Source organism: Pan paniscus, chromosome 16 (assembly GCF_029289425.2).
Source record: "Pan paniscus chromosome 16, NHGRI_mPanPan1-v2.0_pri, whole genome shotgun sequence".
NCBI lineage: Eukaryota > Metazoa > Chordata > Mammalia > Primates > Hominidae > Pan > Pan paniscus.
This window is the reverse complement of record NC_073265.2, coordinates 51466400-51538488: the sequence shown is the minus strand read 5'-3', so window position 1 is coordinate 51538488 and position 72089 is coordinate 51466400. Positions and strand designations below refer to the sequence as shown.

The 72089-nt window shown below is 44.6% G+C and overlaps 2 pseudogenes; one reads left to right on the top strand and one right to left on the bottom strand.

Annotated features, from left to right (window-relative positions):
- Positions 1-34368: 34368 nt before the first annotated feature.
- On the bottom strand, positions 34369-36097 carry LOC129393971 (uncharacterized; annotated as a pseudogene).
- Positions 36098-36154: 57 nt separating this feature from the next.
- Positions 36155-43151, top strand: LOC100990228 (golgin subfamily A member 2-like; annotated as a pseudogene).
- Positions 43152-72089: the final 28938 nt, after the last annotated feature.

Sequence of the window (72089 nt, the reverse complement as noted above, 5' to 3'; positions counted from 1 at the left end):
GGCTTACTCTCTGGGAAATGCTACTTTGTTGGAAATCCGGAGTTCTGAGTGACTCCCATGTGTTTTCTGCTGCAGAGCCGGAAAGGCTGATGTGATCCCTAGTGGGCAGATGTTAGAGCTCTCTTTTGACAGGTTGTTACAAAGTTGATCACAAATATACTATTACAGTGAGTGGAAGTGCCAGGTTGGGTGTGAAACAGAGTTGTTTATAATTGTGTAAAGTTTCATTTTGTTACCTTTAAAGCTTCCCTAGACTGTTTTCGATTAGGCAGTAAAATTGCTATAAAAGTCCTTCTCTTGTCATAAAACCTCATGATCAGTTTTGGAAGTTGGATGTTAGGTAACCCAGCCACATATTTACATATCCAAAATAAACACAAGACTGAAAAATAGTAAATTTTTAACCTTTGTGTCTCTTGCTCACACCAGCCTTTTACTAGCTACCAAGCCATAATTCTTATGTTTTTCATAGTTTAATGTTAAAATATCTTTTTAATGAAGCCCTTACTGATTGGGGAGAAAAGACGTAACTATTGTGCTTCAGTTTTATGTGCTTGTTTATAAAATTGTGTATGTTGACTCAGTATTCCCATAAGCACTGGAAAAGGAAGACAGGTCATTTTTTGTTCAGAACCTTATTTGAGAGAAAAAAAAATGATCAAAGAAAAGATTTGGAAAAAAATCTGCAAATTCAGGATAAATGTCTAAAACCACTTTTAAATGTGATTATAAAATTGACCAGTATAGCTTTTCAAAATTTTGTTGTAAGAATCCCAAGAATTTAAGTTTATGATCTTAGTTTACCACCTAGAATAGAGACAAATACATGAAGTTATGAATAATGCCATTTTCAGTCTTAAAATCCGTTACAGTTTCTTCATTCTTTTTTTGACAGTGTGTTGTCATTATCCAAATGAATAATTAGAATAAGTCAGCTTGTGATCTACCCAAATAAATCTTCTGATTCCTAATAAAGTGTTTTTCATTATACCAAATGCCAGCTGTATCAGAGGGGATTAAAACTACTGAGTACTCCATTGATTATTAAATGCTAAGCATGGACTTAATTTCTCTTTAAAGCAGCAAAAAGTTTCTCTGCCAATAGTGACCTGAAGACTTCATGAAGTAGGTGGGATCTCAGCGGGGCAGTGAAATGTGAGTGGGGTTTGGGCAGCTGGTGGAGGTTGAAGGAAACTTATTTACATGGGTGAAAAGTAAACACATTTGGGTATCTAGGAAAGAGAATGAGTTATTCAGAGTATACCAGACCAGTTTAAGCTATAACACAAGGAGAGTAGGATTCATGTAGAAGAGTTGTAGGAAATAGTGCTGAAGTAATATCTTGTACTTACACAGTTCTTATACAGCTTCCATTCACTATTATGGAGGGAATGGTAGTTGAGTTAAATAGTGAAACTCTGGAGCACACAGCCTTTAGGGCAGCTAGTAACCTATTTCTATGGTCAGGAAAGACACCTATTTTTCCTGCTGTCCTCAGCCTCCAGTTATTCTCTTACAGAATCCCCTAGTCTGTGATCACATTCAGATGAGAAATCTGTTTTGTTTTTGTTTTTTCCAGGGTAGGAGGAAGTGGTCACCACTTATACTAAGCAGTCTAGTCTTCTGTTTATAAATGTGCAAGGATGGGGAGCCAAATCTGAGAACCTTGAGTAATCCTGAGATTCTCCAAGAGAATCCAAGAGAATCTCGAGATTATGCAAGGTGGTAAAATGGTCTCATGTTAGTTGTTTCTACAGCTCTCATCAGAAGCAGACACAGATACTTTTTGTAGGAAAATCATCTCTAATTTAAGCCTGTAGCTTTCCCAAAGATTAAAAGCAGGCAAGTATGAATTCAGTCAATCATAGCATTCAAGTAGTCAACCCAATATGTTTGAGAATTGTCAGAAATAATGAATAGATATATTTCCCAAAGACTGTAGGTTTTGGAATCATCAGATACAGAACACAGACTTCAGATATTAGAATTGTGAGAAAATAGTTACATGCGGAATCTAATATAAAGAAAAAAGAATCACAAAATTGAGCAGGCAGTAAGACCACCAGGAGTGACGAGGAAGACCTGAAGAGAAAATGGATGAAATAGAACTTACAGAAATGAAAATATATAGCTGGGTATGGTGGCTCACACTTGTAATCCCAGCACTTTGGGAGACTGAGGCAGGAGGATGGCTTGAGACCAGGAGTTTGAGACCAGCCTGGGGAACGTGGTGAGAACTCGTTTCTATAAAAGATAACTCCCACCCTGGCCCCCTCGCCAAAAAAAGAAAAAAAAAATTAGCTTGGTATGGGGCACATGCCTGTAGTCCCAGCTACTGAGGTGGGAGGTGAGGAGGCTGAGGTAGGAGGATCGTTGGAGCCCAGGAGACCAAGGCTGCACTGAGGCATGTTCATGCCACTGTAGTCCAGCCTGAGTGACAGAGTGAGACTCTGTCTCAAAATAAAATAAATACAAAATGTAATTGTTGAAATAAGAAACTCAGTAGATGGATTAGACATCAGAAGAGAGAATTAATTGATTAGACAATCATCTCCAAAAAATAAGTCAGAATGTTACACAGCGAGACATGAGGATAGATGATAGGGCAGAAGGTGGTGAGGTGGAGATGGGGAGAGAGAGAGCAGAATGAGGTCTAAAATATGTCCTAGTGGAATCCTAGGAGGAGATAATAAAATTATATTAGAAAGTGAGAGAAATAGAAGCTCTAAGGGTTATGGAAGCAAGTCCACATAAATCAGTCACAACAAATGTAAATGGACTAAAGTTACCAGTTAGAAAGATTGAATTAGTAAAACAAAATCCAGCTGTTTTAATCTATTATATTTAAAATATAAGGATACAAAAAGATTGAAAGTTTTCATAAAGGAGAGAGAGTGATAATGATATGCCAGTATACATTAACCAAAAACACGTGATGTAGCTTTAGTATCAAACAAAATAGGATTTTGGAACAGAAAGCATTAGTAACAATGTGACGATAAAAGTCTGTTAATTAGGAGGATGTAGCAATTTTTGTATTTTATGTACCTATCAAAATAGCCTCAAAATACAGAGGAAAAACTGATAAAACCGCAGGGAGAAATTGACAAGTCCATTATCATATTTAGAGATTTCAACAGACCCTGCTTACCATAAATAAGTTAAACAGAATGTCCATATGTAGATTTGAATAACCATTTAACGGGCATGGTATAATGGACAAATATAGACCTCTGTACCCAATAATTAGATATTATATATTCTTCTCAAGCATATATGGACTATGGGAGAAAAATTAATTATATATTAATCCATAAAGCAAGTCAGAAGATTTAAAAACAATTGGTACCATACACACCATGTAATTTATAATTTAAATATGAAGCAATTAAGGTTAGAAGGCAATAATGAAGAGATTAACAAAAATCTACATGAATTTAGAAATTAAACATCCTTGTAAATCATAGTTTAAAAAATCAAATGAAATTTTCAAATGCTTAGAATTGAACCATAATTAAAATACTAAACTTCTATCTATTCCACTCTCTCCCTCTCTTCCTATCTGGAACATTCACGAAGCTAATCTTTTTCAATGAAGAACACCTCAAATAGTGAAAAGTAGAAAAAGGACAGATGTCATTCTCTGATCTTAGTTAAATCTATAAGTTAATAAAAATCCAGAAAACAAATATTTGTGGAATTTTAAAACTCATGCCAACAGCCCTTAGCTCAAATAGGGATTTGAAATTAAAACTGCAGAATACATAGAGAATAGCAATAATGCAATTATTACTTACTAGAGACTAAAGGAGAGCTCTGAGGAATGTTCATTGCCTTAAAATCCTTATGTCATTAAGAAAAGAATGAAAATGAATAAAGCCTCTTAACTCAATGTCAGAGAGGACAATCAAAAAACCCGAAGGAAAGAAGAAGGGGGAAATTATTAAAGATATACATGCAGAAATCAGTGAGTTAGAAAAATAGAAAGGGCTAAATCCCCATTACAGTAAAGCCTCTGCAGAAACATTCCTTTAACTTGGGCTTTGGGTACCTTGCTACTGATGGTGGAGACTGGGAAAAGCCAACATTCTTATTTTCTCCTAGTGTTTTGGGTGATGGGCAGTAGGGTTGGGAAGTGACTGCTTCACAATCATTTCGGAATTTCAGGGTATTTGTACTTTTTATGCACAGTTTGTTTCTGAATCTTTTATGTTTGTCCTTTTTGTGAAAATACAGACTGACTGAAAAAACACTTTTTCATTCATGTTAAGGAAAACGTATTACTACACATTTTATATCTCAGTTTTTTAGGTGCATTATGGCAGGGCTTTACTAGTTTAAAGAGCTCTTAGAAGTTGAAAAGGACTACCCTGTAGAAAAATGGGAAAAGTGCTTACGTAAATGTAATGTCATGTTTTTTTTAAAAAAAAAGGGAAAAGGGGCCGGGTGCAATGGCTCACCCCTGTAATCCTAGCACTTTGGGAGGCCGAGGCAGGTGGATCATGAAGTCAGGAGATCAAGATCATCCTGGCCAACACGGTGAAGCCCCGTCTCTACTAAAAATACAAAAATTAGCTGGGCGTGATGGTGGGTGCCTGTAGTCCCAGCTACTCAGGAGGCTGAGGCAGGAGAATTGTTTGAATCCCAGGAGGCGGAGGCTGCCGTGAGCTGAGATCGCACCACTGCACTCCAGCCTGGTGACAGAGAGAGACTTTGCCTCAAAAAAAAAAAAAAAAAAAAAAAAAGGAAAAATGATATTAAAAGTCTGTTTACAGAAATAGAAATAAATGGCTCATGAACATAATGGAGACATGTTTAGTCTCACTCAATAGTATAAATACAAATCAAAACTATACAGGGAGTCCATCTTTCATTTACTATATTGTCAAAAATCACAAAGGTTTGAGGTACTGTGTTGGTGAGGCTGTATCGAGGCACTCTTATAGATGGCTGGTGGGCAAACACAATATACAGTCCTGTAGAGGGCAATTTTGCAATATCTCAAAATTACAAAGGCATATATATCTTTTGACCCAGCAACTCTACTCTAGGACGTTTTTACTAGTACTCAGCAGATATATGTACAATGCTGCTCATTGCAACATTGTAAAACAGCAAAATACTGACAACAATGTGGTTGTCCACCAATAGGGGACTGATTAAATATTTGAATATCCATATAATAGAAGTATTTCAGTGTTTAAAACAGAAAAGTAAAGCTTTCTGTGTACTGATATGGAACATTCTCCAAGATGTGTTAAATGAAAAAAGGGGCAGACCAGTGTCTGTAGCATGCAACTCTTTGTGAGGGAAAGCAGGGGACAGTGGCTAATAACAATGGGCTATGCATGAATATTCTTGTATAATCTTAAAGAAGAACATACAAGAATAGTGGTTAACTTGTGTGGAGGAAGGAGAATGAATGAGAGGAAACTCGGTGGTTTGGGGACAAGAGTAGAAGGGAGAGTTTTCACTTAGGATGTAGACATTTTTGAGTGTTGTACTGTGTGAATTTATTATGCAAAAAATTCTGTGACATAATATAGTAGATAGATGTGTACCGCTACAGAGAATGCTGATGGTATATTAATTGGAAGTTAAGGTACAGGTTAGTTGTACTTATGGTGACAAAACTAACCCTAGATTTAGCTCCTTAAAAAGATTGTATATTTTTAGGGCCAGGCGCAGTGGCTGACGCCTGTAATCCCGGCACTTTGGGAGGCTGAGGCAGGTGGATCACCTGAGGTCAGGAATTTGAGACCAGCCTGGCCAACATGGTGAAACCCCATCTCTCCTAAAAATACAAGAGTGAAACTCCATCTCAAAAAAAAAAAAAATTGTATATTTTTACCAAAAGAGGATTCCTTTAGTAACGGCTTGGTGCCAATTATGCGCATTCTTTAGATTTCTTTTTTTTTTGAGATGGAGTCTCGCTCTGTTGCCCTGGCTGGAGTGCAGTGGTGCGGTCTTGGCTCACTGCAAACTCCGCTTCCTGGGTTCATGCCATTCTCCTGCCTCAGCCTCCTGAGTAGCTGAGACTACAGGCGCCTGCCACCACGCCCGGCTAATTTTTTGTATTTTTAGTAGAGACAGGGTTTCACTGTGTTAGCCAGGATGGTCTCGGTCTCCTGACCTCGTGATCCACCCACCTCTGCCTCCCAAAGTGCTGGGATTACAGGCGTGAGCCACCGCGCCCGGCCCATTCTTTAGATTTCTAACTTAAAATGTCATTCATATGTGTAGTCATGGAAGCTTAATATCTTCTTATCTGAAAGTAATATTTTGTAGTTTTAATAGAATTTATGAGGAAGGGAGTTTGAGTTTCATTAACATCCAGATCGCATCCTTTAACTTTATTTCTCAATATGGAGATAGACTCTAGAACCAGAAAGCTTTGTAGTTGTCCAGTGGTAGGAAGACTTATAAAAATGAACTGTGAGATTTGTTAATTTTTATTGGGGTACAATTTTGGTTTTGTTATTCTTATAAAAATGTAGAGAATAATTGAGAAATAAGACTATTAAGTTAAAATTGTTTTTGAAATGGAAATATTCAGTTTCCTGTGTACTTTTAGGCACAGTGGTAATGCATTCATAAATTGTAATAATTTTCACCTAATTAGTTTTGATTTAACATGCGTCTCTTTCAGAATCCATATAATCTAGGAAGAGCCCAACAATCCTATTATTCCATTGTACAGATACATGAGAAAAATAGTATGTTTAATACAATGTGTTTATTGACATTTAGGACGTTTCATATAATGTTCTTGATATGGTTTGGCTGTGTCTCCACTCAAATCTCAACTTGAATTGTATCTCCCAGAGCTCCCACATGTTGTGGGAGGGACCCAGGGGGAGGTAACTGAATCACGGGGCCGGTCTTTCCCATGCTATTTTCGTGATAGTGAATAAGTCTCACGAGATCTGATGGGTTAATCATGGGTTTCCGCTTTTGCTTCTTCCTCATTTTTCTCTTACTGCCTGTGTAAGAAGTGCCTTTCGCCTCCTGCCATGATTCTGAGGCCTCCCCAGCCATGTGGAACTGTAAGTCCAATTAAACCTCTTTTTCTTCCCAGTCTCGGGTATGTCTTTTATCAGCGGCGTGAAAACAGACTAATACCGTCTTGATATTTACCCTGTTTTACTTTTCTGTTTTTGCTTTAGTTTCTTAAAAAGTATGGTTACCGTAGTGAAAAAATTTAACATGTGCTGCATACAAAATATTTTAACGAATCTTTAACACTGTGCCTCAGTCAAAATCTTTGTGTCCTGTACACTTAACCTAGGTATCTCTGAGTCAGACTCAAGATTTTGTTTTTTTAAGTACATTAGTGAATGACCCACTCTACTTACTCCAAATCAATGGTCTTAGGTTAGGAATTGAGTTAAAGGCAGCTCTTTATAGATGGAGTTCTTGTTGTAAGTGGGTAAATGCAATCAGAATCATGACTCGCTGCTTCCGAAACATCTTCAGACTATACTTAATGCTTTTGACAATGTTACATATTTATCTATTCAAGTAAGAATAGTTGTAATTTCAGTATATACTTGGGTATTGAGTTGAAAAATTTTTTAAGTTAAATATAAAATATCTTTCATAAATTTATTGGTCTTTAAATTTTGCTTATACCTTATTCACAGTGCACATTTTGAGTTTTTGTCTCTAATGGTGAGATTTAAAAAAACAACTAGACTTGAAATAATTTCATAAACAACAAGAAATAATTTTATAAAGCCTTTTAAAATCATGTAGAACATATTTTTATATGCCATGTTATACTTAGCACTAAAATTGTTTCTCTGTCTCCTTGTTTTACAAGGTTTTCTTTTACTAAGTAAATGAACCCATCAGATTTTCTCCATTATTTGGTGGGGAATCAAGGAAAAAAGGAGGTGGGGGAGATTTTGGTGGGGTGAGGAGAAGTAGGTCATGTATATAGAATTTTTAAAAAAGGTTCCAGGTAAATCTCTAATTAGAATGATTTTGTCCCCTGTACTTGCATTTCATTTATTCCCAGAGCAGCTGCATGGACATTAACAGAAAACAAATAAGTAATCACTCTGCTAAGCTTTCCTATATTGACCTCTGTGCACAAATGTTCCATTAGTTATCTTCCATTTGACGCAAGAACGGTGCTTGCAAATGAAACGTCAATGAGCTTGTTAAGCAAACAGAAAACGGAACTTACCTGTAATTAGAAGTTAACAAGAAGCTTTTGAAAATGTATTAGTTCACAAGGAAGTCAAGAAAAAGAGGAAAATTATTTATGTGATCCCTAATAGTAAAATATATCAAAACAAAGGTAAATTAAAAATAGAGGAATTTTCTAAATTAAACTCAAGGCTGTCAGATTAGAAAGACAATATAAATGTAATACAATCTCTTTTCCATTAATGCCTAAAACTTGTCCTATACTGACCTGTAAATTTGCCCCACTGATGAAATGGAATCTGAAAATCGGGATACAGATACTCTGGGAAGAACTTCACCAGATCAGCTCCAAAAAGATATGTACTGTTAACAGGGGAAATATTGTGAACTGCAGTCTTTAATAGATAACATTAATCAAAAACATTCCTGTGGGTAAATTATGTAAAATACGTTTCTCACCAACAAAAGCCTCTATAAATTTCAGACTGATCTGATGACAATTTATTTTTTAAATGCGTAATTATATCAAGATTGCCACCATAAAGGCCTGAATACGATCTCTGAGCCTAAGATCTTCCTCATCTTTACCTCCGTTTCACATTTGATTGTACATATATTTGAGAGAGCATCACTCATTATTTGTTTTGGGAGTAGGTCTATAACATTGCACGTTTATTGAGGGTAAGAATCAAATCTTTTACAGCTTCTAGCATGCCTCTGTGCGCCCAACAGACCCTCAATAAATAATTTGTTACCCTACTTTGTCATAAAATATAGGACATACTTAGCTGTGCAGCACAATGTGATTTGATCACACCCAACCTATGAGTGGATAATGACAGCACTGAATCTGTTTAAAAACAACATTTTCTATTCCCTTTTCGTCTTCATAGTATATTCGTTTGGTTTCTAGTCATGTTGGTTCTATCCATATGTTTTTAGATAACAGTACAAACTATGTTGTGCCTAAGTAAAATTATACCAAAAATGTTTATGGGGAAAAGCTAATGCACTGCTCTTAATTTTAAGATTTTAGACATTTGAAAATATAAATTGAGATATTGGACAGTGAGAGTTTTATTTTGGAGGCTGGAGGAAATTGAAGTATCAGGGTGAGATTGATAGGCTCCTTTGGCTACTTGTATATGGGGTTGGGGAGAATATACAAGTTTACAAAATCTTGTAAATTCTTGCAGTGCTTAGTTTTGTGACTTTACAAAAACTGTCATTATTTTTTCCTAGCTCTCAGTGGAGAAATGTAAGCTGTGAGTTTAACATCATGTTTATTGTGCTTTGGCCAGGATTTTGCAAGCTTTTGTGGAAAAAATTATTTTGCTTTCCTTATTCTGTTTGTAACATATGTATCAATATGCTTCTATGTATTTTACTATAGTAAATTGTATCTTTCATATAGAGAAGTAAGTCAGAGTGAATTAAAATAAATCTTTACTCTGAGGTGGAAGCGTTGTCTAATGGACCGTATGTTTAAGCCTTGTTAATTAATCACACGAGAGCCCAGCGCAGCGGTGTGCGCCTGTAATCCCAGCCACTTGGAGGGCTGAGGCAGGAGGATTGCTTTAACCTAGGATTTCAAAACCAGCCTGGGCAACATAATGAGACCCCATCTCAGTCAATCAACCAATCAATCAATTACACTAAAAAGAGCAAGATCTTAAAACTGTTCTAACAAATGTCTGGGCGTCTGAAACAATGAAAAGAGTTTATGACAGAGTTACAGCAGTCATCAGCGAAAAACCCTGGACAAATTGCAAATGTGTACCAGTTGTGAATTGCTATGACTGCAATTGAAAACCAAAGTTATTTTTGTACAGTCTTTTTGGGTGTATTTGTGTTTAGTAATAACTTGTTTGCAAATTTAGAGGACTCTCGCTATGATTTCTTAGAGACTTTGAACTTGAGGAGCTCACAGTTTAATAGAAGAGAGAACTAGAAACCAAGATTAAATGCAGAGAGTGAAGTTCTGCAGTACAGGGTGTACACAGGGTGCAGAAGCACTATGGCACCGTGTTCTGGCCTCATGTTCTACTGCTCTAGACTTCCTGAAGTGCCATTTCCTGAACCTACCTTTTTTCGCACCATCTGGACCTCTGTCTGTAGGTGCCATTCTCTCTCCTTGCAAGCCTTTTCCACACCTTATGTGCCTGGTAAATTCTATTTCTTCGAAATCTTCTTGAAGCCTGCGTCTACCTCATCCAAATAATTGTTTTGTCTACTTCTCTGTTATGTCCTTATAATTACAGTCAATTCTCGTTATTTGCAGTAGTTATATTCTGTAAAGTTGCCTAGAACACTGAATTAAAGAAATACTAAACCCTTGTTCCTAGGGAAAATATGCACATATACACATATCTCACATAGGTTATAATCTTAATTCCTAAAAACAACTCATCTTGGTAGATTGAATTTTCTTTATTTACAAAACAATAAAGGAAGTACAGAAGCATTAAGTGATTTGCTTGAGGCTGCTTCACTAACAGGTGCCAGAGTTAAGATTCAGACCTCGTCAAATTAGTCCCAGAGCCAGAGCTTCTTGCACTACCCTGCACTGCCCTCTGCTGCCTCTGTCCTTGGGTCATCTTTGTATGACAGCTGAAACAAGAAGGCCCAGGGTCACCTTATTTGACCTTAGCTTGGAACGTGCATAAGGAGTGACAGATTTTTCACTACTGTGTGTATGTCCATGAATCACCTTGAAAGCTCCACAAGTATTAATTTGGAGATTACAAACACATTTTAGCAAGTAAGCAAATTTGCAAATATAGGATCCACAAATAATGAGGATCAACTGTATTTGTAAGTGACTGCTAGGGTCTGGTTCATGATAACCCCTTCCCCCAACAACGTGGAATTTTCGTTCATTTATTCATTCATATATTTATTAAGCACTTACTATTAAGCCAGACTCTGCTTTAATCTATGGTGAACAAGCTAGAGATTAAGGTCCTGCCCTGTGGATTTTATATTAGAGTGAGAAAGACCGATAGCTAAGTCTGGAGCTCCGGGGAATTAGACAGTCACTTGACCAAGGTGAAACCTGGTGTGCCCCTTCCTACTTCACATCCCCAGACATACTTCCAGAACGTTTCTGTTCTATTCTTGTGTATAAACTCTTCCTTTTGAGCCTCTTTCCATTGACACATGTCAACCTCTACTTGTCTTTTGTTGATTTTGAGGCCACTTGCCCATGTAACTGGCAGGATATTGGAGAAGAATCACGCCGACTTGCTCTTTGAATTCTGGTTCTGCTACCTACCAAGTGAATTACTCTGGTCAAGCTCTTGGACTTCTGAGCCTATTTCCTAATTTCAGAAGTGGCGATATGATGTGTTAGACCCTGATGGGTTGCAAGGAAGAGGCACACACTTATCACCTTTGGTAATGAGGGCCGAATGTAAACTTGGATGGGAAGTCATCTAAGTAGCCATATTGTTTCTTGGCCCTAGTACTTTCAAAACTTCACAGAACATTAATTTAGCAGTATTTAGGATAGGATTTGAGCTCTGAAAACCTGCCCTCTTTTCTTTTGTTCACCCAACATTTGTATTTTCCAAGAGAGAATATCTGATTGGATTAGCCTCTCACCTTCTAAAAATGGAAGGCCCCTATTAGAGAGAATTTTGAGCCATGCCATGTCCTTGGCGATTGTCCCTGAAGTTCAACCTATATGTTGTCCTTAGCTGAAACACTGAGCCTTGGTCCAGTTACTTGTGGCCAAAGAAGTAAGGTTGGTTTAATGCATTATTGGTCACATGAGTATGCTACAGATATGCTTTTTGTGTATGCTACAGTTGCACAATAGTTGTATGACTAAAGCATATTCAGAAAGAACCATTAGGAGACAGTTTCTTTAGAAGACAATTGAGAGCATAACAAACTCTAGCAGTCCTAGAGTTTCATGGCCTTCTGTCCAATTCAAATACGTATCTAATATGATCATAGATAATTGTTAATAAAGTATCTAACAAGGTAATTGACACATGTCAAATATTCAATACATTTCCCTTTTGGTATTGTACTTAATATTATAGTGTGGTTATTTGTTCATATGGCTGCTTTCCATACTAGACCATGCGCTCCATGAGGGCAGGTTCTACAGTTTCATCTTTCTATCCTAGACGCTTAGTTCACTGCCTGATACATAGTAATAGAGGCACAAACATTTCAAGAGTAGAGGAATTCTCAACTCTTACTGAAAGAATGGGAGAATATAAAGGTTTACCAGAGAAGGGGTTATTTAAGCTGAGTCTTTAAGGGTGAGGAGGAATTCTTTCCAGGTGAATAAAACCTTGAGACATCATTCCAAGCAGAGACCAGCAGGTGCAAAGACACAGAGATATAGACATGGTGAAGTTTACCAAACACTCCTAGATTAAAAAATACCAAAAAGCAAACAATCAAAATCAAAAATTAAAATTAAAAATCACCTAAAGAAAAAACTACAAATGGGCTTGGCCAGAGAGCATGTCACAATTGAGTTAACTATGGCTGGAATGGATGGAAGTTTTAGGGAAAGAGCATAACATTCTCAAGTTGTTGGCAGAGTATCTAGAATGATTTAGAAGTACAGGTATTGAATTCTGGGAATGATGACACTGTAGCGAAATCATTTCCTTCTCTGTGTAGGAAGCATGTATGTGTCACACACTGTTCAAGGTCGCACATTGCTCAAGGAGCCCACGAGCAATCAAGGGAGACTGATGGGTGAGTAACTGATTATCATGTGACAAGTGAGGTAATAGAGATATGAAGAAAATCCTATATAAAAATGAAGAAAGGAATAATTAGTAATATATGGAGTGCTTGGGAAAGGTTTCTCAAATGAAGCTGGCTGGGCGTGATGGCTCACACTTGTAATACCAGCACTTTGGGAGGCGGAGGTGGGAGGATCCAGGAGAATCTAGGAGTTCAAGACCAACTTGGTCGACTGAGCAAGACCCTGTCTGTCTCTATATTTGAAAAAAAAATATTTTTAAATGAAGTGATATTTGAACACACTGGAGCACTATACAAATGTAGGACAGACTGAAAGAATGTATCCAGCTTAATTTGAGTTAACATTTTTTGAAATTTTATATTGCAAAAATTGTACATATTCACTGTTGTGAAGTTAGAACTGATAGACAAGGAGGGGGAATCTACAAAGCACTCCATAGGTCCAGCATACAGAGACAATGCTTAATGCTTTGACGGATTTATTTTATACTTTCTATGCATATGCATGTATTGTATACATACGTATGCATTGTTAAATAGAAATTGTTATGCTGGGTGTTCTGTTTATCCATTTATTTTATGAAATAAATCCTCAAAGAGTACATTTGCTTTGCTCAAGGGAGTCTTTTGCTACATACTGCTGTACATAATGAAAACTGAAAAAGGGGCTAACTTTTCAGCCTTGTGATCTTGTGGAGATTTAAATAGAAGCTTCATCAAAGGCACATTCAGAAATGAACTTGGTGTGTGTAGGTGGTTATGCTTGCCAATATTGTTTGTGATAGTATGATAAGGATGACTTCAGTGTCCACCAACAGGGAACTGGTTAAATAAACTGTGGTACATCCAAACGATGGAATACTGTGTAGTTGTAAAGAAGAATGAGAAAGACCTATGTACTCATGTAGAAGAACTCAGATATATTGTGTGTGTTTTTAAAAAGGAACAAGGAATGGTATAATATATATGGTCTGCTACTTTCTGTGTTGAGAGAGAAGAGTAGAATAAGAATATACATGTGTATTTGCAAATATAAATTCCAAAATGATACATAAGAAACCAATTAAAAGTGTTTGGCTGTGGAGGGAGAATAGGATATGAATGGGATTTTGCCACATACTTTTATAGTTATATTTTTAAATTTTTTGAACTATGTATTTGTACACATTACCCCTTTAAGAATAAGTGAATGAAGGAATGAAGTGAGATTATGAGAAAGAGATAAGAAAAAGTATCTAAGGGCCTGCCCATCTTTTTAGTACCCAGTGAATACTAATACATAGCAATAGCAGCAAAAATTGGAAGAGCAGCCCCAGGAAGTTGGGGAGTCAGCCTTTCCTTTGCGTTTTCCTCTATTTCATATATTTTTTAAAAACACTCTGAGAACAATAAAACAATTTAAAACAAAAATGTTTCCAGACATTTTAAAATAAAAGGAAGATGGGGCAGCTTTGTGTAGTGCACATTCCAAAAATGGACTGATTGACCTCAAGAGGCAGGGATTCTACCTCTCTAGCCTACATGGGATACGTTCATGAGAAAAAGTAAGAGAAAGAAATTTAAATGTAAGTAAATGAAAATAACACTTCTTCCTGATTATGAAGGAAATCACATTTTTTATGTAATAATTTGGATGACAAAATATAAAGAAACATCTTCAATTTTGCCACTCAAAACATTCTGGTTTGTTGCTTTTTATACTTTATGCATATAAACATTGTAAAAAGTAGAATCATAATATATAGTCTTTTGTCACTTACTATATTTTGGGCTTGCTTCTATGGCAGTAAGTATATCCTGGCATCATCATTTTTAATAGCTGGATGTATATTAAGTTAATCATTGCCACCCCAGAGGTGAATTTCCTCATATATACATTTTAATGGACTCGAGCAAGCATTTTATGACTGAATTCATAGAAGTAGAATTTCTGGAGGAAAATAATATAAAACAGTTTTAGGGATTTTAATAGACATTTTCAAATTATTGTGCAGGAAGATTGGTTCAGTTTATACTCCCACCAACAGGGACAGAGCTCCAGCTTCCCCCTTCCATTTGTTGTCTTTGCTAGTCTTTAAGCAGAAAATCTCATTGTTTTCATTACATTTCTTTGATTTCTAGTGCTTTTGAATCTTTTATATGCTTATTGGCAATTTTTATTCTTGTGAGAAGTGTTTGTTTCTCCATTTCCCATTTTCTGTTGGAAACCATTTGTTTTTCTCTGAGTAATTTTATAAAATTGTGAAATAATTTTATCTTTTAAAATCATTTTTCTGAGTAATTTTAAAGATTTCTTTATGGGCTTAGGATATAAACCTTTTATCTGTCACTGAGGTTACAAAAACTTTCTCCTAGTAAGTAATTTGTTGTTTAGCTTTATATTTTCTTTCCTTTTTTAGCCACCCAAGCTCCAAAATCACATTTCACTTAATCAATTTATTTTTATTTTTTGAGACAGAGTCTGGCTGGAGTGCAGTGGCATGATCTTGGCCCACTGCAACCTCTGCCTCCTAGGTTCAGGTGATTCTCCTGCCTTAGTCTCCTGAGTAGCTGGGACTACAGGCACTCGCCACCATGCCTGGCTAATTTTTGTATTTGTAGTAGAGACTGTGTTTCACCACGTTGGCCAGTCTGGTCTCGAACTCCTGAACTCAGGTGATCTGCCCGCCTCAGCTTCCCAAAGTGCTGGGATTACAGGCGTGAGCCACCGCGCCTGGCCACATTTCACTTAATTTTTTTTTTTTTTTGAGATGGAGTTTCGCTCTTGTTTGCCCAGGCTGGAGTGCAGTGGTGTGATCTTGGCTCACTGAAACCTCCCCCTTCCAGGTTCAAGCGATTCTTCCCGCCTCAGCCTCCCGAGTAGCTAGGATTACAGGCATGTGCCACCATGCCCGGCTAATTTTGTATTTGAATTAGAGACGGGGTTTCTCCATGTTGGTCAGGTTGGTCTCGAACTCCCGACCTCAGGTGATCCACCCACCTCGGCCTCCCAAAGTGCTGGGATTACAGATGGGAGCCACCACACCCGGCCATGTCACTTAATTTTTATCCTGCTGAATGAAAGCATTTTAACTTAGTGATTTTAGTGTAAACAGGAGCAGGACAGAATGTAATTATCTAGGTCTCGCTCTGTCACCTAGGCTAGAGTGCAGTGGCATTATCGTAGCTACAGCAGCCTCAAACTCCTGGGCTCAAGCGATTTTCCCACCTCAGACTCCCAGGTGGCTAGGACTATAGGCATGCTAATTTTTAAATTTTTTTGTAGAGATGTGAATTCACTATGCTGCCCAGGCTGGTCTTGGACTCCTGACTCCAAGTAATCCTCCCACCTTAGCTTGCCAAAGTGGTGGGCTTACAGGTATGAACTACTGCTTCCAGCTGAGAGTTTACTTTTGTTTGCTAGTGGTGTTTTTGGTATCTTTTCATATCTGAGGCTTTGGTGTTAGTGCTAAAATATTACACTCACCATCTGAGGTTTACAGGACTTTTGTTTTAATATTAACAACTGTTTAGTTCTGCATCTTTGCAAGTATACACAATATGCCTACCAGGACTCTGCTTTATATCAATCAAAAGCAAGAAGTAATAAAGTAAAACTTTGCCTGGCTAGAGGCTTTGGAAGTATGGAGTATTCTGGTTTAATTCTATTAACTTGGAAGTACAGAGGTGAAAAAAATTCAAAACCTTAATTTCCTGTTGAATGCAATTTGAAAATACAGCCAGTGATTCCACTTTTCTTCTCTAGTAAGTTTGGACATTCAGATCTACTTGGTCTTTTATTATCACACTCCTAGTGTGCCTTAGACTTATATTGTGAAGGTCCCTTTCTAAAACTTTAGATGTAGGAGGATGTAAGTGGTATTGTATAAGATCAGACTGGATAAGAACAGATATCTGTAAACATACTTTTTAGATTAAATCTCTGATTGCCACTTGTTTTCTTATTTAACTTATAAAAATAAAACACATTAGCTGGAGGATGGGAGTAGGAAGGAGATTTATGTCTTTTAATTGCATGTCTTTGTTTCATATCAAGACAGAACATACAGTATCCCTGGCTTTGGACCTGCAGAAGGAAACACATTTTTCTACCTGCTGTATGCCAGACGTTCCTGAACACCTGCAGGGTTTATTGCAGCACAGATTGCTAGGCCCTACTCCAGAGTTTCTGATTCATCAGGTCTAAGGTGGAGCCTGAGAATATGCATTTATAAAAAGTTCTCCGGTGATGCTGGTGGTGCTGGTCCAGAGACTACATTTTTGAGGACCATTCTTGTATACTAACTGTAAATTGTAGAACTCTAGAAGAAAGCTTACTTGGGTCTGGGATAAGAAGCACACAGGTTATGGAGCAAATCATGAAAGATTCAACCCTTGATCCCAGCCTAGTGTGGAATTCAGATAACACGCAATACCCAGTGACATAACACAATTCTTGGTTTTCACAATTGCTGCAAGTCATAGTCTAGTATCTAGTGAGAAATTCAGTTTCATTTGCAAGGTTTGGAGAGGCCAGGTGATTCTAGTCAAATAGGATTTAGTGATTAACCCCTTGAGAGTAGGAGTTGTTTATGTCCTTTTTCTCTCCCCCATCACTTAGCATTTAGCCTTACTTTAGAAGGGCCTTGTAATTTTTTTTTAAACTGGTAAAGAGCTTTGAGTGCTTATTAAATTGAAAAATGTGTGTTTTTAAAGATATTAGACATGTTTCTTGTTAAAAAAAAAAACTTAACAATAATGTAGGAGAATAAAATAATCTTTTTCCAAAAAAGAGAAATCATTGTGATTATTTTATCTTATTGGAATGTTGGATAATATAGTCTTCTGCCTTAATCATCGAGCATGCTATGGGTTTTCCATTTTTATAGGATTTGTACCTCAATTGAGGTAATACTGGTAATTCTTGTGCTCCATTCAAAGATGAATAATAAAGGCCAAAATCAAAGACCTGGCATAGAAGCTGTATAATGAAGACAGCTCTGAAAGAAAACATATATACACAATAGACAAACACATATATATAAAGTACACGCAGATTTTTTTTTTAAGTTTTAAAGTTTTTAAAGTGAAAGCCAGCCCTGCCCCTTTCCTGGAGTGGGCGGGGAGAGCGGTTGCCTGTGCAGCTTTCCTTGTGAAACCACAGGTCCCTCTGGCCACGCTGCCACCTGGCCGTGACTCCTTTCCCTTTTTTTTCCCTTTCCCTCCTTTCTCGTCGACCAATGGGCTTGGAGCATTGAAGCCGTGCCCTTATCCTGCATTCTAGTGCGGCCCTGGTTATGCCTCCTCTGGCTCAGTTGCACAACTGGTGGTAGCTGGCTAGAAGTGTTTAGCAGTGGTTGCCAGGATTACACTGATGTGGTCCCAACCCCACCTCCCTCCCTGCCCTGTGGTGTCGGAAGAAACTAACACAGGGAATTGGACACAGCCAAGAAAAAAACGGTAAAATGAAGCCAACTGGTCAAGGCCAAGAAAAAAAGGTAAAATGCACGGGGTTGTGGCTACCTGACCCAGCCCTAAGCCCCCTTCGACAGCAGGACCACTGCCAGAGTCCGTGCCACTCCTGAGGCATACCAGGCTGGGCCTCTGGGCTTCCCCAACCAAAGTCTTGTCAGCCAGCCCTGCCCCCTCAGCAGCCCAGTCCCCACCCTCACTGGTCACCCCTGGGTGACTTTGGGCCAATGACTCCCAGGGCCCTCCACTCCAGATTTGGTCCTCACCTCCTGCCACCCCAAGCCAGACCTCCCTAGGCTTTTTGAGCTCATGTCTCCAAGCACCCCCTCTACCGTTCAGAGTGATGTGGCCCCCCCCAACAGGGAGGAGTTGTTGGGAGAAAAGCTGAGGGTTGGGAGAGAAGCTGAGGCAGGGCTTGCACGTCTGACATAATGCAAAAGAGTCTTGGAACATGTCTGGGGTCCAGAGTATAAAACCCCTCATGACCTTTGGAACACCAATCTCCATGCTAAAGGGTGGAAGTCTGCCCTGCCACACCACAATCTAAGTCCAGGGCATAAAACCCCTCATGGCTTGGATGGAATCCAGGGCTCAGGGCATAAAACCCCTCGTGGCCTCTGGAATGTGTCTAGACTTGCTGGCTTCTTGGTTCTAGCAATCCCAGGTTCATAAAACGATTGTATCTTAAACTAGAAGAACATGTTTCCCATTATCTCAAGTAGCATAACATGTTCCATATACTGCAAAGAAAATGCTAAACCGTCACAGCTGTAGCTCATTCACCTGATGCACTGCTTTCTCTCAACCCTCATATCCTCACTACCTGCTTCTTTGTTGGATTACCAATAAATAGCATAGGGTCCCAGAGCTCGGGGCCTTCACAGCCTCCATACTAGCGTTGGCCCCCTGGTCCCACTTTATGCCTTAACTTGTCTTTTCTCATTCCTTTGACTCCGCCGGACTTTGTAGGCCCCATGGCCTGGTGTTGGGTCTGATCACCCCAACAAGGAGTGGAATGTAGTGAGTCACAGTCCCCCTGAGAACTGTCATTATTGCCACAAGACTGGCCTTTGATCTTAGGACCCAGTCCCCTAAGTGTTCTCACCCCCTTTCTGGTTCCTCTGGTTGCAGCACAAATTTCCAACTGGAAGGGGAATGGGAACTATGGAACCTGGGAGCAAGAGGTTTCAGGTTGCCTTACTCCCTTAATTTAGACACTGATAGTGTGAAAAGCCTACACTCCCCGCCGCACCCCCACCCCTGCCCCGACCTGTGAGCAAACATTGACAGTTGTCAATGGGAGAATGGGATTCGTTGGTTTCCTTCCAGGCTTCTACTCTTAAGAGAGACTTTAGCATTTTGTTTTCTGAGTTCTCTACCTCATATCTGAGTTCTCCATGGTTCTCAGACCAGAGTGCCCTTCAGTCAGTGGTCTCTGGAGTGAGATCTGCTCATCTTCTGTGGAACAGATCTTGGGAAACTGAACTTGACAGCTTGAATCTTCCTCATCTCATGTCAACCTAGGGTACTTTGCGTGGCACAGGATAAATATGGGGCATCTTTCTGAAGCATCAGTTTCGCTTGATTCTCTTGAAAGAGAAAAAATAATATACTTAGGGGTGACAGTCACATAGATTTCTAAGAGTATACCAGACTTCTCTCTGAAATGAGGCTTGGGTTGTCCTCTTTCTGATAAATTCCCAGATTTAACAGAAAGGCTGCCTTCTGCCATGAAGATACATTGATGTAAAAGTTTAAGAGGTGCTGGTGCACTTCTTGCTCTAACAGACGTGTGAGGATGTGTGACTCTAAACTGCACAGTGTACGGTTCCTGCCTATTTCATGTTTACTTTTCTACCTCTGCCTCTGGTTTTGGTCCCTGGCAGCTGCTGATTCATGGCAAAACCCCAGAGCTTGGATCAGAAGACTGAGTTTAAGTTTCATTATTGCCTTTTTTTTGTAGTCATCATATCAATCCCTGTCTGTCACTAAGTGATTGTGACAACACCTTGTACAGTTGTTGGTGGCATTAAATCTGATGGTATATAAGAGTATTTTGTAAAAACTGTAATGTACGATGTGACTGTAGGCGCTTGCAGTTCTCATGAGTATTACTGCTCTTCTTTTCCAAAGTTGAGAGAATATCAGCAGAGGAACAGCCCTGATGTTTGGCAGGAGTAAAGAGGAAGAAAAAGAAAAAAAATGGCAGTAGCACTGAGACAACCACTTCTGGTAGTTGCCACTCACCTGGGGATGTGAGTCTTGGCTGGCCAGGCTCCTGAGGGCAGGGGGCCCAAAGGGCAGTAGAGGGTAATTGTTAAGATTGTGGAAGAACTGTCGGGTACTGGTTAAGAATTCTGGGTTCGAATCCTACCTCTCCATCTGCTAGGGATATGATTTAGGGCAAATTGCTTGAGTTCTCTTTGGGCCTCCTTTTTCACATCTGTAAAACAGGGGTGATATTGTTTTACATATATTTGTGAAGTTTAAATGAGATTTGTTATCGCTGTTGTTTTTATGTTAATCCCTAGTACGGGGCCTACTGTAAACACCCAGGACACCCAGGAAATGGTAGTTGCTGTTTGATTTTCCTCATCCCCAGTCTCAAGGGGGAAACCAGGCCAGTGAGAACAGTCATTTGCCCATCAGGCTGTCCCTTTAGGAGTTACTGAAAGGGCCCCAGCGTGTGGTGAGGAGAGCCCCAGGCACTAGGATTAGGAGAAGATCTAACTTTTGAGTTCATCTTTGCCATCAGCTTGCTGAGTGACCACAGAAAAATCACTTCTTCCACTGGTCCTCAGTTTCCTCCTCTGTAAGATGATACTGGGTAAGATCAGTGTCTTTCGTTTTTTAGCTGGAGCCCCCTTTGTTCAAGTGAACCCTTACTCAGAAGTCTGGTTTTTAAAATAGAGGTGGAGGTCGTCTGGAGCTCTACCAGATTCATCGCCCACGTCCTGGGCCTGAGGAGAGGGGTCCAGTGAGCGTATTAAGAGCTGCACTGGTCAGGCGACCCCACTCTGTGTGACTGCATCGCTTAGGGGACTTTCCCATCTATTTGTTCCTGCCCCTGGCAAGGCAGCAGGTGGCCATTTTGTGGGAGGAGGTCAAAACCACAGGTCATGGTTTTGACCTCCTCCACTCTTCTTCAGCATTTCGTTTCCCTGAACCTATATCTTCCTCATTTCCTGACTTTCTTGCCTCTCTCTAAGCGACTCTTTCTCCCCCTGCCCTTGTTTTTCCCTTTTCGCCTCCTGTAGATTCAGGACTTTGTGAAGGTGCTGCGTTCCCCACATTGGACAAATGGAAGGTGAGAGAGTGCTGAGACTCCTCCATGGCTTGCTCTCTCCAGCTGTGCATGCCCTTAGGCTTCTCTCATTTTGGGGGATACTTTGCCTTTGGCTTATTTTATTTTGCTGCCTTAACCTTCAGCCTGTTTTTGTCCGCTTCTTCACTTGCTTGATTGATTGGGTTTTTTTCCTTCCCCCACATCTTTTATCATTTTAGAGAAGGTGTGACATACCTTAAAGTTTAAAAACAATTTGAGAATAACTTTCAGAGCAGGCATGTGGGATTTGGGACTTTTTTTTGTTTTGAGATGGAGTCTTGCTCTGTCACCCAGGCTGGAATGCAGTGGCACAATGTCAGCTTGCTGCAATCTCTGCCTCCCGGGTTCAAGCCATCCTCTTGCCTCAGCCTCCTGAGTAGCTGGAATTACAGGTGCCCATCACCATGCCCAGCTAGTTTTTGTACTTTTAGTAGAGACAGGGTTTCACCATGTTGGCCAGGCTGGTCTCGAACCCCTAACCTCAAATGATCTGCCCTCCTTGGCCTCCCAAAGTGCTGGGATTACAGGCATGAGCCATCATGCCCGGCCTGAGATTTGGGCTTTTGAGTGCCCAGTGTGATACTCTCAGACTAGGAGGGATGGAGAAAAAAACCCAACCAACTTTTAGGTTTTGCCCTAAAGGCAATCATTAGACCACATAGAAGTTTGTGATTTTTTAAAATTAATTCACTTTGGTTTAAGAGTAGAGAATATAGGGTTAAGAGAAAATGAGTTCACATTACAGTTGGAAGGATTGAATCTATTTTTTTGGAGGAACTAACTGTGAAAGATATGAGGTTAACCAAACAGATAAGTGACCGAAACATTCTGCCCCTAATCTCTTTAAAATCAAACGGACACTTAGCCATATTCATTGGGCTCTTGATAGCAAAGACACTTTGCTAAATAAACAATGGAGAGAATAGATGAACAAGCTAGGCTGCACACTGAGTGAGGCAGACTCCTCTGAAGGAGGAAAGAGAGAATTTTGGAAAATTCCAAATGCTCAGCTGAAGGGAAGGTTGGTTCCGAATGGACTCGAGGCCGGAGGAAGTGGCATTTGAGGCTGGCTTGAAGATTTAAGGTGGGTAAACATTCATCCATAAGGGGAGTGGGGGAGGCAGGGGGAGTGGTGAGGTCATGGTCATCATTATGAACTCACAGAGCACCTTTCAGGAGCACAGGGAGCCTGGTGGGGGGCAGGGCATGGGGGTACACGGGGCTAGGAGATGACTTCCTCTGGTTGTGATTTGGCATTTCCTTCATATCTAACTTGCCTGGGGGGCTCCTGACAAGCCAGAGGAGCAGGGCACAAATGGCACCAGATCCTGTTGAAGATGGGCATGGGGAGGGGGACTAAGACAGAGCACCCTTGGCTGCTGTTAGAGAGTTGTTCAGTCATCACACCTGTTACCCCCGCAGTCGGTCAGGTCTGTCTAGGTGCTGTAACTCACCTTGCCAGCTCAGAGGAGATACTGAGTGGTTCTGTGGGGAGCACAGGCCTAAGGGCATCCTGCAGCCGTGTATTTGGCTTTTTCTCTGCCAGTGGTCCAGTGGATTAGGGGGTCTGGAGCCTGTTTTCTAATGCTCTGAGATTGTGTGCCCAGCCCAGGTCTCTCTGTTCTGGAAACAAAGGCCCAGATCCACATATTTCCTTCTTGCTGTTTAGTTTTAGTGTTTGTTTTTGAGGCAAGAGTCTGGCTCTTTCTCCTGGAGTGCAGTGGCGGGATATTGGCTCACTGCAACCTCTGCCTCCTGGGTACAAGTGATTGTCATGCCTCAGGCCTTCCGAGTAGCTAGGATTACAGGCACCCACCACTGTGCCCGGCTCATTTTTTTGTATTTTTAGTAGAGACGGGGTTTTGCTGTGTTGCCCAGGCTGGTCTGGAACTCCTGGCCCCAAGTGATCCACCAGCCTCGGCCTCCCAAAGTGCTGGGATTACATGCATGAGCCACTGCACCTGGCTCCTTGCTGCTTTTATACCTTCTCCATATCCATAACTGTTTCCCACGTAAGTTTTTTTAAAAATTTCTCATTTTTATTACCATGTAAATTTTCTTTCTTTCTTTCTTTCTTTTTTTTTTGAGATGGAGTCTCGCTCTGTCACCCAGGCTGGAGTGCAGTGGTGTGATCTTGGCTCACTGCAACCTCTGCCTCCCAGGTTCATGCCATTCTCCAGCCTCAGCCTCCCAAGTAGCTGGGACTACAGGCACCCGCCACCACACCCAGATAATTTTTTGTATTTTTAGTGGAGATGGGGTTTCACTGTGTTAGCCAGGATGGTCTCGATCTCCTGAACTTGTGATCAGCCCGCCTCGGCCTCCCAAAGTGCTGGGACTACAGGCGTGAACCACCGTGCCCAGCCAACCATGTAAGTTTTCTACTCCAGGAGTGTAGGTCTGTGATTGCAGTATCCTAAGTAGAGCTGATAACATTTCCAGAAGTAGGGAATAATGGAGAGAGAAAAAAATCTTAATGGGATGGGACCATTTGAGGAGAGTAGGCTTTATTTTTTTTAAACTCCATTCTTAGCTACAAGACTTAAAATTATCTTCAGTTCTTCCAGCCTCTACAGCACTTGCTCTAAGGAGGGAAGCAGATTTGGGTTTTCAGAGGCCAGGACCAAAGGGTCCAGTGAGCAGGCAGTCCTTTCCCTGGAGCGAGGTGTAGCCACTTCCTCCAAACCCAGCTTCCCTGTCCAGGCCCTGGCTCCCTGGTGGTTTTCTCTTGTCAAGCTTAGCTGGTCAGCCAGCTTTTTCCACTGTCTGCCCACCTGGCCTGTTGGATATTAGAAGATCTCTAGAGCCAGATGCTTGGGCCAAGAGTAAGGCCAGAGCCTGGAGACAGGCCGGGTGGGGCTCTGGTCAAGCAAGTAGGTCCAGTTCAGGGCAAGGGAGAGGCTCCAAATGACTCCAAGTCCTGAATCCTAGGATGGTCCCCAGCTTCAAGGCCACCCTTGGTCACCTTCCTTTGACTCTCCCAAGGAAACAGCACAACCAAGAAATTGTGGATCAACTAGAATCACACTAGTAATGTAATTTCTTTGCTCACAGCATGACTGCTGGGTTTGGGGGGCACTCAGATGTAGAGGTGCTAGTCTCGTCTTGCTGACCCCCAGCCTGGGAAGAAGGCTCACCCCCCAGGTTCCACCTCATCCCCACAGGGTCCCTGATAACCTGGTCCCATGGGTGGGCCTGTCCTGGGGCATTGGTGGAATTCTGGGGGCATGTCTTTGCTGTGCCATCTCTGCCTCCCCCTAGTAAGAGCTGCGTCTTCCTCTTCCTATAGGAAAAGCAAGAAAGCCAGCAAAACCAGGGAACCCTAAAGAGGCAGTTAGAGGTGAGTGGAGGGTGTGAAGTTCCCTCCTGTCCTCTGGAGAATGTTGCTTTCCTTCTCTTTCAGCACTTGCTTGGCTTTTCTCCCAAAGGTTCAAATTCAGAGAACCAACAAACTGATGTCTGAGAAAGGAAAATTAAATACTGAACTGTATCATATGCAACGTGCTGCCAGGCACTTTGAAGGTGGGAATCTGGGCACCCTGTCATCCTTCAACCTGGTGCTTTGATAGGCCTTTAGGGGGAGTCCTTTGGGCCCCACCTCAACCTCTCTCATTTCAGGAGAGTCCACGGATCTGGCCAGCGGCCTGCAGTATTCCCAGCAGTGTGTGGGAGAGCTGGATTGGACTCTTTGCTGTCTCCATGCAGCAGAAGAACATGGACAGTATGAGTCCTACCACCTGCCCCATCCCTTGGCAGCCCAGCTTCCCAGGTGGAGGAGTGAGGGACCTTTAGGTCCCTTCTGCAGGATGGAGTGTCCTGCCCAGAAAGCAGCATGGGCCATTTCTCATTGTTTTTGTGTGTGGTTGTTAGAGGCAGCCTGCGGCTGAGTTGGCTGCTGTGGATGAGTTGGGGGGCGCTGTGGGGAGCAAGCAGAGCTTGGACGTGGAGCACTGGATGCAGAGCTTAGAGGCCAAGTGCCTACCCTGCCTTCAATTGGCTGTGGCCTTAGCCAAATCCTAGGTGTGGGATATGGTACTTGCACTGTGAAAGTACAGAAGAGTATCTTTAGTATGTTACCATTTGTGGAGAGAGAAGGACCGTGTGTGTGTGTGTGTGTGTGTGTGTGTGTGTGTGTGTGTGTGTTGTGTGTAAGTACTATGACAATATACATAAAACATGCTTGAAAGTGGTCTCAGAGCCAGACTGGGTCTGGCTGCGTTTTCTTGAGGCCCAAAAATGAGAAGCAAACTAGGAAAGAAGGGGATTTATTGCTGTAACTGGATACAGAGAGAAGGCTGGAGATAATTCCACCAGACCAACTCGAAATGTTACAGTATTCTTAGCGTTTATATAGGTTGGGGTTATGTGTCTATGTACAGTATAGCATTCGCCTAAGTCTATTGATAACTAATTTTGTTTCAACTAGAAGGTCAGAGGCAAAAAATGCTTGCTAAGTCTGATTAAGCTGTGAGGGCCCTGGTACCTTCAAGGTCTGTCTACTGTGGTACCTGAATGATTATTTCTATCTTACCTCTCTTACAGCTTGGTCTGGAGACTGCCTTAGACTCTCCGATGAATCTATTCAAACAGCTGCCTCTGTTACCTTGACTCGTCTCAGATTCCGTCGACCCGAGACAAGGAATATAAGACTGTCTCTATTATTTTGACTTGCTCCAGGTTAGGGAGAAGCCTATGCAAGGGTCCTACTGACCATATGTTTCATTTTTAGCTTTGATACCTGGGCACGGATTTCCCTAGGTTTAACTATTTGCTCAATGTTAAGGCAGCTCTGTGGAAATTTGTTTGTATAACTGGAGTGCGGTGCAGGGCTCTCTGTGTGACTGTCATGAAGGCCTGTCTGTGTGACTATCAGGGAGAATTGGCCTGCCACAAAAGGATTCATACAAAACTCAGGAGAGAGAAACAGGGTGGCTGGGAGATATTTCACTTCTGTAACTTCTGAGTTTGGGACTATGTGAATTTATCATTCTTTCAAAAAGTGAACAAAAAATTAATTTCCTCCTTCCTTTCTGTGTCCCAACCCCCAGTGAAAAAAAGGGCTTAGAGAATCAGATATACCTGGGTGTTCAAATCTCGGCTCTGTCTGAGTGATCTTAGGCAAGCAATTAACCTCTAATACCCCATGTTTTTTATCTACGCAATAGAGGTAAAAATAGTAACTGTCTCATATGGTGGTTGTGAGAATTAAATGGGATTGCTAGCATGGTGCCTGGTGAAGCGCTCAAAGCTTCAAACAGTGGTAGTAATAAGGGTAATAACAATAGCAATATTCTCTGATCTCTCTGGGCCTCTGGTAGCCAGCTATAAATTCGATCTCTTTCCCTGTCGCTTCCACCCTTATTGAGTTCTTTGAGAAACAAATGAGACTATAGGCTTGGAAATGCCATGAAAACATGTCAGCTGTGATTGAGAGTAAGGAAGTGTTGACTGGGGAATAGTTATTATAGCTATTGTTACTGGCCAGCCAGCTGCTCCTCTGACTGTTATGTCCTGACTTAACCTTTCTGTATTTGCAGTATAACAAGGAGGTAACCAAAGACAGAGATGCCCTCAGGCTGGAGTCGTACAAGAACAGGTAGGATGGGGGAGGGTGGGATGGGAGGTGTGGGGCCCTTAGCGTGGGTGATGTGCTGGGAGGTAGGAGGGCTGCAGGTGAGCATGGTGAGGTGATCATACAGGTTTGCATGTGTGCACAGGCTACGCTTTAGGGCCGGCTGTGCCCCTGACTCATGGTTTGGCCTCGGGGAACTCATATCTTCTCACTGGACTGCCACCTGTGACTTTTGATTCCTGAGGTGACTTCCAATGCCATGGTTCTGTGGTTGTGGGGTGAGGTGAGGATAGAGGAGCAGTCCTTTCTGCTCTTCATTGATTCCACAGTAGTCCTTTCTGTTCTTTGTTCATTCCTTTCTCTACTGCCTCTGGCCATAGCCAAAACAATGAGGACCGGAAGCAGAAGAACTCAGAACTAGAAGAGAAGCTTCAAGTCCTAGTGACCGAAGATTTCGACTCAATCTGAAGCAACTGCAAAGGAAGCTGGAGAGGGCTAAGATCCTGCTTCAGGCAAGAGGCTGCAGCCCCAGGGGTGGTGGGAGTCCCATCCAGCTGGGGACATGGTCTAGGGATCATGCAGGTTATGGGGAGGCTCCAGCCAAGAGCTGGAAAATTTGGGTCCTTGTTCTGGTCCTGCCATAGAATCCTCTAGAGACTGCTAAAAATCTACAAACTGGGCCCTGCCATAGACCTGGGGAACCAGAATCTCAGGGTTAGGGCTTAAATTTGTTTTAAATGCATCATGGATGAAAACCATTATTATATAGATTACACTTATAAGGCTAGCTCATGAGTCTGTTTATTTCCTTCTGAGGTTCAAGCCAACACTCCAACTATTCCACGGTGATAATAGATAGTAGAGTTTTTGTTTGTTTTTTTCTTGGGATGGGGCCTCCCTCTATCACTAGGGCTGGAGTGCAGTGGCATGACCTCAGCTCACTGCAACCTCCACCTCCCAGGCTCAAGTGATCCTCCTGCCTCAGCCTCTCAAGTAGCTGGGACTACAGGTGCATGCCACCACTCCTGGGTAATTTTTGTATTTGTACAGATGGGGCTTTGCCATGTTGCCCAGGTTGGTCTTGAACTCCTGACCTCAAGCAATCCACCCACCTCAGCCTCCCAAAGTGTTGTTATTATAGGCATGAGCCACCATCCTTGGCCTGAGATCTTTTTAAAAATTATTTAATATTTTATTTCTAAAGCAAAGCAACTTCACAGTAGAGATCTTTATTGACCAAGTTGTACATTGAGCCCAGCTCTAGACCTTTTAAAGGGCACTGTGTGGAATGGCCCAGGATCCCCAGATCTGAACTTCTCACTCTTTACCATTCAATTTGATTCTAGGAAGTCAGCGCGAAACAGTCTTAGATTCCCTGCCTCCAGACCTTATTTTCCTGCCTCATAGAGCTTTATGTTACTGTCCTTTTGAGAGAATCCAGATTCAGACTTTCAGTTCTGTGGCTGTGGGCCAAAACCAACAAAGACCCAAATCCTCTGTCCTTGGGAGCTTGAGGAGACTTTACCAGTTCATGGTCCTAGTGGGTCTGAGAACTTTGCCTTTAAAATCCACTCCTGGCCCCTGCCTACTGCTTCATGGCCTGAGGAATAGAGTGGAGGGGGCCACCCTTGGTCACCTTCCTTTGACTCTCTCCAAGAAACAGCACAACCAAAAAATTGTGGATCAACTGGAAGTAGTAATGTGATTTCTTTGCTCACAGCATGACTGCTGGGTTTGGGGGGCACTCAGATGTAGAGGTGCCAGTCTCATCTTGCTGACCCCCAGCCTGGGGAAAAAGGCTCACCCCCGAGATTCCACCTCATCCCCACAGGGTCCCTGATAACCTGGTCCCATGGGTGGGCCTGTCCTGGGGCATTGGTGGCATTCTGGGGGCATGTCCCTTGCTGTGCCATCTCTGCCTCCCCCAGTAAGAGCTCTGTCTTCCTCTTCCTATAGGAAAAGCAAGAAAGCCAGCAAAACCAGGGAGAGCCCTAAAGAGGCAGTTAGAGGTGAGTGGAGGGTGTGAAGTTCCCTCCTGTCCTCTGGAGAATGTTGCTTTCCTCCTCTTTCAGCATCTGCTCGGGTTTTCTCCCAAAAGTTCAAATCAGACAATTGGAATCTTGATGTTTGAGAAAGCAGAATTGAAGACAGCACTGTATCACACTGAACGTGCTGCTGCCAGGCAGTTTGAAGGTGGGAATCTGGGCACCCGTCATCCTTCAACCTGGTGCTTTGACAGGCTTTTAGGGGTAGTCCTTTGGGCCCCATCTCAACCTCTCTCATTTCAGAAGAGTCCACAGATCTGGCCAGCTGCCTGCAGTATTCCCAGCAGTTTACGGGAGAATTGGAACGAACTCTCTTTGCTCTCTCCACGCAGCAGAAGAACATGGACAGCGTGAGTCCTACAGCCTCCCTCATCCCCTGGCAGCCCAGCTTCCCAGATGGAGGAGTTGAAGCTGGTTATGAAGCCCTTGATGCTAACCAGCAGTTACAGCAGGCCATGGAGGAGCGGGCACAGCTGGAAGTACACCTGGGGCAGGTGAGTCTTTGCAGAGGGAGGGATGTGGAAGGAAGATGACCCCAGGTGGCCAGGAGCGGGTGAGGACCAGTGACAGCCCTTCCTAACTTCTGTGCCCATTCTTGCAGGTAATGGAGTCACTGAAACAACTACAGATGGAGAAAGATCAACACGCTGAGAATCTGAAAGGAGAGAGCGCCTTGTGGTGGCAGAGGATGCGGGAGATGTCAGAGCAGGTGAGACCTGACCCTTCAGCCCCCACCATAGATAGGTCACTTGATTGTTCCAGGCATCTGTGAAATGGGAGGAGCACAGCCAGAGGTGGTCATGGGTCTGGGCTTTGTGGAGGTAGGGGCAGAGAGGGAGATGGTAGCTTGTCCAGCTGGCAGCCCCTCTCTGCAGGGCCCTTTCCCCCTGTGCTTTGGGCAGGTGCACACGTTGAGGGAGGAGACGGCGCATAGCATGAGTCGAGTACAGGAGCTGGAGATGAGCTTGGCTGAACTAAGGAACCAGATGGGTAAGCTGGGGCTGGGGTGACCTGGGAGCAGGACTGGCATCAGAGGGCTGTGGGGATGGCTTAGAATGCCAGAGAGGTGGATGCATGGAAAGGCTTTGAGGCAGAGGGAAAGAGGTCTGTGCCAGGAGGCGGCAAGTCTTGTAATTGTCATGAGCCTCAATGTCCCCATCAGCAAAGAAGAAAAAGTGCGTGTTGTCAGCCACCCACAGTTGTCTCTATCTGAAAGTGGCTTGGAAGATTGGCTACCATCAGGGTGCAAGGAATCATTAGCAGGGAGGCCAAGTTTGGGGAGCCTGAGGGGAGCAGTGGATCAAAAGGAGGGTTTTTTTTTTGAGAATGCAGAGGGTTTTTTTGAGAATCATTAGCAGGGAGGCCAAGTCTGGGGAGCCCGAGAGGAGCTGTGTACCAAGAGAAGGGTGTTTTTGAGAATCCAGAGGCCCTTATTGTCTGCTTCCTTTCTCAGCTGAATCCCCACCCCTGGAGCCCCCAGCAGGGGGCGCAGCCCTCATGTGAAGCGGCACTTCTGAGGGGACCTGTGAGCCAGAGCCCTGCTTTGATGGCTGTGGATGAGAGGGGATGATTTTTCTAATCTGCCTCCATCCTTCCCAGTGCCGTGGGAGGCAGACACCAAGTTCTGCGGTCTCCAGCTGCAGTGGGTGGCGTGATTGCTTCTCTCTGTCCAGAACAGTGAGAATATGGAGATCAACAACGCACTTTAGTCTGAGCAGCATGTCAAGGAGGAGCTGCAGGAGAAGCTGGGCGAGCTGTAGGGGATGGTAGCCCCTGCTGATTATGCCACTGCAAGGGAGAAGGGAAGGGAGAAGAGAGAGGCAGCTACATTGTACATTGCCCAGACTACTACTTCCTCATCACTGTCCTCTGCCCAGGAGGGGCCCAGTTAGGGTCACTCTGTGGCACAGACTGGCCTTCTGGAAGAACAGTGCCTTTCTCTTCCCTGACTTTGGTACACCTTCCTCCAGCCTGCTGTGGCTGCCACAGGTCAGAACCTGCTGCTGTCTTTTGCTGAACTCCAGGGGGAGCAAGGTCCTCATGTATTCATGAAGGAGGCCGGGCAGCCCCTGCTTTGAGCTTCGGCCATTCAAAATGCTGCCTAGCAGCCCAAGGCCTGGGCAAACCATATCCACACCCCCGAGTGGCTCCAAGCATGCGTGACTGTCACTGTCATTGCGTGAGCATCTGTCATACCTGTTCCACACTCTTGTGTCCAAGCCACTGAGGCACCTTCTCTCCTGCATGGCCCCCTAATGCCCTGCTTTGTTCTGTGACAGATGCCAAAGACAATGCTGCGTCTGTCTAGCCACCTGCCAATGACACCGTGTTACCTGGTGGTGTCCCTTGCCCTGGTGCCAGTCTTGCTAGCATAGCGGCACCTCAGGTTCATGCCTCCTCCTCCTCTGCCCACTGCCCTCCTGTACCTACTATGGATTCTCTTCTCTTTTCACAAGTAGTTTGTTCCCTAGGGCCAGGTGCCCTTCCTGGGGACTGGGCTGGGGGAAGGCTGAGACTGGGCTTTTCCTTGAGGTTTGGGGAGATAGAATATTGTTGGAATGAGCTTGAGAACTTGGCTCACCTGTCCTCGGTGATTCTTACAGAAATTGAATGACCATCTCATATGTTTCTTCCCACACAGAATCATCATGCCAGCCCCAATCTCATGGATGAAAGCAAGTGAGTGTCTCTTATCAGGGCAGCAGTCTCTAGGCTGAGGGAGTCAGGGAGGCCACTGTCTAACACCTTCTTTCCCATTGAGCCACCTGCACCCCTGATGCCTGTGTCTCTGCCCTTAGGACCTTCTCATTAACCGAGAGCCTGCAACAACTCTCCCAACAGCTCAATGGCGTTGTTTCTGAGGAACTTCAGAAATTGAGGGGAGTGCGGGGGAAAGGAAAGTATGATAGAAAGAAACTGAGGCAGGAATCACCAGAGAGAGGAAAGATCCTGGGACCGGCTGATTTGCTGGGCCATGTTGAGGAAGTTGCCTCTTCCCTGAGGCTTCTTCCTTGAGGCTGTTCACATGAAGGAGTTGTACCCCGTGGCTGGTTACATCATTTTATCCTACTGTAGAAACACCAGATGAGAGCTGCTTGGGAGGGAGGGATGGTGGGGAGTTAAAAGCCATGAGAGAAGTTGGCACAAAGAGGTTACAGGATGAAGGGTCCAAGTTTGGCAAAAAAGAAAATGTTGCCAGTTGCTGGGGAAGAAAGGAAGTCAGAGGGCTTAGACATGGAGGGGACAGAAGATTTCCATGCGCACTCTCATCTCTTGTAGTCAGCAACAGGTATCTGTGCGGAGGGCTCTGGATCATCCGCTACCCTGAAGGATCTGGAAGTAAGAGGCCCTGGGCCATGACCCAGTGACCCTGCAGGCCAGCCCTCCAACCTCCTCCCACAGTGGGGGCTGGGTGCCCCTCTGCCAGCTGAGACCACTCACACCCTCCCCCCAACCCTAATGATTGCTCTCTCTACCTCTCCCCTCAATCCTCCTCCAACTCCTCCTCTCTTCACGTGCCTCAGAGCAGATACCAAGAGGTAACAGTCGCCCTGGACTCGAGTTATATAACAATCAGTCGACTGAATAAAACCATCGAGTCATTGGTAAGAGTTCAATGGGGTCCACCAATTCCACGCTGCAAGTCCTGGGCTCCAGTTTCCCCTTGGGGCCCTGAAGAAAGGGCTGAGGGTCCCTGATGCCAAGGGCAAATGGGGAGCAGGGGGGCTGAGGCCTCAGCTAGAGGGACCCCAGAGCACGGAGCATGCATCATGGCTCTTCTGTTGCTGCCCTCTTTGCCTACTGTCTCTTCTCCAGACACCCCTGCTCCAGCCCTTGCCACACATGTCCTGGGGTTGTGGCTTCTCAGGGAAGCACTGGCCTGATTGGTTGTCAGGAGCCCCGTATTTCCACTCTGACTCAGGCCCTAATTTGCTCTTTGATTCTGGGCAAGCCACCTCTCCTCCTTGGGCTTGTGTTTCCCGAGGAGGTAGAGTTAGAGAGTATCAAAAGTCTCTGTTAGCTCTGAGAGTCCACGATTTAAAGGTCCAGTAGAATGTAAGCCTCAGGGCCAAGGGATCCTGTCTGTCCTTTTCTGTCCTATATCTCTGCTATGAAGAACCATACCTGGCCCGTATGTGCTCAGTCAATGTTTGTTGAGTGAATGCACCTTTCTAAATCACAAGCTGGTAGAAGGGTGAGCTTTTCTCAAACTCCATCTCTAAAGGTTTATGTTACTGTCCTTTCGGGAGAATCCAGATTCGGACTTTCAGTTCTGTGGCTGTGGGCCAAAACCAACAAAGACCCAAATCCTCTGTCCTTGGGAGCTTGAGGAGACTTTACCAGTTCATGGTCCTAGTGGGTCTGAGAACTTTGCCTTTAAAATCCATTTCTGGCCCCTGTCTACCGCTTCCTGGTCTGGGGAATAGAGTGGAGGGGGTCATCCTTGGTCACCTTCCTTTGACTCTCCCCGCAGAAACAGCACAACCAAAAACTTGTCAAGCAACTAGAAGAAATGATTTGTTTGCTCACGGCATGACTGCTGGGTTTGGGGGGCACTCAGATGTAGAGGCCCCAGTCTCGTCTTGCCCACCCCCAGCCTGGGGAAAAAGGCTCACTCCCCAGATTCCACCTCATCCCCACAGGGTCCCTGATAACCTGGTCCCATGGGTGGGCCTGTCCTGGGGCATTGGTGGCATTCTAGGGGCATGTCCCTTGCTGTGCCATCTCTGCCTCCCCCTAGTAAGTGCTCTGTCTTCCTCTTCCTATAGGAAAAGCAAGAAAGCCAGCAAAACCGGGGAGCCCTAAAGAGGCAATTACAGGTGAGTGGAGGGTGTGAAGTTCCCTCCTGTCCTATGGAGAATGTTGCTTTCCTCCTCTTTCAGCATTTGCTTGGCTTTTCTCCTAAAGGTTCAATTCAGATAATTAGAATCTTGATGTTTGAGAAAGCAGAATTGAAGACAGCACTGTATCACACTGAACGTGCTGCCAGGCAGTTTGAAGGTGGGAATCTGGGCACCCGTCATCCTTCAACCTGGTGCTTTGACAGGCCTTTAGGGGGAGTCCTTTGGGCCCCATCTCAACCTCTCTCATTCTAGAAGAGGCCGAGGATCTGGCCAGCCATCTGCTGTATTCCTGGCAGCATGTGGGAGAGTTGGAGCAGGAGCAGAGGAAGGCAGATAGGGTGAGTCCAACCGCCTGCCCCATACCCTGGCAGCCCGGCTTTCCAGATGGAGGAGTGAGGGACCTTTAGGTCCCTTCTGCAGGATGGAGCGTCCTGCCCAGAAAGCAGCATGGGCCATTTCTCGCTGCTTTTGTGCGTGGTTGTTAGAGTCAGCCTGGGGCTGTGTCGGCTGCTGTGGGTGAGTTGGGGGGTGCTGTGGGGAGCGAGCACTGGATGCAGAGCTCGGAGGCCAAGTGCCTACCCTGCCCTTACCTGGCTGTGGCCTTGGTCAAGTCCTAGGTGGGAGATATAGTACTTGCACTGTGAAGGTACAGAAGAGTATCTTTAGTATGTTAACATTTGTGCAGAGAGAGGGAACACGTGTGTGTGTGTACTATGATAATATACATAAAACATGTCTGCAAGGATTTGTAAAAAACTCAGGAGAAAGGACCAGGGTGGCTGGGAGATATTTCCCTTCTGTATTTTCTGAGTTTTGGACTATGAGAATGTACCCTTCAAAAACTGAACACAAGATTATCCCCCTTTCCTTCTGTGCCCCCACCCCCAGCTGTTAAAAGTGGAGGGTGTCCAGCTTCTTGACGTCTTGAACAAGGAACTGGACAAAATGCACAAACAAAGCGAGGAAGGAATGAAAGGACTTATTGAAACTGAAAGCACACTCCACAGTGTGGGAGCACACCCGAGCATAAGGGCTCAAAGGCACCATTACAGAATTTTTGGGAGTTTACCCCCTAGAGGATTCCATTGGTTACTTGGGGTATGCCCTATGTAAATGGAGAGGATGAAGTAAAGTTACAAAGTCATTTAGCCATAGGCCCCATAGAGAGGATATTTCCTGTTATAGCTGAAGTGTGAACAGGCCTTATGTTCCCTGCCTCCAGATCCTATTTTCCTGCCTCACAGCGAAAAAATGGGCTTAGAGAATCAGATATACCTGGGTGTTCAAATCCCAGCTCTGTCTGAGTGATCTTAGACAAGCACTTAACCTCTAATACCCCATGTTTTTCAACGACACAATAGAGGTGATAATAGTAACTGTCTCCTATGGTGGTTGTGAGGATTAAATGGGATTGTTAGCATGGTGCCTGGTGAAGCACTCAATAAAGGTTCCAACAATGGCAGTCATAACGGTAATAACAATAGTAATATTCTCTTTTTTCTCTGGGCCTCTGGTAGCCAGCTATAAATTCGATCTCTTTCCCTGTCCCTTCCACCCTTACTGAGTTATTTGAGAAACAAATGAGACTGTGGGCTTGGAAATGCCTTGCAAACATGTCAGGCGTGATTGAGAGTGAGGAAGTGTTACTGTGGAATAGTCACTGTAGCTGTCGTTCCTAGTCTGCCAGCTGCTTCTCTGCCTGCTGTATCCTGACTTCACCTTTCTGTATTTTCAGTACAACAACCAGTTAACCAGAGACAGCGATGCCCTCAGGCTGGAGTTATACAATAACAGGTAGGACGGGGGAGGGTGGGATGGGAGGTGTGGGGCCCTTAGCGTGGGTGATGTGCTGGGAGGTGGAAGGGCTGCATGTGAGCATGGTGACGTGGTCACACAGGTTTGAATGCGTGCACAGGCTACGCTTTAGGGCCGGCTGTGCCTCTGACTCATGGGATAGCCTTGGGGAACTCATGTCTTCTCTCTGGCCTGCCACCTGTGACTTTTGATTCCTGAGGTCCCTTCCAGTGCCATGGTTCTGTGGTTGTGGGGTGAGGGTAGAGGGCTGATCACCAAAGCAGCCCTTTCTGTTCTTTGTTCATTCCTTTCTCTACTGCCTCTGGCCGTAGCAACAGCAATAAGGAGCTGAAGCAGGAGAACTCAGCTTTGGCAGAGCAGCTTCAAGTTGTACTGATTGACAAGGCAGGGATGCAGTGTGACTTGGAGGAGCTGAAAAAGAAACTGGAACTCACTGAGCTCACGCTTCAACAGGTGAGAGGCTGCAGCCCCAGGGGTGGTGGGGTATGGGAAGGCTCTAGCCAAGAGCTGGAAAATTTGAGTCCGTGTTCTGGTCCTGCCATAGAATCCTCTAGAGACTGCTAAAAATCTACGGATTGGGGCCCTGCCATAGATCTGGGGAATCAGAATCTCAGGGCTAGGGCTTAAATTTTTTCTTTTTTAATGCAGCATAGATGAAAATCATTATTTTATAGATTACACTTATACGGCTAGCTCATGAGCCTGTTTATTTCCTTCTGAGGTTTGAGCCAACACTTCGACTATTCCACGGTAATAATAGAGAGTAGATTTCTTATTTTTTTGTTTGTTTGTTTTGGGACAGGGTCTCGCTCTGTCACCTGGGCTGGAGTGCAGTGGCGTCATCTCGGCTCATTGCAACCTTCGCCTTCCATGCTTAAGCAATCCTCCTGCCTCAGCCTCTCAAGTAGCTGGGACTATAGGCGCATGCCACCACGCCTGGGTAATTTTTGTATTTGTAGAGACAAGGCTTCGCCATGTTGCCCAGGCTGGTCTCTAACTCCTGAGCTCAAGCAATCCACCCACCTCAGCCTCCCAAAGTGTTGGGATTACAGGCATGAGCCACCATACCTGGCCTGAGATCTCTTTAAAATTACCTAATTTTTTATTTCTAAAGGAAAGCACCTTCACAGTAGAGATCTTTATTGACCAAGTTGTACATTGAACCTAGCTCTAGCCCTTTTAAGGGGCACTGTGTGGAACAGCCCAGGCTCCTCAGATAGAAACTTCTCTTTCTTCATCATTCAGTTATCTAGCTGGTGTGAAGCCCCTGATGCTAACCAGCAGTTACAGCAGCCCACAGACGAATGGGCACAGCTGGAAGCACACCTGGGGCAGGTGAGGCTTTGCAGAGGGAGGGATGTGGAAGGAAGGTGACCCCAGGGGGCCAGAAGCATGTGAGGACCAGACAGCCCTTCCTAACTTCTGTGCCCATTCTTGCAGGTGATGGAGTGGCTGAAGTATCTGCAAATGGAGAGAGAGCAGTATGCCGAGTATCTGCATGGAGAGAGTGCCATGTGGTGGCAGAGGATGCGGGAGATGTCAGAGCAGGTGAGACCTGACCCTTCAGCCCCCACCGTAGATAGGTCACTTGATTGTTCCAGGCATCTGTGAAATGGGAGGAGCACAGCCAGAGGTGGTCATGGGTCTGGGCTTTGTGGAGGTAGGGGCAGAGAGGGAGATGGTAGCTTGTCCAGCTGGCAGCCCATCTCTGCAGGGCCCTTTCCCCCTGTGCTTTTGGCAGGTGCACACGTTGAGGGAGGAGACGGCGCATAGCATGAGTCGAGTACAGGAGCTGGAGATGAGCTTGGCTGAACTAAGGAACCAGATGGGTAAGCTGGGGCTGGGGTGACCTGGGAGCAGGACTGGCATCAGAGGGCTGTGGGGATGGCTGAGAATGCCCCAGGGAGGTGGATGCATGGAAAGGCTTTGAGGCAGAGGGAAAGAGGTCTGTGCTAGGAGACGGCAAGTCTTGTCATCTCCACGAGCCTCAATGTCCCCATCAGCAAAGAGGAAAAAGTGCCTGTTGTCAGCCACCCACAGTTGTCTCTATCTGAAAGTGGCTTGGAAGATTGGCTACCATCAGGGCGCGAGGAGTCATTAGCAGGGAGGCCAAGTTTGGGGAACCTGAGAGGAGCTATGCACCAAGAGGAGGGTTTTTTTTGAGAATCCAGAGGCCCTTATTGTCGGCTTCCTTTCTCAGCTGAACCCCTGCCCCCGGAGCCTCCAGCAGGGCCCTCCGAAGTGGAGCAGAAGCTACAAGCAGAGGCTGAGCACCTGTGGAAGGAGCTGGAGAATCTGGCAGGACAGCTTCAAGCCCAAGTGGAAGAAAATGAGGGCTTGAGTCACCTGAACCAAGAGCAGGAAGAGGTTGCTCAGGATGTTGGAGCAAGAGGAGAAGTTGCTGAAGCAAGAGGAGAGGTTGCTGGAGCAAGAGGAGAGGTTGCTGGAGCAAGAGGAGAGGCTGCTAGAGCAGAAGCGGAAGGCCGCTTCCTTTCTCAGCTGAACCCCTACTCCCGGAGCCCCCAGCAGGGCCCTCCGAGGTGGAGCAGCAGCTACAAGCAGAGGCTGAACACCTGCGGAAGGAGCTGGAGAATCTGACAGGACAGCTTTAAGCCCATGTGCAAGAAAATGAGGGCTTGAGTCGCCTGAACCAAGAGCAGGAAGAGGTTGCTGGAGCAAGAGGAAAGGATTCTGGAGCAAGAGGAGAGGCTGCTGGAGCTTGAGTGGAAAGCCGAGCCTTGAGAGGAGCAGGTGGAGGCACTCAGGCAAACCGTGCGGAACGACCGTACCACCATCAGGCGCGCGCTCTCCCAGAAACACGAACTGAAGAAGTATCTGGGCGAGCTGAAGGAGATGGTAACCCCCGCCCAATTCAAGAAGGGCAGGGAAGTGGGCATCAGCCTCTGGGGAAGGGAGGTGGGAGGCCAGAGGCAGCTCCAGCCTGGGGTACAGGTGACCCTAGCAGCCTCCAGGGCAGTGCCGTGACTGTTTCTTGCTTCCTGCCCTCTGACTTTTAGAGGTGGATAGCCTTGGACTCCTCCCAATATCCTCTAGCTGGCTATTGTCCCAGCTAGAGACATGGAGCACCCCCAATCACAGGGAAAAAACAGTGGTATAAGAGGCTCCTTAGATTCAAACTGAATTCTGGCCTCGGCTCCACTGCTCACCATTGAACTACTTTCCATCTCTAAGTCTTGGTTTCTTTCACTTAAAAAGGAAATGAGCATTTTCCTCACAGAGGTGCTCAGAATTAAATGAGATAATACATGGAAAGCATTAGGCATGTAGCACACTTAGCAGATGGTGGTTGGCTCCTTCTGCTTTTCCACCTGTGGCTTACAGGTTAAATGGTGGGAAATGGGTGTGTGATTTGAGGCTGGGGAAGGAGGCATGGGGCTCTCCGCAAGGGAGGCGGTCACTTAGGCCTGGAGCAAGGGGCCAGGGGCCTGGGCAGGCGACGGAGTCCCACAGTACCCTTGCTACCCTATTTCTGGGCCCAGAATCTGGAAGCCAGCCACCACCTGCCCTCACACCCAGGGTCTTCCTGCAGGTGGAGCTGAAGAACCAAGAGGCTCAGAGCCTGCCGCAGCGGGGAGACCAGTGCCGAGGTCTCCTGCAGCAGTACTATCAGCAGCTGATCTCTGAGGAGGAGGCACTGCACAGGCAGTTATTTCTGCAGATCCAGCTCGTGGACCAGCTGCAGCACCAGAGAAAAGAGTAGCAGAGATGGCCTGCCAAGCGTTGCAGGAGACCCAGGAAAGGGAGTTGCTGAGGGCAGGTCCCCGAGGGGGATGAGACCTGGCAACATCCATGCCTTCTCATTCTCTTTCCTGACCCCTTAGGAGTGCCTGGAAGCAGAACCAGTAGCTACAGGCCCAGTTGAGTCTCATGGCTCTCCCTGGGGAAGGTACGGGGGAGACCAGTCACAGGAAGAGGAGAAAGTCCTTGGAGGAGCAGGGGACTGTTAGCAGCATAGGATTGAGGAGTTGGAAGAGACCCTTAGAACAGCTGATCATTATGCCGACGGGGTGTCCGCACTGAGTTCGGCATCAATATGGTGCCCTGGGAGTGGGGGACCACCAGGTTGCCTAAGGATGGGTAAACTGGCCCAGATCAGAAATGGATCAGGTCAGAACTCCCAGGTAGATAGGTAGTGGTACTGTGCCTGGGCAACATAGCGGGACCTTGGCTCTTTAAAAAAATGCAATAAAAATAAAGAGCAGCTACTCATTCCTCTCTGGGGAGGGGCTGGCCTAGGGTTACACAGTGAGGGTGGGGGCAGAGGTGGGCCCACTGTACTCCCTTGTTGGGTTGTCTGAGGACCCCTCTGGTCACTGCCCCGCCCCACCCCCATAGGAGATGGACTGGAGAGTGAGGAGGAGGAGGAGCCTTGGTCCATGCTGAGCATCCTGGAGGACCTGGAGAGCTGGGAGACCATGATGAGCCTGACTCCCCATGTCCCACCTTTGCTTCCTCCCTCTCTCCTCCCTCCCAGACACCCTTATGCTCTTGGTTTTTCTGCCTTCTGATTTCTTTGGACCCTCACCCCTTCCCTGGGAGCCAGTGGTCAGACACCATTTCACCTGAGACCAATAGGTGCACCCTCTGAGGCCCCAAGGGAAGGGCTTCTCTCTACTGCCCTGGCCCGTTCATCCTGTGTATCCCCCTACAAGAATGCACACCTCCTGCCCGCAGGTGGCATTTTAAAACTTGGCTTTAGCCAGTGCCGAAGAGGAGCAGGCACAGCTACATGGGCAGCTGAAGGAGCAAAGGGTGCACTGCCAGTGCCTGTCTTACCCAGTGGCCTTGGCCCAGAAGGAGCCAGAGGCAGCAGCCTCAGCCCCAGGGACTGGGGGCGATTCTGTGTGGGGAGACCCACCGGGCCTTGCAGGGGACCATGGGGAAGCTGCAGGTGAGTGAGTCTCTCCTGGCATGGCCAAGAAGGGTGGGGGCGGGGCAGGTTGTTGCGGGGATGTGACCCCATTATTTTGACTCCAGAGCCGCTTTATGGAGCTCATGCAGGAGAAGGAGCGGGTGGAGAAACTGGAATGTCGCTGCATTCAGCTGTCTGGACAAACAGACACCATCAGTGAGCGAGAGGTCAGGGCACGGCAGGGGGAGCTGCAGGGTGGTCAGAGGGGCCCCAGTGTCTGAGCCCTGTCCTCCTGCAGGAAAGTACATCACATCATACCAGAGCCAGAGGTCAGTGCTGAAGACGTGGACCGGGAGAATGAGTACATAAGCAGGCTGGCTCAGGACAAGGAGGAGATGAAGGTAGGGCGTGCAACATCTCTGCAGGGGTGGAGGTGGGGGTGGGTGTGGGCACGGGCGTGGCAGCTGAGCACCCCTCCCTCCAGGTGAAGCTGCTGGAGCTGGTGTTGCAGTTTGTGGGCGACTGCAACAAGTGGCATGGCAGATTCCTGGCAGCTGCCCAGAACCCTGCTGATGAGCCTGCTCCATGGGACCCAGCCCCCCAGGAGATTGGGGCTGCCAACAAGCAGGGTGGTGAGTAGAGCCCTTGGGCAGGGTGGGCTGGCAGGATGAGGGGAGGGCTCACACAGTGCTCTGAGCCCTGCCTCCCTGTCTCCAAAGATCTCCCACAGTGTGGAGCCTGAACAAGAAGAGGCTGGGGAGGGTTTTCCCCACGACAGCCCCACCGCACAGCAGATCATGCGGCTGCTTCATGAGATGCAGAACCCCCAGGAGCGCCCAGGCTTGGGCAGCAACCCCTGCATCCCCATTTTTCACTGAGCTCAGGACAGCAAGATGAAAGTAACAATCATCTAAAAGCCAGCCACTGTCAGCAAAGCCTGGAGAAATGGGACCAGAGAGTCTGCCCCTACCACGTCCCTGCCACCCCTTCCCAGTTACCCCTTTACTCTTACAGTAGCAAAATAAGACCCCTATCTAATGAGGGAGACAGGTGCAGATGAGGTGAAGATCACTGTCATCTAAAAGCAGGCCACCAAATTAAAAAAAAAAATTTATGGGATTAAAAAAGTTATGGGATTAAAGAAATTATGAAAAAAGCTGTAGGTAAAATGTTATGAAAAAAGTTAGTTATGGAAAAAAGTTAAGGAAAAAAGTTATGGAAAAGTTATAGAAAAAAAGTTATGGGATTAAAAAATAGTCATGGGTAAAAATTTAAAAAATAAAAAATAATAAAAACAGGCCACCGTCAGCAAAGCCTGGAGAAGTGGGGTTGGAGGCTGTGCCCCTATCATGTCCCTAGCTCCCCTTCCCAGTCACCCTTTTACCCTTAGAGTAGCAAGACAAGCCGCCTGTCTAATGGGTTGAGACAAACAAGTGCAGACCCTTTGCCGCCTTGGCCAGGGCTGAGTCCTTAAATTTCTGGAAGATGATTATTGTTATTTAAGAGCTAGAGGCTCAGAGTTTATTTCTTTCGAGGAAGCCTCATGGCCTCTCTGATGGCGTTAATCCCACTAAAGCGATTTTTCCCTCATGGGGGCACCCATTTTACTCAGAGAGGCAGCTGAGGCAGGACAATGGAGCTAATGTAGACCAGGCGAGGGCACGAGCTGCTGGAGGTGGGTCCCCTTCCCCAGTGTACATATTGTATCTGTGTAACATTTTGTATATTCTGGGGGTAGGGCTGCCCCCTGTATCATACATAGCAGAGGTTGGAGTTGGCACATGGGGAGGAGGTTCTAATAATTATTTGTGGCTGGGAAACTTATTTGATAGCATATGACAGAGGAAGGAGGCAGGGATGGGGTTATGGCTCCCTGGTGATGAGACTCCTGTTTATTTTGCTTTTCATTTTGGAATAAATAGCTTTTAGCCATACTGCTCATCCTGGTGTGTTCCTATTTCCTTCACTGGCTCCTGGAGTTTGTGCCACTGAATGGGGAGCCCCATAGTGTCTGAGCATGTCCAACTGGGCTGATGGGGACCTTCCAGGCCTGTTTCCTGGATGCTGCCTGGTGACACCTGGGGGATTCCACGGGGACTGCCGTGGTGCCTATGGGGCACAGTCCAGCCCTGACAGCCAACAGGCTCAGAATCCTGATCTAGCGGTGGCCGGGAAGGCAGGTACCAGCACCCAAGGGCACTGACTTCCATCCAGCCCAGGCATCTTCCATTCCATCCTCCTGCCTCCCTTGCCTGTCTGCACCTGGTGGCCTGTTCTGTCTGTCCCTCCAGAGTGCCAGCTGCCCCGCAGGCTTCCTCCAGGCTGAGTTCATGGCCCTGCGCCCTAGTGGCCAGAACCGGCTTCATAGGATGAGCCAGCTAAGCTCCAGGGGCTTTCCAGGAAAAGTGTCCTTTGGAAAGGATGTGGCCTTTTCACTGCTCCCAACAGCACCCTAGTAATGGCTTGGCCCTTTCCCTCCCCTGAGCTCCACTGAAAACACAGCTAGCAGAGGACACATTTCCCATCATTCAGGATGGGTTTGATTCTCAGCCGAGAGACAGCAGGACTGGTAGAGACTATCAGGCCACATGGCTGCCTACACAGTACACCCATGCTTGGCGGGGGACTGAAGTGACGGCGGGGGCTGGCTGTCCACAGGCCGGGCATGACAGGGAGGCTCACTGGAGGTGGCACACTTTGGAGGGGCAACATTCCTGTTGGCTACTGAAATCTTCCTTTGGGCAGTAAGTTGAATGTCAAAATGAGGAACCATGGGTCATTTTACCTTGATGTGATATACCTGGCTCCTTGCCAAAGGATACCTTACTTTTGGTTTTGCTAAGGGAAGAGGAGACAAAACATGAAGGCACTTGTTGACTAAAAGGAAGTCTTAAAAAATACTTCAGCATTGAAAAGAGAAATGGAAAAGCTAGAAAATAAACTGTACTTCACAGAAGCTCAAGAGAAAAAGTTCCCTCTTTCCATATGGCCCACAGATGCCAACAGTGGGAGAGGGTGGCATGTTTAAAAACAGGCAGAATAAGAACCTATTCACAAGCCAGAGATTTGGAAGTGACATCAGCTACCCCACTCCAGATATAGGGGAAAGTACAGATCCTTGGAAACCCTAGACCTCACTCTATGTTACTGGATTCTCTTTTGAGCAGCAGCTTAGAAAGGCAAAGATGGGGATGATTTTAAATTTCACTTCCTATGAGTTATGCAGCTTCTTGCTAAGCATGGCTGAGTTTATTTGGGCAGGAGAGATTATGTGCAAATCAAGGAACCTAAGAGGAGCCTACTCTGAAGAATGCTGACAGCATCAAAAGGCGTGGAGGAGGAGCTGGAATAAAACATCCAAACTCCATAGACTCTAGGGCACATCTTGGGAGAGGTTCCAAAAGTGGGCCCTAGTGATGCCATCTGCAGCAGAGAGAGCAATTTCCAAAGGAGATGTGATGAGGAACCATAATTTGATGGTGAAATATCTTATATCAAATTCTGATAATAGTACATAACTCTGTGTGTGTTAATTCCATTAATATGTATTATTTCAGGAAAAGTGGATAAAATCTAATGATCTCTTCCACAATATGTGCATATAAGTGAGTGAGGATGCCACAGCTGCCTACCTAGCAATCCTAAATTATCCAACTAGCACTCAGGGGAGCCATAAACTTTAAGGGTCTATATGTTTAGCCACAACTCAGGTCGCTGGGCTCCCTAGCCCAAGTATAGTTTCAGCCAATCTGGCAGCCGTGGACCCAAATTTGGGGTGATCAAAATCAGTCTTCCTCTGATATATACACAGAATGCCCCGCCCACCCCACCCTGGCACCCAACTACAGCCCAACTTACAAGTTAATTGTCATGATCCCTGCCCTTTGGAGAGCATCACATAATTCACAAGCAGCGGATGAAGAGCGGGGAGTTGGTTTCATTCATCTTTTTCCTCTTTATTTCTAGCCTAGTGCATGGTGTGGTCAGGCTCTGAACACTGATTATGGAATAAAGGAGAAAGGGGAGAAGAGGGAGAGAGTTGGAAGACAGCTAAAATATGCTTGTGTATATGCTTGTGTCTAAACAATGAAAAGGAGAGAGAATACTGCAAGATGACTCCCCTCTTGAAGCACTCTTACTAACCTCATGTCTGTTTCTTTCCTTACTCTTGCCCTTATCCTTCTTCCAGCGACCCATTCTGTCTCCACTTTTGATGTCACTAATCTCTTCCTGTTTGGGGCCTTATTTCTACCCCTATTTGCTTGCAAGACTATCTACCTTTCTTTTTCTCATTCTCTGCATATCTCACCTGTTTCTCTGATTTTTACAAATTTGATCTCTTATTCTGTCATCTGATAACCTTTTTCTTTTAAGTAGGAATGGCAGGGCCTCAGGAGAGCCAATGGGTAAAAGAGTAGCTAAGAGAAAGAGCATCATCTAGTGTTTCCCACAGGGGCAGGGCCCATTCATCCCTCCTCTCCATGCTTTGTCCCAGTAGGTCAGAAGTGGTCAGTCAAGGGTGTCCTATCTCATCTCTCTCTGGGCTCCTTTGAGTTGTCCTCCTGACCTACTACCTACTGTTACCATCAACGAAAGCTAACCCTTTCAGGCACTACCCAGTTTCTGTTGTTAACTGATCTACCTCAAAGAGGCAGCCCCAGGCCCTAATTTTGAACAGCAGTGAAGACCTACATTCTACAAAAGCCAAGAGAACTCCATGTTTTTCCCACAGTTCGCTTCCCCAGAAACTGACACCTGAGAACTCCATATACCCAAACCTAGTCTTGGTTCGGAGGTTTCTAGGCAACTTCCTAACACATGCACAGAGGCTACCTCTAAGGGGTGAATCCTAGTTTCAGCTCCCAAGTCCAGCTTCACCCTAAGATCAGCTCCACTAACTCTAAAGAACCTTATGGTATAGGAGCTATTTCTCACTCATCTTAGCATCGCAGCATTGGGGAATGTCTGGCCACCATGGGTTCTCTGTTTGAATAATAAAATAACTTCCCTAAGGCATTAAAATTTAAGTTTATTTTCTAAAGCATTATAATACATAGAAAAGTTTAGGGAAAAAGCAGTTGCTTCCTGTACGGAATGAATCTATTGGTGTCATATCTAAGAAAAACCATTGTCAAATCGAAAGTCATGAAGATTTACCTCTATGTTTTCTTCTAAAAGTTTTATGGTTTTAGCTCTTATATTTAGATCATTGATCCATTTTGAGTTCATTGTGTATATAGTGTAAGGTAAGAGTTCAACTTCATTCTTTTGCATGTGGCTATCTAGTTGTCCAAGCACCATTTGTTGAAAATACTATTCTTTCAAATGGTCTTGGTATCCTTGTTGAATGAAAATCAATTGACCCTGCTTGTATGGCTTTCATCCTGGACTCTCAATTCTGTTCCATTGATTTATATGTCAATCTTGTGCTAGTACCACACTGTTTTGATTACTGTGGCTTTGTAGTAAGTTTGAAATCAGGAAGTGTTTGAATTCCACTTTTATTCCTCTTTTTCAAGGTTTGTTGGCTATTTGAGGCCCCTTTGCAATTCCGTATGAATTTTGGGATGAGCTTTTCTATTTCTGCAAAAAAGATCATTGGGGTTTTGATAGGGATTGCATTGAATTTTATTTGTGGATTCTTTAGGATTTAAAAAATATATATTGGTCATTATTTCTATCTTAAAAGTATTAAGTCTTCCAGTCCATAATTATGGAATGTTTTTCCATTTATTGGTGTCTTTAATTTCTTTTAGCAATGTTTTGCAGTTTTCTGTGTATAAATCTTGCACTGCATTGGTTAAATTTATTCCTAAGTATTTTATTATTTTTGATGCTATTACAAATGAAATTCTTTCCTTAATTTTCTTTTTGGGTTGTCCATTGCTAGTGTATAGAAATATAACTGATTTTCTGCCTTGTACCCTAACTCTGCTGAGTTAATTTGTTAGCTCTAATAATTTTATTTGTAGATTCTTTAGGATTTATATATATATATATATATGGAATCATGTCATCTGTGAATGGTTTTACTTCTTCCTTTTCAATTTGGATGCACTCTCTTTTTCTTGTCTAATTGCTCTGGCTAGAAGTTCTAGTATGATGTTGAATAGCACTGGTGAAAATGGGCATCCTTGTCTTATTCCTGATCTTAGAAAAAATTTCAGTCTTTTACTACTGAGTATGATGTTAACTGTGGTTTTTAAAAAATAAATACCCTTTTATTATGTTGAGGAAGTTCCCTTCTACTAGTCATAGTTTTCTGAGTGTTTTTATCACTAAAGCGTGTTGGAGCTTGTCAAATGCTTTTCCTGCATCATTTGAAATGATCATGTGAGGCCAGGCACGGTGGCTCATGCCTATAATCCCACCATTTTGGGAGGCCAAAGCAGGTGAATTGCCTGAGCTCAGGAGTTTGAGACTGGCCTGGCCAACATGGCAAAACCCCATCTCTACTAAAAGTACAAAAATTAGCTGGGCGTGGTGGTGCGCGCCTGTAGTCCTAACTACTTGGGAGGCTGAGGCAGGAGAATTGCTTGAACCCAGGAGGTAGAGGTTGCAGTGAGCCAAGATCACACCACTGCACTCCAGCCTGGGTGACAGAATGAGACCCTGTTTCATAGAAAACAAACAAAACAAGATCACGCAGACTTTTTCTCTTCATTCTATTAATGTGGTATATTATATTATTACATTGATTGATTTTTGTATGTTGAACCACTCTTGCATTCCTAGAATAAATCTCTAAATTCTGTTATTATGCTTTACTGTCCCTTCTTTTACATATTTTCTCCTGTCATATTTATTTCCTGCTATATGTGTACATATTATCTATGCATTCGTCTTTTTCCACACTTGTCACTCTTAGTTACTATTTTGTCTCTCTTTTATTGCTTGCATGTTTGGCTGATTTTCCTAAATAAGCACATTATATTTCACTGTCACAGGCAGACTAGAACCAACTCAGCAATGGAGGGCAGAAGGACTCAAGGAAAAGGGTAGTTAACCAATTACAGAGGCAGAACACACTAGCTTAAGTCAAGATGAGGTTGCAATGTCTATTTGTCCCATGCCACAATATCTGTGGATCAAGAATACTGACCTCCCTGGACTCTTGTCAGATTCTGCCCTAGAGAATAGGGAAAAGAGCTACCATCCTTAGGGGCTTGTTATGAACTATTGAGAGGCTCCTTGACCAATGGGAACATGTCTCTGTGACAGCATTTTGGGAATTTAAGGAGCATCAGGAAAGCCTCACTTTGTTAAAGAGGTAAGTAAACTAAACCCTGCTAATAATGCATTTGAGTATATCAGCTTCATTTCCTTAGGTGAAGAGCCTGGACCTTCTTAAACATTAAACACTCTAGGATATAAATGGTCAGATCTTTTATCTCTACATGAGTAAGTTGTGAGAAGAAGGAGAGAAAGAAGAGGAAGGTCAGAGGTACAGGGGAAGAGGTTCTTTAAAAAGGGCAAAACATGCACAAAATGTGGGCCAAGGGAGCTATAAACAAACTTCCGCATTGTACAAATGAGCCCAGGGTGAATTCTGGGAGGGGGATCCAAGCAAACAGTGAATTTGCCTTCTACAATTAGGATGCAAATTCCCCTTAAAAAAGGTGGATGCTCAGACATACCTAGCACAAGTCACAAGACATAGGATTCAGAAAAGACACTAGAAAAATCTCTCTTCCAAATGATGTTTAGTTTTCCGGTTCTGGCTATGCTACACTAAGGCTTTCCCAGTTTCCATCAGCAGGGGAAGGAGTATAGGGCATTTTTGGGAATCTAAATTTCTGAATGTGCAGCCCCCAGCTCTAAACCTTTCAACATAAACCCATCAAGGAGTGTGTTTCTGGTCCAAATCCTGGATCACACAGATTTGACTGCTATGAGGTCTCCCTGTCCCTTACTATTTTCCCCTAAAATCTGATTTTGGTCTTACCACAAACTCTTGAATTCTCATAAGATAAATATATCTAGGGAAATTCTAACTCCTAAACCTAAACAAAATAACTGTAAAAAATACCAGAAGAATCGTATTTCAATCAAGTTTTCACATTTTAAATTGCTATAATGTATTTATTTTTTATTTTTTAACTTTGAAGTTCAAGGGTACATGTGCATGTTTGTTACATAGGTAAACTTGTGTTGTGGGGGTTTGTTGTACAGATTTTTTTTTTTTTTTTGGTCAGCCAGGTATTAAGCCTAGAACCCATATACCCATATTCCTGATCCTCTCCCTCCTCCCACCCCAACCCTCCGATAGGCTTCAGTATGTGTTGTTCTTCTGTGTGTGTCCATGTGTTTTCATCGTTTAGCTCCCACTTGTGAGAACATGTGGTGTTAGGTTTTCTGTTCCTGTATTAGTTTGCTAAGGATAATGGCCTCCAGCTCCATCCATGTTCGTGCAAAGGACATGATCTCATTCTTTTTTATGGCTGCATAGTATTCCATGGTGTATATATATGTACCACGTTTTCTTGATTTAGTCTATCACTGGTGGGCATTTAGGTTGATTCCATATCTTTGCTATTCTGAATAGTGCTGCAATGAACATACGTGTGCATGTATCTTTATAACAGAACAATTTAGAGTCCTCTGGGTATATACCCAGTGATGGCATTGCTGGATCAAATGTTATATCTGTCTTTAGGTCTTTGAGGAATTGCCACACTGTCTTTCACAATGGTTGAACTAATTTTCGCTCCCAACAACAGTGTATAAGCATTCTTTTCTCTACAACCTTTCCAGCATCTCTTATTTTTTTACTTTTTTGTAATAGCCATTGAATTGCCTTTAACTCCTAATTTCCAGCCATTCCTTGTCTGATTTTAGGCGACAGAGCTGCTGACAATTAGATCTGCCCCAAGGATGACTCCAGCGATAAATGCCATGATGGCTCCATCTTTGCCCAGCCCTTTTGCCAACCAGGAGAATGAACATTCATCCCTCCAGGGAGAGGTAGGGAAACCAATAGGAATCCCACTCCATCAGTGTGATCTTCAGGTGGGAAGCAGAATGGCTGAGTCCCTGGACTGCAGGTGGAAGCTCACCTCCAGAGCTCATCGTGGGGGAATAGCCTAGCCTTAAAAAAACTATTCATATCGTTTTCAAGCTTGTTTAATATCAGTATGATTCTAGATCCTTCTGGATGATTGATATTGGAGATGCAGTAGAAAGGGATAGCCCTGAGTACCCAAGAGGTGGGAAGAGGGCACTGCAAGAATACAATCCCCCATTTCACAAGCTGATCTTCTGATTTGTATTGACTGATTGATTGTTTGAAATGGGGTCTTGCTCTGTCACCCAGGCTGGAGTGCAGTGGCACAATCATAGCTCATTAGAGTCTCAACCCCCTGGGCTCAAGCAATCCTTTTGTGTCAGCCTCCCAAGTCCCCAGGCTGCTCTCAAAGTCCTGAGGTGAAGCAGTCCTCCCACCTCAGCCTCCCAAAGTGCTAGGATAACAGGCGTGAGCCACCGAGCCCAGCCCTAACCTACTGAGGACACTGAGAGGAGGCTCCCAGTCATGCAGGGCAGAAGCTACCAACCAGAGGAATCCCACCCTAAGGCAGCCAGGTCCAAGACCCGTTTCTATCAGGCCATGGAGAGGCTGTGAGTTTAGGAGTAGGGGTGAGGTTGAGGGGTGTCAGGTTTCAGAAGTAACTCTAGGAACTTTCTCCATTTTAAGTCAGCTTGGGAGCATTTCTGTTCATTTCCCTACAGCAAAGCCACTCAGCATCACCTACACTGTTTCAGGTCACTTAAATGGTGCCCAAGGCCAGAGCTGGATTTTAACTTTTTAGCTGGATTGGAAAGGAAGGCTAGTTGGGAGCACATCAGCTAGGACTCACCAGAAGCAACTTGTGCAGAGAAGAGTTAACATAGTAGGCCTGAGACTGCTATCCTTGAAAAGGATACCTTGGCTGGTATCTGGGAACTTGGGTTTAGGGTTCCACACTTTTGGGGGTGGAGCTGAGTGGGAGAGAAGAAGGAGAAAACAATTTTCTATTATTTGGTGGTCCCAATATATCCTTGTCTCTTTCCATTTCTGCTCCTTTCAGACACATCCCTCAAACTACTTTTCTCATATCTCATTTTTCTTCTCTCAGAATTATAGAAAGAGATTTTTTCTAAAGAAGCTCACCAACTATACCAGAGATGCCTATATTGTCTGTTTGAATGACTATATTGGGCTATATTGTCTGTTTGAATGACTATATTGGGCTATATTTTGTCTGAATGACTATCTTCCAGTTGATAGCAGTGCTCTTCTTGTCTGCTCATTTCTGATACTGTGAGTTTTGATTTGTGTCTTCACTGCCTTCTTTTCATCTCTTTTTCAGATTCATTTCTTCCCTTTCCCTCTGCTATGGTATCAATCTACATTTTTTGTTTGTTCTGAAGCTGTTCTTGAATCTGCTTCTGTATTTGTCTCTGACATAATCTCAGCACTTGAATGTTTGTGTGTCTTCCTTTCACAGCTAAATGCATTCAAAGAAATCTTTTCTAGGGAGGCCTGGAGAAAGAAGCCATCTGAGTACATGAGCAGAACTACTTCAATCATCTATTTGTGATCAAAGAACAACTTGTTGTTGTTGTTGTTGTTGGGCCCCAGTGGGTCACAAATGATTAGATAGTACTCGTGTTTGTCAAAATCTGTGCCCTGACCTGGCTGCCTGCAGGCTCTCCTAGATTCTAACATCTTTCAACAAAAAACTATCAAGAAGTGGTTTCAATACATATGTGGAGAAAACACAAATAAAAGACTACAATAACAAAAAAACCAAAAATTTTTAAAAACTAGAAAAAAATGGTTTCAAGCCCCACAGCTGACCACCACTAAGAGTCAATATTTCCAAAGCCCACTATCTTGATCAAATACTTGGAAGCTCCCTGGCCTCTCCTTTTTGACCAGTCTCTTTGGGTCTAGGTAGCTGAGACAAAGCCAATGGTATTAAAACAAAGCAACATTGACCTTCCTCCCCACCTCCTACTCTTGCTACAAAGGCAGAGCCCAGTACCCTAATACACACATGCGACTGACTCAGCCCCAAAAGGTTGTCCATCACTCCTGGCTGTGTTCCCAGGGCTTCAGACAGGGCTGCAAGGCTTCCTGGGAGGGTTTCTCCAAGGATTTCAGCAGGGGCTCCAAGACTTCCTTTTAGAGGTTTTAGATAGGTTATGTTAAGATTTCAAGGAGTCCCTTGCAGGAACTATGGGACTTATCAAGGTTTTCCAAATTTCCACTTATGGGCCCTAGTGGAGGCCATAGATTTATTCTGCAGACTTTTAGATATTTTGAGCAGCAGCTTCTAGCACTGTCTTCTTCTTCAAGGTCTCAGGGAGTAGCTGATCATTATTAATCAGGGAGGCTTCTAGAGGATCCTCTCAGCATATGCTTTCCTCAGCCACCTCTTTTCATTCAGTCATTCAGCAGACATTTAAAGAGTACTATATTCTAGACATTGAGCTGGGTCAAACTTATGCCACATAGCATCAGCCACAAAGAGCTCACAGACATGGCTTTTCCCAGGACTCTCCTGCTGGAGGGGGCTGCCACCATCTGTTGCGTTCTTCACCTCCCACAAGGCCCCTCATCCATAAGCCTTGCTTCCCTGCCAGGTGGAACAGCTCAGGGTTCATCTTTCAGTTCTGTGGCTGCGCAGCAGTTAGTCTTATAGTCCCCAGTGGCAATTTTATTCCAAGCTCTTTCAAGAAGTTTACTAAAACCCACTGTGGAGCGGCACTAGGAGAGCAAATCTCTGTCAACCCACCAGTGACAATTCTCAGGCCCTCTGGCTCTTGTTTGGCTACACTCTGAGGCAACAGTAGGGACCCTCAAAGATCAAGAGTCTGAAAAGGTCTTTTAGCCCTAATGCCAATCCCACCCAGCCACACTTTGCTAACACAGTAGTCACACTTTCCAAGACTTTTCAAATTTATTTCTGGGAATCAAATTCCACAAGCCACAACTAAATGGGAATAACTTCTTTAATGAAACACACCTGGAGTGGGTTTGTCACTCTCTAATAGGTCAGAGAAGCCCTGATGGGGCCTTTGAAAGTATATGACATCACAGTGGGTACCAGGAGAGGCCATGCCTGGAAAAAGGAGCAATCATAATAACAGCTATATTGATAGCTGTGCAACAGATAACTATTGAAGCAGTCTACAAATATGGAACTCTTTTTACCTGACCAACATCTCTATGAGGTAGGTACTATTGTTTCATCCTCACTTTACACTTAAGAAACTGAGAAACTGAGATTGTAAGTAACTTGTTCAGTGTCACATAGCTGGTATAATAGCAAGACTTGAACCCTGGCAGTCTGGCCAGAGACTCTGAGCTCTAATGCCTGCACCTCTCCAAGGTGACTGGAAATGTCTCTTACAATACTTCCATTTCCCGTCAGCTTTCTTTTTTTAATTCCTTTCAAATTTTCTTCCATGGTATTGGTTCAGCTACTGAAGACCACTTTTGGTCCTGGAGAGAGGGGACAGGAGGGCTTATTGTTTCTTCCCTCAATGTTCCTGAAACAAAATTTTCTCTCTACTTTTCCACCCCTGGCCCATTTAGTCAACCCTTCTGACTGGGACTTATTCTGTTTCCCCCTCTGAAAACATGAACCTTTGCAGACGTCTTTCTTCCCTTCTCTTGAAGCTGACAATGGAGGGAGAGGACTGGTCTGCCAAGAGAGCCAACCCTAAGGTCAGAGAAGAGAAGAGAGCCCCTGGGTGCTCAGCGGGGTCTGAGCCTCAGTGTCTGAATCTGCCTGTGACTCTGGCGTCTTGGGGGGCTCTCTGACACCCTCTCCCTTACCCTCTCTCTTTAGATCCCTTGCCTTTCACTGCTCTTTTCTCTGCTACTGTCTCCTGGCCTGTTTGTCTCCCCACCCATCTGCCCACCATCCACGTGACCTTTTTGCTGCTGGAGCTGCTTTTTGGGGCCTGGCTTTCCTTCTTTCACCATCTCCTTGTCTCTGGACTCTTCTCAGGTTACTCTTTCTGGCTGTATCTTGCTGAGGGTGTGTCTGTGTCTGATTCTTGCCTATTTTTTTTTAGGAGGCTAAAACGGGGAAAAGAGCTCATGACCCCAGGATAAAATCCATTCTTTTGTAAGGTGGTGTAAAGGCCCTTGCATCTGTCTTCACTTCCACTCTTGCCACTGCTGCCCCCTAAGGCAGTGCGGCAGCCATAAGGAACTTTATTTTTTCCCTAAATGTGCTCCACCCCTCACAGGTACTGTTCCTTCCACTGGGAAGACTTTGCCACCCCAAACCCACTATTCAGTTAACTCCCACTCATTTTCAAGCCTCAGACACAGCTTCCTCTAGGAAAACAGCCCCTGGCCCAGGTGTGTCTTGCGTGTACTTCCAGCCCATATTGCTGTGAAAGCGATGGTCATGTGCATTGAATTTGCCTGTTTACATATTGTGTCTCCCCCACTGGACTTTGCTCTTTGAAGGCAAAGGATGACCTTCCTTCAACAGAATATAGTGAGAAGACTGCTTTTGGCATCATTCCCTACCAACTGTTCTCTCCCCACATCATCTTCTGAAACGTTGGCTCTTTTCTGCCTGATTTGGGGATTCTACAAACCCAAATACTAATGCCTCCTCCTCCAAGTCCCAAGAAACACCCTTGAGGGTATTTCTTCTGAAACTTCTCATGTAGTCTTTATTTTTTTAAATCACGGAAGAAGGTGAGGTTGAGTAGGAGTTTCATGGGGGTCCTTCTGATAACCATCTTGGTGACTCCAGTTACAGGCAGGAAACCTAGATAAAGCCAGTCACATATCGATAACCCTTACCCATGTTCAATATCAACATCAAGCATTTTTCAAAGGGAGGCACAATATCTCATTCTTATTCACAAAAAATTTGTTGAAATGTTTCTTTCATGTATATCTACATATGTGTATATATATGTGTGTATGTATGTGTGTATACATGTGTACATATTACTGACCTACAGATAGTGCTACATAAGGAGGCTTTATTCACATATATGTATAGGATAGGGATGTAGAATGAGTCCTCGATGACAGACAGCACCTTCAACCTCGCTTTTCTGGCTGCATCTGAGAAATTGTGAGTTAGGGCCATGGGCCGGGTTCTGAGAGGACCTAATCAGTTCCAAGCACCTTAAAGTCCAAGCTGGGAAGTTTATATATTCTTTTAAAGAAAAATGTCTCCTTTAGTAGTGGTAGCCAAAGAAAAACTACATTTTTGCCTGGTAGAAATGATAGCCTATTATCCCACCTGTAGTACCTGCTTGTTTAATGAATAGTTGAATGTTGTCCAGCCAATTCATACGTCATTGTCTCCTTGCATGTTCCCCAATCCTAGAGAGGGCTTGAGCCTTTGATATGCTTTGGATGTTTTTCCTCCTCATATCTCATATTGAAATGTGATCCCCAAAGTTGGATGTGTGGTCTAGCGGGAGGTGTTTGGGTCATGGGGTCACTATCCTCATGAATGGCTTGGTGCTGTCCTCCTGGTAATGTGTGAGTTCCCACTCTGAGTTCACGTGAGATCTGGATGTTGAAAAGAGTCTGGCACCTCCTCCCTCTCTCTTGCTCACACTCTCACCACGTGATAGGCTGCCTCCTCCTGTGCCTTCCACCATGAGTAAAAGCTTCCTGAGGCTCTCACCAGAAGCAGATGCTGGCAGCATGATTCTTGTACAGTCTGCAGAACTGTGAGCCAAATAAACCTCTTTTCTCTATAAATTACCAAGTCTCGGTTATTTCTTCATAGCAACAAGAATTGACTAACACAGCCCCGTACTTTTTCATGAACTGACTAACACAGCCCTATACTTTTTCATGAACTGAATAACACAGCCCTGTACTTTTTCAAGTTTCTATTGATGGCTTCACCACCACCAACTAGAGCCTCCAGCAGGGCTCACCCTGCCCTGGTCTCTCTTCTGGCAAAGTCAGCTTCTCATAGCTGATCCTATACCAGTTCTCCAGGCAGTCAAAAGCTCAGAATTACCCTCTCCATTCTGCATACAGCAGTGCCCAGGACAGTCCTGTGCTTTAAGCCCTTCTTCATCCAGTAGCTCTCTTGAGGAACTTATGCAACATTGGTGAGATAAGACTCTCACAGTAGTCTCTGTTTCCATGATTTTGTTAGCTATTTTAGACATTTACATTAAAATTCTAAGATTATTTTGTCTTAATTTTGAAACAACAAACACAAAAGGGATCCTTTAGAAGGTATTTTTAAATCTCCCACTGAATTGCGTGTGTCATATATATATATATATATAGAGAGAGAGAGAGAGAGAGAGACAGAGAGAGACAGAGAGACAGAGAGAGAGACAGAGACAGGGCCTTGCTCTGTCACCCAGGCTGGAGTGCAGTGGTGCAATCACAGTTCACTACAACCTTGAACTACTGGGCTCAAGTGATCTGTTCCACCCCAGCCTCCAAAGTAGCTAATTTTTTTAAGTAAAAAAAATTTTTTTTTTTTGTACAGACAGGATCTCACTGCATTGCCCAGGTTGGTCTCACATGCCTGGCCTCAAGCGATATTCCAACCTCGGCTTCCCAAAGTGCTGGGATTACAGGCGTGAGCAACCCTACCCGGCCTGAGTTGTGTTTTTAAAATCAAGGTTCTCTTTGCATGTCTAATAGTTTTTGCTTATTAAAACACATAGGTGCTGGATTGTGTAGTGTGTATATTTTTTACATAATTTATTCAACGTAGCCTAATAAAATAATACTACTACTATTTCTGCGTGTGTGTGTGTGTGTGTGTGTGTGTGTGTGTGTATTTGGCTTTGTCAACTACTTTATTTTCATCAACTGCTTTGGAAGCATTTTGTTTTAAGTATATTTCTTGTTCAACAATATATTAAATAATATATTAGAAAAAACAAAACCCAATAATGTAGTCTCTTTTAATTGAAAAATTCAGCCTACTCACATTTCATAAAATAATTGTTATACTCCCTCTTATTTTTTCATCTTATTTTATGTTTACCATTTAACTATATCCTTTTTTTTTGCTTTTCCTTCTTTTCCATTTATTCTCCCCTGTGTCCCCTGTTGATTTAGAAATTCTACTCTATTTTCCCATTCTGCTCATAATTACCTCCCAGTTTGTAACACTCATGATCAGACACGTATTCTTTACTAGTAAATAAAAAGGCATATTCCTCTACATGCCCCCCACCACAAACCCACAAATTTCACAGTCGTCCCAGGGAGACACATGTCTCATGTTTATACCCAGCTACTGAGGCACACCTGGTTGGGGGCAAACAATCATAGTGGGCTCAGACCTGAGAATGAGACTCCAGGGGCCCAGAGTCCCTGTCTCCATTGCTAGGCTAGCTCTGACAATCCCCAGTTACTGACACTCAAAGCCCCACTTTTAAAGCTGGAGCTGTCTCTCTCAGACTTAATGTACCTCTCATCAGACCTCTCAGAAAAGGTCAGATGGGGACAGATTTGGGAGTGAAAGGATAAAGGGCTGCCCCAGGGCATGGGGGAGAAGGGTATAAGAAATAGTGAAATGTGCCCAGGAGAAGTTGAGGGATGACATTTGACTGTGGGGCCACTCTTCCTGGTAGGAGTGTCCCTCAGCAGGTACAGAAGCTCTCCAGCGCCAAAGCCTGGTGAGGCGCTGTGTCCTAGACATGCGTGGGAGAAGGGAAAAGGCAAGATAGGGAAGAGTGCCCTGAAGGGTCACAGCAGGGGAAGGAGGAGAGGTCAAGGTGGGGGATATGGTGGTCACGGAGGGTGGATGAAGGGCCCCTGATGGAGAGGCAGGGCTTCAGGCAGAGGTCCCAGACAGACTGGGCTTCCAGACTGGGGCCTTCTTGTTGTGGAGGAGGTGGGATTTGGACTGGGGAGGAGTGGACAGTACCCTGGGGTCTTGTGACTCAAGTATTTCCTCTTAGGGAGTATAGAAGTGTGTGGAGACAGTCAGGTCAGAATGGGATTGGGAATGGTAGGGCCTCTTACATTTGGCCCTCAGCTGGGCACTCCTTAGGAGGTTGGGTCAGAGCCTGAGCAAGACCCTCCATGCCCTCTGGGTGAAGGTGGACTCTAGCTCTGGGCAAACTCCTCCAGAGACCTGGGACCTTGGACCCCAGCACACCTGAACCGGCTGTAAGGGTCAGGAGCACCCATCCTTCCTCACAGTCTGCAAAGGGCGCTTTGGAAAGGAAAACATCTTAGCTCCACTCCCTCATACTTGAGTCCAGGAAGCAGATGAGAATAGGACACACACGTGCTAAAGGGAACTAGAGGCATCCGGGCTGGACGCTGGTAGAAATGCAGGAGGAGCATTGCTAGCTCTCGTTAGCTGAGCATTGACCTCGACAGGCGCTGTGACGGATGGTCGTCCCTACAAGTTATGGCATCACTAACGTGGAGATGAAAAACCAGAGGCTCTGAGTTTAGATTGCTTTCCCAGCGTCGCACACCTAATAGGTGGGAGAGCTTACACAAAAGCTGTCTCTCTGATTTCAAAGCCGAATGTCTCAACTTCTACACTCTCCACAATTATTTTGAATACTTTAGCGGCCTTTATTTGGAGTCTGGCCTTACACTTACTGTTGAATGGGAAAGGCGACCAAGAAAAGAACAGAATAGAGGAGAAGACTGATGAGAATAAGGGTGGGGGGAGCCCTTTGTGACTCTGGGCAATTCCTCCCTGTTCACTTCTATACCTGCTTTCCTCACACACACACCAATCTGCAGGGTTGGCTGATTCCTCGGTTGGAGAGGTGTTATATAATCAAATAGGTTCCTCTGCCTCCCAAACCATGGCAGAACCCCCACCAGCCCTGTCCGCAGCAGTCTCCCTCAGCTTCCCCTAAGCTTCCATGCCTCTCCCGCTTTCTGTCAGAACTGCACTGTGTGGAAAAGGCCTGGGGGCATTAGGAGGGGCCCCAGAAGGGCCGACAGACTTAATTAGATTGTCAAAGGGCTTGGTCTGTTCTTCCCTGTTTCCAAAATCTCTTCATGTATCTGCCCATCTTAAAATGTAAAATACATTTAAAAATCTGGGCTTGGCGCAGTGGCTCATGCCTGTCATCCCAGCATTTTGGGAGGCCGAGGTGGGCGGATCACTTGTCAGGAGTTCAAGACCAGCCTGGCTAACAGGGCAAAACCCCGTCTCTACTAAAAATACAAAAATCAGCCAGGTGTGGTGGTGGGCGCCTGTAATCCTAGCTACTCGGGAGGCTGAGGAGGTTGCAGTGAGCCGAGGTCACACCACTGCACTCCAGCCTGGGCGACAGAGCAAGACTTAGTCTCAAAAAAAATAAAACGAAACAAAACAAAACAAAAAAACAACTCACCAAAAAAACAAAACCCTACTATGTGAAAAATACAAATAAAAGGACAATGCAAAACCCTCGTATCATCTATCACAAATAAATTGTCACCATTTGGTCATATGTCTCCCTCTGCCCTGCTAAAGGATAAGTGTAAGAAACAAAGTTTAATTGTTGCCTTTTTGGGCGAGTATAATACCAGTGAAGTTTTTGTAAATAACTTTGTAAAGTTGTGTAGTATATGCTGTGTCTACTGTTTAAGTCATTAAAGTGTTCAAAGAACTAAACTATACTCACTTTTTGATTGTAATCTAAATAATGTAGGGATATTTATAATTAAACGAGGAATTAATGAGTAGACGCTCAATTAAAAAATGCTTTTAGAGATGGTATCAGATGTATGAGTTTAATAAATTGAGCCCAAAACAACACAAATAGTGGTGAGTATGGCTTCCCGGTGCAAAAACCCTTTGAACCTGGGAGAGTTTCAACATAAAGGCTAAGAGGCAGGGGAGATACAGCAGAGAAGACATCAGAAAGACCTAAGAGGCGCTAGAAGCAAGGCAGCGACAGGTTACTAGACGCAGGCGCTTCAGAACAAGCTGCCTCCTGGGGAGACGGCAGGAGAGCCAAGTGGGCTCAGCCCCAGATGGCTGAGGGGACACCTAGAGGGTTCCAAGCAGGGGTAGGACAGGCCCGGTAGCAGGGCCTGTGAGTAAGGGCAGAGGGACGGGGAGATGGCTTCACTTCCGAGGAGCGTTGCGCAGAGAGAGACCGGCACCCCGGCCATGGTGACCCGGGAGAGTGACACTGTTCAAAGTCACCGGAAGACATGCGACTGGAAGGGGGACAGGGGAGGAGGGCCCCGCGAACAGCGTGCCTCGCTGGGCCCAGACTCGGGCGAATCTCAGGTAACCCATGCGCCCCGTGTTTATACCCTGCGGCCGTGTGTGGAGCTGGGGGCCACCGCCGAAGCCCACCAGGCAGGGCAGGGGAGGGCAGGGCAGGGCGCCCGCGGCTGGGGCTCCTCCCTGCACCCCGCCACGGAGGAGGGGTTAGGACGCCCGGCTCCTCTGACCCACCGCCTAGCGGGGCCCCTGGCGCCGCCCCGGAAGGCCCGTTAGGCCCGGAAGCCCCTGGCGGCGGGCGCGGGAGACCACCCCCCACGCAGCCGTTAAAGGGCGTTGATTTCCCGCCTCACGTCCTCCTTCCGTTAGGGCCGGATGGCGGGGACTGGTGTTTATTTGGTAGGGGCCCCTATGCAGGAGGACGCCCACTGGAGCTCTGGAGTGTGGGACATCCCCAAACCTAAACTGTTAACTGAGACCTGGAACTGTAGCCGAGTCATATATTCTTCTTCTTTTTTTGAGACGGAGTTTGGTTCTTGTTACCCGGGCTAGAGTGCAGTGGCGCGATCTCGGCTCACTGCAACCTCCGCCTCCCCGGTTCTAGTGATTCTCTTGCCTCAGCCTACCGAGTAGCTGGGGTTACAGACATGCGCCACCACGCCTGGCTAATTTTTTTGTATTTTATTAGAGACAGGGTTTCACCATGTTGGCCAGGCGAGTCGTATATTCTTGTGGTGATAGTGGCCTTAGGAAAAAAACAAACAAACAAACAAAACGCCTTCTTGGATGACGTAAGGTAGAAGCCGCGGAAGCCTTGTTAAACAGTGCATCTGGCCTGTGGGGCAGCTTTTGGATAAACCCCTAGAAAATATGAAAACTCTGTCACGGGAAGAAGGGGCTGTACAGTGAATGTTAAGTTGGGTGAAGTTTACGGTTCCATCCATGAATACTGAGCTTCAGCTGCCAACCTCGCAGGCCACTTTTCTTCAGCTCAAAGCTGAGGATTTTTAAGCAGATTTTCTGACAACCAGAGGGGAGCAGACATGCTTCCTGCTCTTTAAGCGACTCCCTGGGATCCTAGTCATCCATCTAGTGAAGTCAAGAACCCATTAGAATTCCACCGACCCAGCCTTTTTGTGCCCAAGTGACAGATTCTGCCAAGTCAGACAAGCCTAGGGGCTTCTACCACACACGACATAACTATTTTCTTTCTGTTCCTTTCTTTTCCCTATCAAAGTCCTCTCAGGCTCTCATAATGATATAAACATGGGTGTTACCATCCTGCATGAGACAGGAAAGACAATTCTTGAAATGACTTTTAAGTCACTTTGATGTCATTAGAGAAGTCATTTAACAAGTGTGTTATTAAGTTTAAAAAATTAAAAGACTATGGCCTTTGGTGACTTCCCTCCCTGGTGGGGCACTATACTTTGCTCTCTAGCTGTTGCAGCCTTTTTCTGGCTTGCAGGTTAAGTTGGGTGTGTGAGCTGCGCAAAAGCTCTGTAGTTGGTTAATGAGAGCAAACGCTGTGGGCCTGACTTGGAACTGCATCTGGATGTGGACTCCCCCAAGTTGCTGGGCATTGTGGGATGGGAGGAAGGTGTTTTTCCTGAGACCAGAACTAGGAAAGTGAGAAAGTTTCCTGGTAACAGGGAACCTGAACGAAGGACTACCTTTAAGATTTTGGGGAAGGGCGAGGGTTTGTTCTTAAAACCCATTTTTAGAATAGGTTAAACCTATATACAAATAGCAGCATTCTTGGTGGCAGTAATTAGAGAAGATTCATCACAGTGGTTGGGAACATAAAGGAAACGAGAGTGGGGATGGGCAAGCCTGGGATTAGAAAAAATATGACCTCTTCCTTTCTCCTGAATTAGTGCCTCGTCACTGTAAGCAGTCCTGGAATTCAGGAACGATGTTACAGAGGTAATTAAACAGTAGTTCAGGTATAATTTTCAAGGCGGTTAAGAATTTGGGATTCAGTCTTGCTGATATTGAATCCCAATTCAGTACGCTTCGGGAATGTGGGTCTGGTGACTGGTGTCAGAGTAGGAGGAATCTTGGGACTGAGGGGAATAGGTGATATTCATTGTTAGGCAGCTGCTCGCTGCAAATGGCCTCTTCATGGTTAGACCCTTTTCCAAATGTCAGGACGCTAGACACGTAATGTCGATTATACAGGAAAGTCGTGTTTGGTGATTTGCTTCTTTGATCTCTCAGCTCTCCCCTCCATTTTAACATCACCAAAATGCCTGAATTTAGGATGTGCTATTTGTCCCCACACCCTGAAATCCTGTGCTCTGTGCTGCTGGACTAAGTGGTAAAGAGTGTTGGATTCTAGTGGGAACCTGAGGTTGAACTCTCTCAAGTATCCTACATGTTGTCCTTTCCTCCAATTGAGAGAGAATCTGAGGAGACCAACAAACTTTTGACCTCAGATCAGAGGTGGAAAGGGAGCTTGCAGAGGTATCAGTTCTGTGGGAGGTTGGATTATGACCAGAAAATTAGATAGTGACATGAGGAGTGTGGCAGTGGTGTTAAGAACTTTTCTCCTTGGGGTGCTAGTTGAGAGCCTTTGCTGTCACTCAATATAGGGCCCGGAGCTGCCCTTTTGGAGTGACGTGCTGAAAGATGGAGCCCCAGTTGGCCCCATCCTGGGTGAGGATATAGACCCGTGAAAATGTCGGTTCCTAGGTTGATGGTAATTGGAAGAGCTTTTTGGGTGACTCTGAAGAAGGCTGTTGGGCTAAGGGTAAAAGACCAGCTGTCACATACAGGCTAAGGGATTCAGGACTCTCTTGAGACTTCTCTTTGGGTGGTAACTGGGATGGTGTTACAGGTGTTGGACAGAAGTCTGAAGTGAGTCAGGGATGGGAGGCTTCCTTTGTGCTCTGTGGCACAATCACAGGCACAGTGGGAGGGACAACGTTACCACCCCTCCTCTCCCTGAAGTGCCTTGTATACAGCTGTGGGCTGTCCAACTGCAACTCACCTTGGGCTTTCTCAGCCCTCATGCTATGTAGAAAAGGGAGAAAATGTCGTTGTGAGAGATTTGGAAAATACATAACACAAAAAAGAAACACTCTTATCCCCAAATAATGAAAAGAAACTGAAGGAAAAAAATTGTCTCATTTATGAGTTGCTTTAGTCCAGGAAGCCTGAGGTCCGCAGAATAAATACCCACGTAGAGAATATATCAGTGTTTAGGTGTAGGTTAAGGGTCTTTGCCGAGGCTGGGGATGGGACAGAACACAAAGCTTCTAGGTTTTTACCCCTTGACGAGAAAGCCTTTCTGGGGGAAGTGCTATTGTGCAGGTTTAAAAAAAACTTTTGTGCAAATTACAAAAGAGTTATCAGAATGTGGGCTTCTGAGGGAGTCAGTCAGGTTTGTTATATATATATATATATAGATAGATATAGATAGATAGATAGATAGATAGATAGATAGATTGATTGATTTGGGGCTGTAAAGCAGGCATTGAAAAATAGCTGTGAGTTTCCAGAGTTTAAGGGGAACAAGGTTGGTAGTTGAGTATTGGGTCCGGGAACCCTTTCCTGCATGGTTGAAGGAATTTGCTCTTGTTGATGCTAACTGGAAGAGGGGAGCTTAAGGTTGCCTGACCAGAGCCCAAAAGAAACTGGAACTAAGGTACTGGCTGGATAGGCCAGCCATAGACACATTTGTGTCTGTCCCATAGATGCAAAGCCAGGTGAAGGATACTGGTTCTATTACTCTCATTTCCCCAGACATTTTGAGGAATGTTTGGTGTATGTGGTCCTGTAATGAGGGACAATGCTTTAAGTTGGATAGCTGTCTTTACAAAACAACAGCATTGCCGTATTTTTCTCACTTGCTATGGGCCAATGAAATCTTTCACTTAATTGCCACAGTCCTGGAACAGCATTTAATTTCTACTGATCTAGCCCAGCTCTATGGCCCAAAAAACCATGGCATAATGTCATGGAGCTTCCCCATCTTTCTTTGAGCAGATGGCCAAAGGAAGGGTTTTAGGGTACCAAGATTATGGCCTGAAACTTTGTGGAGATTCTGAAATCTCTGCTTTACGGATTGATTAGGGTTTCTCACCCTGCTTTTCCCTTCTGGAGGGTATTTTTCTGCGGCCATTTTGCAAATTTCCCGGCATCTTACTCTTTCAAAAAGCTTGGAAGTTTTCTGGCTCTGATATTTTCCCTTTGGTCTATGTTCTGCCTTTTTCTTAGGTGTTTTTGTCTCTCCTCCCAACTATTAGGTTGGTGCAAAAGTAATTTTGGGTTCAGACCTTGAATTTTAAATCATAACTAGGCTCAAACACATCTTTATTAATCAAAATTGGAACCATTACCATCAACACATTTTTGCCAACAAGACCAAGTTTATTCCTGTAGTGTAAAAATCCACGCTTACAGATTTGAGGAACTCTCAGAAAGCATTTTCTGCATACTGCTGGTTGTCGAAGTGTTTTCCCTGCAAAAAGTTGTCGATGCTTGAGGAAGTGGTAGTCAGCTGGTGGTAGGTCAGGTGAATATGGCAGATGAAGCAATGCTTTGTAGCCCAATTCATTCAAACTTTGAAGCGTTGGTTGTGTGACATGTGGTCAGGCGTTGTTGTGGAGAAGAATTGGGCCCTTTCTGTTGACAACTGCTGACTGCAGGCGTTGCAGTTTCCTATGCATCTCATCGATTTGCTGAGCATACTTCTCAGATGTAATGGTTTCACCAGGATTCAGAAAGCTGTAGTGGATCAGACCAGCAGCAGACCGCCAGTGACCATGACCATGACCTTTTTTTTTTTTTTTTTTTGTTGCAAGTTTGGCTTTGGGAAGTGCTTTGAAGCTTCTCAGTCCAGCCACTGAGCTGGTCTTCACCAGCTGTTGTATAAAATCCACTTTCCTTTATTTTTCTTTTTTTTGAATTTATTTTTATTTATTTTTATTTTTATTTATTTATTTTTGTTTTTTATTGATCATTCTTGGGTGTTTCTCGCAGAGGGGGATTTGGTAGTGTCATAGGACAATCGTGGAGGGAAGGTCAGCAGATAAACAAGTGAACACAGGTCTCTGGTTTTCCTAGGCAGAGGACCCGGCGGCCTTCCGCAGTGTTTGTGTCCCTGGGTACTTGAGATTAGGGAGTGGTGATGACTCTTAACGAGCATGCTGCCTTCAAGCATCTGTTTAACAAAGCACATCTTGCACCGCCCTTAATCCATTTAACCCTGAGTGGACACAGCACATATTTCAGACAACACTGCGTTGGGGGTAAGGTCATAGATCAACAGCATCCCAAGGCAGAAGAATTTTTCTTAGTACAGAACAAAATGGAATCTCTTATGTCTACTTCTTTCTACACAGACACAGCAACAATCTGATTTCTGTATCTTTTCCCCACATTTCCCCCTTTTCTATTCGACAAAACCGCCATCGTCATCATGGCCCATTCTCAATGAGCTGTTGGGTACACCTCCCAGACGGGGTGGCGGCCGGGCAGAGGGGCTCCTCACTTCCCAGAAGGGGCGGCTGGGCAGAGGCGCCCCCCACCTCCCTCCCGGACGGACTTATAAGTTTGGCATGCTTCTGGGGTTTTGTTTCTCCCCTCTCTTGATTTTTCCTTGGGGTGGGCTGACCACATGGGCAGTGGCTTGTCAGCACCTGGGAAGGGCCACATGCGCAGTGTGTTTACTGAAATTGTGCACATGCTCATTCGAGGCATTTTTCCTTTACCATTTGAGTGTTCCTAGAGGAAGGTCATATACCAGTTAAACTCTGCCATTTTTCCTCTTAGTGAGCATGTTTGAGCCCACTTGCCCAACTTCTGCAATCGTATCAGGAAGCTGCTGATCACCAGCTTCAGGTATCTTCTGTCTGTTGGGAGACTGCTTCTCCCGGCACTGGCTGTGACTAATTATTATTTTAGAGAGACATTGGTCTCTAATAATTTCAGACAATGGTACCCTGACATTCCTGGGTGTGAGGGGCCTTTCCTGCCCTATTCATGTTTGCCTAGCTACCCACTGTAACAATATCTCTATTTGCATAAGCCTCGTAACTGGGAACAACTATACCCAGAAGTCTCTGTCAACAGGTATCTTGATATCCCCTCAGTAATTCTCTTTTCATTCTGGTGGAGGCAGGAACTTTTCCATCGTGGGGACGGATGGAAAAAGAGACAGATAATGGCCCGGGAGGCAAAGTACTTCAATTTTCTAGCTGTTTAGGCACCTGTGTGCCCATCCTTGCGTTGGATGCTCTGAACTAATTCTATGCCTTGAAAATGATCCTTGTGACCAGGCATGGTGGATCACGCCCTGTAATCCTGGCACTTTGGGAGGCTGAGGAGGAGGATCACTGAAACTTAGGAGTTAGAGACCAGCCTGGAAAACATAGCATAGTGAGACTCTGTCTCTACAAAAAAAAAATTTTTTTTTAAAAATTAGCTAGGGAAGGTGGCACATGCCTGCAGCCCTAGCTACTCAGAAAGCTGAGGCTCCTAGGAGTATCACTTGAGCCCAGGAGGTTGAGGCTGCAGTGAGCCATGATTGTGCCACTGCACTCCAGCCTGAGTGACAAGAGTCCAGCCTGGGTAACAGAGTGAGACCCTGTCTCATAAAAAAAAAAAATTTAAGAAAGGCCAAGTAGGATGCCGAATGATCCAAAATGAGGGTGATTTGCAGGCTCTGTCAAATCATCTCTAGTCTTCAGAATATCATGATTCAGGCTGTCTTGGAAAGAAGTAAAACAATGAGAGATAACATTAGTGATTTGACAATCAAAAGAGAATTTTTGCATCACAATGAAAAAAAAGGAATTTCGCTAAGGAACCAACTAAAACATCATGAATAAAATTACAACCCAGTTCTTCTTTAGAGACTTATTGTAGCCAAGAAATAATTCAGGAGTTAGCCCAAATTCTAGTCAAATAATAAAGCTTAAAAACAAAGGTCAGAGCTGGAATCTAGTATAAACAGGTGTGGTACAGTTTTCCTTTGAAACATAACTTTTATCTCTCTGTAGTCCCCCTTTTCTACTACAGAGAAAGTATAGTAAGATTGATCTGTGTGCAAAATTAGTTTTAGCCTTATTGTACTTCACCTGATTATTTGCACAAAGTGCAGCAAGAATTGTTTGGCCATATAGGCTTTGCTGGAACTTTACCTGAAAATTTGTTAGTCTAATCAAAGCCTTGGTAAAATAACCAATGTCTCCAATTGTGCCCTGTTTAAAAAAAAACAGATTCTTATCCATCATATGCAAATATAACTATACCGCCATAAAATAAGAATACTCATGAATAGTTTCCAAATTTTAGAGAACTCAGGTAGAGAGAAAGGTAAATTTGGGTCACAAAAGTATACTTTAGAATCAGAGTTGCTGCCTTCCAAACAAGGATGTTTGTTCACTGTTGGGAGAAAAGCTGAGTGTTTGGAGAGAAGCTGAGGTGGGCTTGGAACATGTCCAGGGTCCAGGTAAAACCCCTCGTGGCCTTTGGAATGTGCCCAGACTTGCTGGCTCCTTGCTTCTAGCACTCCCATTATCTCAAGTAGACATATGTTTCAAAGAAAATGCTAAGTTGTCACAGATGTAGCTCATTCACTTGATACACTGCTTCCTTTCAACCCCCACATCCTCACCACCTGTTTCTTTGTTTGATCACCAATAAATAGCGTGGGCTCCCAGAGCTTGGGGCCTTTGCAGCCTCCATATTAGCATTGGCCCCCTGGTCCCCCTTTCTCTGTTAATTTGTCTTTTCTCATTCGTTTGACTCTGCTGGACTTCATAGCCCCCATGGCCTGGTGTTGGGTCCGATCACCCCAACGTTCATGGCACCCAATGTGGGGCAAAGAAGACCCCAGTGAAGGAACACTAGAGTGTGTGAAAGTGTAGGATGCATCATCAGAGGACACCCGAGGATGACTGAAAGAAGCTCTGTGGGAAAGCTGTGTGCTCGGAAGAACCAGGCGAACAAGAGGACAAAGTGAAAGCAAACATTCTGCTTATTTGAATTTGTTTATTTATTTATTTATTTATTCATTTTTTGAGACGGAGCCTTGCTCTGTTGCTCAGGCTGGAGTGCAGTGGTGTGATCTCGGCTCACTGCAAGCTCCACCTCCTGGGTTCACACCATTCTCCTGCCTCAGCCTCCCAAGTAGCTGGGACTACAGGTGCCCACCACCACACCCAGCTAATTTTTTGGTATTTTTAGTAGTGATGGGGTTTCACCATGTTAGCCAGGATGGTCTCGATCTCCTGACCTCATGATCCACCCGCCTCAGCCTCCCAAAATGCTGGGATTACAGGCATGAGCCACTGCGACCAGCCAGCTTATTCTTAAGGCATTTATTACAAAGAGGGAGAGTGAAAGTTAGTACTCAGAATTTATTACTCTTTAGTACAGTAAAGCAGTTTTGCCCATGGTTTCCAGAACAGGGGACTATGGAGTTGGATCAATGGGAGAGAATGGGAAGAGATTTTAAAAAGGCATATAAAGATGGAGTAAAAATTCCAGTTCCCGTCTGGTCAATGTGGGCACTAATAAAGGCAGCTCTTGAGCCATTCAAACAGATAATGAGGAAGATTTAGATAAGGAAGAGGAGGACGAGTGTAAAAAACTAACTTCAGATTCTGAGTGTGAGGAACAGCTACTGGAGGAGATTAGAGAAAAGAAAGGAAAGCTACAGTATGTTTTACTAGCCTGTCAGCTCCACCGGCTGAATTAAGTGAATGGCCACCTCCTCTCTCTCCCCTGAATGGGTGAGAAAATGAATTAGGTGAAAAACTTACTGCTCCTGTAGTTGCAACATTAAAACCTGGAGCAATTGGTGGTGCTATACAAAATTCTATTCAAAAAGCCAGATAGAGCCAAGGGAGACCTTGAAGCATGGCAATTTCCAGTTACTATAACCCAGCAAGAAGGACAGAATATAGCTAATGAGGCCAACTTTCCTTTTAAGTTACCAAAGGAATTCAAGCAAGCCATTAGTCATTACGGCCTGAACTCTCCTTTTGTGCAAACTTTGTTAAAAAATGTGGCTCTTGGTAATAGGTTAATACCATATGATTGGGATACTTTAACAAAATCTGTTCTCACTCTGTCTCAGTATTTACAGTTTAAAACTTGGTGGGCTGATGAAGCTCAAACTCAGGCAAGGGAAAACACACAAGCACAGCCACCTCTGCCTGTTTCCTTTGAACAGTTAATGGGAGTTGGCCCTAACTGGGGTCGATTACAGAATCAAGCAGTAATGGAGGATTTTGCCATTTTTCAGCTGCACTCCGTGTGCTTACAGGCATGGGAAAGGATAAATGCTACAGGGGAAAATATCCTTCTTTCAGTTCTGTCTGACAAGGACCTAGAGAACCATATATTGATTTTATTGCTTGGCTCCAAGAGGCTGTGTATAAAGCCATAACTGATAAAACAGCTCAGGATGTTGTAATACAGCTTCTTGCATCCCACAATGTTAATGCAGAGTGTCAAACTGCTATTAGACCCCTGAGAGGGAAGGCTCATTTAGCTGAATATATTAATATTAAGGCTTGCGATGGCATTGGCGGTAACTTACATAAGGTTACTCTTTTAGCTCAGGCTATGGCTGGATCTAAAGTGGGGAAGAATATGCCCCGTTTCTCAGGCTCTTGCTTTAATTGTGGGCAGTTTGGATACACAAAAAAGGAATATAGAAAAGGAAATGCTGTCTAGTAATGGAAAAGCCTCATTTGCTGGACCTCAACAGCAAGTTTTTCAAACTGACTTTGCTTCTGCTCAAAGGGCTGAAGTTATGGCTGTGATAACAGTGTTAAAAACTTTTAAACAGCCAGTAAACATTGTTTCTGATTCAGCCTATGCAGTGCAAGCCACACAAAATATTGAATGTGCCTTAATTCGAAGTATGACTGATGAACAACTTAATCTTTTATTTCATTCTTTACAGCAAACAGTACAACAAAGGCATTCCCCTCTCTATATCACTCATCTGAGAGCACATACTAACCTCCCTGGCCCTTTAACTAAACTTAATCAAAGGGCGGATGCGTTGGTGTCTGCAGTCTTTGCTGATGCACAAATGTTCCATTCTTTAACCTACCTTAATGCCGCAGGCCTTAGAAAAAGATGTGGTCTATCATGGAAACAAGCTAAAGAAATTGTACAGCAGGGTGCGGTGGCTCCTGCCTGTAATCCCAGGACTTTGGGAGGCCGAGGCGGGTGGATCACGAGGTCAGGAGATCGAGACCATCCCGGCTAACACAGTGAAACCTCGTCTCCACTAAAAAATACAAAAAATTAGCCGGGCGTAGTGGCAGGCGCCTGTACCCCAGCTACTCTGGAGGCTGAGGCAGGAGAATGGTGTGAACCCAGGAGGTGGAGCTTGCAGTGAGCTGAGATCACGCCACTTCACTCCAGCCTGGGCAACAGAGCAAGACTCTGCCTCAAAAGAAAAAAAAAATGAAATTGTACAACCCTGTTCTGCCTGCCAAGTCCTGCATCTGCCACCTCAAGGAATAGGAGTTAACCCTAGAGGTTTATCTCCAAATTCCATCTGGCAGATGGATGTAACACATATTCTTGCTTTTGGAAAATTGTCCTTTGTTCATGTTTCAGTAGATAACCTATTCACATTTTATCTGGGCCACATGTCAAACAGGGGAAGCTATAGCTCATGTTAAAAGACATCTTTTACCTTGCTTTTCAGTTATGGGAATCCCAGAAAAAATCAAAACTGATAACAGCCCAGGATACTATAGTAAAGCCATGGCTACATATTTTCAACAATGGAATATTACCCATACTACAGGTATTCCATATAACTCGCAAGGACAGGCAATGGTGGAAAGAGCTAATCATACTTTAAAAACTCAAATACAAAAGCAAAAAGGAGGGGACCGGAATGTAAGACACAGCATATGCAACTGCATTTAGCTTTATTAACATTAAATTTTTTAAATTTACAATAAGATTAACACATGACTGCAGCTGAACAACACCTGACAGGACAAAAGGAAAATAAAAAGGCTGGACAAGATATATGGTGGAGGGATGCACATACAGTTGGGAAAAAGGAAAGATAATTATATGAGGAAGAGGATTTGCTTGTGTCTCTCCAGGTGACAATCAGGTATCTGTGTGGGTGCCCACCAAATATCTGAAGATCTATCACGAACCACAGCGTCTAATGGACCCACCTGTAAATTGAAGGTTTAAGGATTGCTTTTTTGCTATACTATTGTACAAGAAGGACAAGCCTCGGTTTGCTTTCTCTATGCCTTCTGTTAGTCAGAAAAAGCCTGTTTCTCGCTATCAATGGTAAGTTTTACCCTGCGGTAATTAACCAAAGAGGTAGAAGCTGAGTTTCAAATGCTTCAGCAATAATAATAATAATAAAAAAGGCCTTTGCTTCTGTTTTGCTAGATTTACTAATGTGGGGTGAGGGTATGCTTGTGTTTTTGCAGGAGATGAACACCGTGTGGGTGCCCTCAAGATGTGTACAACCATGGAGCAGGAGATGAGGGGGACCCATGGATCCAAACCATGGACTGGTTTCCCCCAGTATGAGCCATGAGCCAGTTGAATCTGAATGTGAATGTGGAACGAGGACCAACCAGAGTCATGCTGACATCAACCCCTATAACATGGGGTTAGATCAAGAAAACCACACAGGAAGCTGAGAAACTGCTGAAGCACCAGGGTTTTACCTTTTGCTGGGATTCAGAGGTACAACGGATGCTTAATAGACCAATGCTTTCTGACTGAACTCCTCTCTACCCTGAATACAAGAGACCCTAATAGTTAGGCAGGAATATCATTGCCCCTATTCAGCATGAAGAAGTTACAGAAGATGGACCTTCATCCTTCTGCAACCCTTAGAATTAAGGGTCCTCTTGTAAAAGGGAAGGGGGAAACATGTAAGAAGCATTCAAACCAGAGCGACTCCATTTTGAATAAGGGCTAAGAACAATGAAGCTGGATCACCAACCAGCAATTAAAGGCTGCACAGCCTGCAATTGCCTTGCTCAATTAATTTAAAAACAAAAAGAGGACCTTTTGGATTCGAACTTGTGTTATGTTACTCTTAAATGCCATCTGGAGGGCAGAGATGAAAATCTCATCCTAAAGATTGTAAAACTAAAAGAGCAGGT